A 70,349-nucleotide genomic window follows, 5' to 3' on the forward strand; every position below is an offset into this window, starting at 1 on the left:
CTGCCCAGCGCCTCTTTTGGCTACACACGTGTAGTGGGAGGGTGTGGAATTCTGCTGCGAGATAACTTCTCCGGGCCAGGTAGTGTGAGCGCAGGTAGAGTGGCCCTCCATCTCCTCCCGGTTTCCTGCCTAAGCTGTACAAGGCAAACTCCCTGCTTGAATCCCCGGGTGGGGTACGTACCCTCCAGAGATAGGTGGCTGCTTGGGACCCAGGGCTAGTCTCTATGTCGATGTTCTGTGCATCAGCTTCGCAGCTGTTCTCTCTAAGCGGGTCCCAAAGGCTTTTTGGAAGACTTTCCTTCGCGGGTCAGAAAGAGGAAATGAGCCGACAGGCCCACGGGGATGCCAGTTCTCTCCAGCCACAAGGCTAGCAGCCTCAGACACTTGGGTTCTCTTTGGGACATGAAAGAACACTATGCTTGGAAGCTTCTTCCATCCAGTTTGAGAGCCGCACTTCCACTGCCTCCTAGGATTCCAGGTGTTGCCTTGCCGTCACAATTTCCACTTCGTAGGCCTATGACGGCAGAGCGTCTGGCAGTTCTCAGAGAGACCTTAGGAATGCAGGCTTCTTGGCTCCTTCCACTGACAAACCAGCTCCTCCAGGTCCTCTGTCGTTAGCCATTTCATGTCAGAAGATCTCTGGGCGCCCTCATTCCTCCTCCACGAAGTAAGACACAAACGGAATTGCCCTAAAGGGAGGAAGCCTTCTGAGTCCGGCAGAGAGGCAGTCTCTCCCACTCCGCATTCCCCCATGGCTGAGCCCAGGGCATGGGACCGAGAGAGGGAGGAAGACAGCCGTGACCCCGAGCTTTTCCACAACGTAGTATAGGCCTCACCCTCAGGCTCACGTCAATCGCCTAGAGAAAACAGCAGGCCTCGGTCTGCTTTCCTGTGGCTAGGAAACTTGGCTTTCATTCCTTAGGTGGCACACTGGCTCAGGACTGCCTTGCCCTGCCCGAAGCACTCACGGGGTGCAGCCCTATTTGTTGAGATCAGCCCTTCTGGCTCTCTCTCGGATGAAGCAACTGGAAAAGAGCCGTTCGTAATCTTCGGACCGTGGGAGCACGCCCCAGTCTACACCAGAACAGCACTCTGAGGAGCTGCTGACGTTTGGTAGCAAAATCTCCTCTTCTGAAGAGAAACATTTCGCTGTCAGTGGGTTCCATCAGCCTTGCCATATTTTCTCAGCTGGCTATGATGGAGGGCAGTCAGTGGGCAGACTCACCTGAGGCCCTCCTTCCCAGACTGTGATACAGACAGACCCGCCGCCTGCTTCAGCCCAAAGGGACGGCTTACGGTGAGGCAAAAACCCTGTGTTGGAAAGTTCCTGCCTAACCCTCGCCCAAGCACAAGCAAATTGGTCATCGGTCAAAGACTTTCCCCACAAGTTGAACATGTTTGCTGCCCTCTAGCCTCCGAAGGCCGAGTTTACCTAGCTAGGACTCACACTGCAGGAAGGGTACTCAGGGTGCTGGTGACTGCAAGTTGTTTCACCAGGCAGCCCACATCGGGTACAGCCACTTGGATTTTCCAGGGGCACAGCGCAAAGGGTGTCAGCTAACGCGCCTCCAGCCTGGGAGGGGCCACATACACTCTCTGAATGGGAAACAAGCCCATGCCTTCAGTGTGAAAGGCCGCTATGCCTCTTTGCTTCGGCAGCCCAGGGATAGCGTCAGCTCTGAAATGCCTCCAAAGGAGCAGACTCAGAGACCCTTTGAACCACAGAGCAGGTGCGGCCCAGAACAAGGACTGCTCTTGGGCTGAGAACACCCACTGCCCAGCGCCTCTTTTGGCTACACACGTGTAGTGGGAGGGTGTTGAATTCTGCTGCGTGATAACTTCTCCGGGTCACGTGGTGTGAGCGCAGGTAGAGTGGCCCTCCATCTCCTCCCAGTTTCCTGCCTAAGTTGTACAAGGCAAACTCCCTGCTTGAATCCCCGGGTGGGGTACGTACCCTCCAGAGAAAGATGGATGCTTGGGACCCAGGGCTAGTCTCTATGTCGATGTTCTGTGCATCAGCTTCGCAGCTGTTCTCTCTAAGCGGGTCCCAAAGGCTTTTTGGAAGACTTTCCTTCGAGGGTCAGAAAGAGGAAATGAGCCGACAGGCCCACGGGGATGCCAGTTCTCTCCAGCCACAAGGCTAGCAGCCTCAGACACGCGGGTTCTCTTTGGGACATGAAAGAACCCTATGCTTGGAAGCTTCTTCCATCCAGTTTGAGAGCCGCACTTCCACTGCCTCCTAGGATTCCAGGTGTTGCCTTGCCGTCACAATTTCCAATTCTTAGGCCTATGACGGCAGAGTGTCTGGCAGTTCTCAGAGAGACCTTAGGAATGCAGGCTTTTTGGCTCCTTCCACTGACAAACCAGCTCCTCCAGATCCTCTGTCGATAGGCATTTCATGTCAGAATATCTCTGGGCGCCCTCATTCCTCCTCCACGAAGTAAGACACAAACGGAATTGCCCGAAAGGGAGGAAGCCCTCTGAGTCCGGCAGAGAGGCAGTCTCTCCCCCTCAGCATTCCCCCATGGCTGAGCCCAGGGCATGGGACCGAGAGAGGGAGAAAGACAGCCGTGACCCCGAGCTTTTCCACAATGTAGTATAGGCCTCACCCTCAAGCTCACGTCAATCGCCTAGAGAAAACAGCAGGCCTCGGTCTGCTTTCCTGTGGCTAGGAAACTTGGCTTTCATTCCTTAGGTGGCACACTGGCTCAGGACTGCCCTGCCCGAAGCACTCACGGGGTGCAGCCCTATTTGTTGAGATCAGCCCTTCTGGCTCTCTCTCGGATGAAGCAACTGGAAAAGAGCCGTTCGTAATCTTCGGACCGTGGGAGCTCGCCCCAGTCTACACCAGAACAGCACTCTGAGGAGCTGCTGACGTTTGGTAGCAAAATCTCCTCTTCTGAAGAGAAACATTTCGCTGTCAGTGGGTTCCATCAGCCTTGCCATATTTTCTCAGCTGGCTATGATGGAGGGCAGTCAGTGGGCAGACTCACCTGAGGCCCTCCTTCCCAGACTGTGATACAGACAGACCCGCCGCCTGCTTCAGCCCAAAGGGACGGCTTACGGTGAGGCAAAAACCCTGTGTTGGAAAGTTCCTGCCTAACCCTCGCCCAAGCACAAGCATATTGGTCATCGGTCAAAGACTTTCCCCACAAGTTGAACATGTTTGCTCCCCTCTAGCCTCCGAAGGCCGAGTTTACCTAGCTAGGACTCACACTGCAGGAAGGGTACTCAGGGTGCTGGTGACTGCAAGTTGTTTCACCAGGCAGCCCACATCGGGTACAGCCACTTGCATTTTCCAGGGGCACAGCGCAAAGGGTGTCAGCTAAGGCGCCTCCAGCCTGGGAGGGCCCACATACACTCTCTGAATGGGAAACAAGCCCATGCCTTCAGTGTGAAAGGCCGCTATGCCTCTTTGCTTCGGCAGCCCAGGGATAGCGTCAGCTCTGAAATGCCTCCAAAGGAGCAGACTCAGAGACCCTTTGAACCACACAGCAGGTGGGGCCCAGAACAAGGACTGCTCTTGGGCTGAGAACACCCACTGCCCAGCGCCTCTTTTGGCTACACACGTGTAGTGGGAGGGTGTTGAATTCTGCTGCGTGATAACTTCTCCGGGCCACGTGGTGTGAGCGCAGGTAGAGTGGCCCTCCATCTCCTCCCAGTTTCCTGCCTAAGTTGTACAAGGCAAACTCCCTGCTTGAATCCCCGGGTGGGGTACGTACCCTCCAGAGAAAGGTGGATGCTTGGGACCCAGGGCTAGTCTCTATGTCGATGTTCTGTGCATCAGCTTCGCAGCTGTTCTCTCTAAGCGGGTCCCAAAGGCTTTTTGGAAGACTTTCCTTCGAGGGTCAGAAAGAGGAAATGAGCCGACAGGCCCACGGGGATGCCAGTTCTCTCCAGCCACAAGGCTAGCAGCCTCAGACACGCGGGTTCTCTTTGGGACATGAAAGAACCCTATGCTTGGAAGCTTCTTCCATCCAGTTTGAGAGCCGCACTTCCACTGCCTCCTAGGATTCCAGGTGTTGCCTTGCCGTCACAATTTCCAATTCTTAGGCCTATGACGGCAGAGTGTCTGGCAGTTCTCAGAGAGACCTTAGGAATGCAGGCTTTTTGACTCCTTCCAATGACAAACCAGCTCCTCCAGATCCTCTGTCGATAGGCATTTCATGTCAGAATATCTCTGGGCGCCCTCATTCCTCCTCCACGAAGTAAGACACAAACGGAATTGCCCGAAAGGGAGGAAGCCCTCTGAGTCCGGCAGAGAGGCAGTCTCTCCCCCTCAGCATTCCCCCATGGCTGAGCCCAGGGCATGGGACCGAGAGAGGGAGAAAGACAGCCGTGACCCCGAGCTTTTCCACAATGTAGTATAGGCCTCACCCTCAAGCTCACGTCAATCGCCTAGAGAAAACAGCAGGCCTCGGTCTGCTTTCCTGTGGCTAGGAAACTTGGCTTTCATTCCTTAGGTGGCACACTGGCTCAGGACTGCCCTGCCCGAAGCACTCACGGGGTGCAGCCCTATTTGTTGAGATCAGCCCTTCTGGCTCTCTCTCGGATGAAGCAACTGGAAAAGAGCCGTTCGTAATCTTCGGACCGTGGGAGCTCGCCCCAGTCTACACCAGAACAGCACTCTGAGGAGCTGCTGACGTTTGGTAGCAAACTCTCCTCTTCTGAAGAGAAACATTTCGCTGTCAGTGGGTTCCATCAGCCTTGCCATATTTTCTCAGCTGGCTATGATGGAGGGCAGTCAGTGGGCAGACTCACCTGAGGCCCTCCTTCCCAGACTGTGATACAGACAGACCCGCCGCCTGCTTCAGCCCAAAGGGACGGCTTACGGTGAGGCAAAAACCCTGTGTTGGAAAGTTCCTGCCTAACCCTCGCCCAAGCACAAGCATATTGGTCATCGGTCAAAGACTTTCCCCACAAGTTGAACATGTTTGCTCCCCTCTAGCCTCCGAAGGCCGAGTTTACCTAGCTAGGACTCACACTGCAGGAAGGGTACTCAGGGTGCTGGTGACTGCAAGTTGTTTCACCAGGCAGCCCACATCGGGTACAGCCACTTGCATTTTCCAGGTGCACAGCGCAAAGGGTGTCAGCTAAGGCGCCTCCAGCCTGGGAGGGCCCACATACACTCTCTGAATGGGAAACAAGCCCATGCCTTCAGTGTGAAAGGCCGCTATGCCTCTTTGCTTCGGCAGCCCAGGGATAGCGTCAGCTCTGAAATGCCTCCAAAGGAGCAGACTCAGAGACCCTTTGAACCACACAGCAGGTGGGGCCCAGAACAAGGACTGCTCTTGGGCTGAGAACACCCACTGCCCAGCGCCTCTTTTGGCTACACACGTGTAGTGGGAGGGTGTTGAATTCTGCTGCGTGATAACTTCTCCGGGCCACGTGGTGTGAGCGCAGGTAGAGTGGCCCTCCATCTCCTCCCAGTTTCCTGCCTAAGTTGTACAAGGCAAACTCCCTGCTTGAATCCCCGGGTGGGGTACGTACCCTCCAGAGAAAGGTGGATGCTTGGGACCCAGGGCTAGTCTCTATGTCGATGTTCTGTGCATCAGCTTCGCAGCTGTTCTCTCTAAGCGGGTCCCAAAGGCTTTTTGGAAGACTTTCCTTCGAGGGTCAGAAAGAGGAAATGAGCCGACAGGCCCACGGGGATGCCAGTTCTCTCCAGCCACAAGGCTAGCAGCCTCAGACACGCGGGTTCTCTTTGGGACATGAAAGAACCCTATGCTTGGAAGCTTCTTCCATCCAGTTTGAGAGCCGCACTTCCACTGCCTCCTAGGATTCCAGGTGTTGCCTTGCCGTCACAATTTCCAATTCTTAGGCCTATGACGGCAGAGTGTCTGGCAGTTCTCAGAGAGACCTTAGGAATGCAGGCTTTTTGACTCCTTCCAATGACAAACCAGCTCCTCCAGATCCTCTGTCGATAGGCATTTCATGTCAGAATATCTCTGGGCGCCCTCATTCCTCCTCCACGAAGTAAGACACAAACGGAATTGCCCGAAAGGGAGGAAGCCCTCTGAGTCCGGCAGAGAGGCAGTCTCTCCCCCTCAGCATTCCCCCATGGCTGAGCCCAGGGCATGGGACCGAGAGAGGGAGAAAGACAGCCGTGACCCCGAGCTTTTCCACAATGTAGTATAGGCCTCACCCTCAAGCTCACGTCAATCGCCTAGAGAAAACAGCAGGCCTCGGTCTGCTTTCCTGTGGCTAGGAAACTTGGCTTTCATTCCTTAGGTGGCACACTGGCTCAGGACTGCCCTGCCCGAAGCACTCACGGGGTGCAGCCCTATTTGTTGAGATCAGCCCTTCTGGCTCTCTCTCGGATGAAGCAACTGGAAAAGAGCCGTTCGTAATCTTCGGACCGTGGGAGCTCGCCCCAGTCTACACCAGAACAGCACTCTGAGGAGCTGCTGACGTTTGGTAGCAAACTCTCCTCTTCTGAAGAGAAACATTTCGCTGTCAGTGGGTTCCATCAGCCTTGCCATATTTTCTCAGCTGGCTATGATGGAGGGCAGTCAGTGGGCAGACTCACCTGAGGCCCTCCTTCCCAGACTGTGATACAGACAGACCCGCCGCCTGCTTCAGCCCAAAGGGACGGCTTACGGTGAGGCAAAAACCCTGTGTTGGAAAGTTCCTGCCTAACCCTCGCCCAAGCACAAGCATATTGGTCATCGGTCAAAGACTTTCCCCACAAGTTGAACATGTTTGCTCCCCTCTAGCCTCCGAAGGCCGAGTTTACCTAGCTAGGACTCACACTGCAGGAAGGGTACTCAGGGTGCTGGTGACTGCAAGTTGTTTCACCAGGCAGCCCACATCGGGTACAGCCACTTGCATTTTCCAGGGGCACAGCGCAAAGGGTGTCAGCTAACGCGCCTCCAGCCTGGGAGGGCCCACATACACTCTCTGAATGGGAAACAAGCCCATGCCTTCAGTGTGAAAGGCCGCTATGCCTCTTTGCTTCGGCAGCCCAGGGATAGCGTCAGCTCTGAAATGCCTCCAAAGGAGCAGACTCAGAGACCCTTTGAACCACACAGCAGGTGGGGCCCAGAACAAGGACTGCTCTTGGGCTGAGAACACCCACTGCCCAGCGCCTCTTTTGGCTACACACGTGTAGTGGGAGGGTGTTGAATTCTGCTGCGTGATAACTTCTCCGGGCCACGTGGTGTGAGCGCAGGTAGAGTGGCCCTCCATCTCCTCCCAGTTTCCTGCCTAAGTTGTACAAGGCAAACTCCCTGCTTGAATCCCCGGGTGGGGTACGTACCCTCCAGAGAAAGGTGGATGCTTGGGACCCAGGGCTAGTCTCTATGTCGATGTTCTGTGCATCAGCTTCGCAGCTGTTCTCTCTAAGCGGGTCCCAAAGGCTTTTTGGAAGACTTTCCTTCGAGGGTCAGAAAGAGGAAATGAGCCGACAGGCCCACGGGGATGCCAGTTCTCTCCAGCCACAAGGCTAGCAGCCTCAGACACGCGGGTTCTCTTTGGGACATGAAAGAACCCTATGCTTGGAAGCTTCTTCCATCCAGTTTGAGAGCCGCACTTCCACTGCCTCCTAGGATTCCAGGTGTTGCCTTGCCGTCACAATTTCCAATTCTTAGGCCTATGACGGCAGAGTGTCTGGCAGTTCTCAGAGAGACCTTAGGAATGCAGGCTTTTTGACTCCTTCCAATGACAAACCAGCTCCTCCAGATCCTCTGTCGATAGGCATTTCATGTCAGAATATCTCTGGGCGCCCTCATTCCTCCTCCACGAAGTAAGACACAAACGGAATTGCCCGAAAGGGAGGAAGCCCTCTGAGTCCGGCAGAGAGGCAGTCTCTCCCCCTCAGCATTCCCCCATGGCTGAGCCCAGGGCATGGGACCGAGAGAGGGAGAAAGACAGCCGTGACCCCGAGCTTTTCCACAATGTAGTATAGGCCTCACCCTCAAGCTCACGTCAATCGCCTAGAGAAAACAGCAGGCCTCGGTCTGCTTTCCTGTGGCTAGGAAACTTGGCTTTCATTCCTTAGGTGGCACACTGGCTCAGGACTGCCCTGCCCGAAGCACTCACGGGGTGCAGCCCTATTTGTTGAGATCAGCCCTTCTGGCTCTCTCTCGGATGAAGCAACTGGAAAAGAGCCGTTCGTAATCTTCGGACCGTGGGAGCTCGCCCCAGTCTACACCAGAACAGCACTCTGAGGAGCTGCTGACGTTTGGTAGCAAAATCTCCTCTTCTGAAGAGAAACATTTCGCTGTCAGTGGGTTCCATCAGCCTTGCCATATTTTCTCAGCTGGCTATGATGGAGGGCAGTCAGTGGGCAGACTCACCTGAGGCCCTCCTTCCCAGACTGTGATACAGACAGACCCGCCGCCTGCTTCAGCCCAAAGGGACGGCTTACGGTGAGGCAAAAACCCTGTGTTGGAAAGTTCCTGCCTAACCCTCGCCCAAGCACAAGCATATTGGTCATCGGCCAAAGACTTTCCCCACAAGTTGAACATGTTTGCTCCCCTCTAGCCTCCGAAGGCCGAGTTTACCTAGCTAAGACTCACACTGCAGGAAGGGTACTCAGGGTGCTGGTGACTGCAAGTTGTTTCACCAGGCAGCCCACATCGGGTACAGCCACTTGCATTTTCCAGGTGCACAGCGCAAAGGGTGTCAGCTAACGCGCCTCCAGCCTGGGAGGGCCCACATACACTCTCTGAATGGGAAACAAGCCCATGCCTTCAGTGTGAAAGGCCGCTATGCCTCCTTGCTTCGGCAGCCCAGGGATAGCGTCAGCTCTGAAATGCCTCCAAAGGAGCAGACTCAGAGACCCTTTGAACCGCAGAGCAGGTGCGGCCCAGAACAAGGACTGCTCTTGGGCTGAGAACACCCACTGCCCAGCGCCTCTTTTGGCTACACACGTGTAGTGGGAGGGTGTTGAATTCTGCTGCGTGATAACTTCTCCGGGCCACGTGGTGTGAGCGCAGGTAGAGTGGCCCTCCATCTCCTCCCAGTTTCCTGCCTAAGTTGTACAAGGCAAACTCCCTGCTTGAATCCCCGGGTGGGGTACGTACCCTCCAGAGAAAGGTGGATGCTTGGGACCCAGGGCTAGTCTCTATGTCGATGTTCTGTGCATCAGCTTCGCAGCTGTTCTCTCTAAGCGGGTCCCAAAGGCTTTTTGGAAGACTTTCCTTCGAGGGTCAGAAAGAGGAAATGAGCCGACAGGCCCACGGGGATGCCAGTTCTCTCCAGCCACAACGCTAGCAGCCTCAGACACGCGGGTTCTCTTTGGGACATGAAAGAACACTATGCTTGGAAGCTTCTTCCATCCAGTTTGAGAGCCGCACTTCCACTGCCTCCTAGGATTCCAGGTGTTGCCTTGCCGTCACAATTTCCAATTCTTAGGCCTATGACGGCAGAGTGTCTGGCAGTTCTCAGAGAGACCTTAGGAATGCAGGCTTTTTGGCTCCTTCCACTGACAAACCAGCTCCTCCAGATCCTCTGTCGATAGGCATTTCATGTCAGAATATCTCTGGGCGCCCTCATTCCTCCTCCACGAAGTAAGACACAAACGGAATTGCCCGAAAGGGAGGAAGCCCTCTGAGTCCGGCAGAGAGGCAGTCTCTCCCCCTCAGCATTCCCCCATGGCTGAGCCCAGGGCATGGGACCGAGAGAGGGAGAAAGACAGCCGTGACCCCGAGCTTTTCCACAACGTAGTATAGGCCTCACCCTCAGGCTCACGTCAATCGCCTAGAGAAAACAGCAGGCCTCGGTCTGCTTTCCTGTGGCTAGGAAACTTGGCTTTCATTCCTTAGGTGGCACACTGGCTCAGGACTGCCCTGCCCTGCCCGAAGCACTCACGGTGTGCCGCCCTATTTGTTGAGATCAGCCCTTCTGGCTCTCTCTCGGATGAAGCAACTGGAAAAGAGCCGTTCATAATCTTCGGACCGTGGGAGCTTGCCCTCGTCTACACCAGAACAGCACTCTGAGGAGCTGCTGACGTTTGGCTGCAAAATCTCCTCTTCTGAAGAGAAACATTCCGCTGTAAGTGGGTTCCATCAGCCTTGCCATATTTCCTCAGCTGGCTATGATGGAGGGCAGTCAGTGGGCAGACTCACCTGAGGCCCTCCTTCCCAGACTGTGATACAGACAGACCCGCCGCCTGCTTCAGCCCAAAGGGACGGCTTACGGTGAGGTAAAAACCCTGTGTTGGAAAGTTCCTGCCTAACCCTCGCCCAAGCACAAGCATATTGGTCATCGGTCAAAGACTTTCCCCACCAGTTGAACATGTTTGCTCCCCTCTAGCCTCCGAAGGCCGAGTTTACCTAGCTAGGACTCACACTTCAGGAAAGGTACTCAGGGTGCTGGTGACTGCAAGTTGTTTCACCAGGCAGCCCACATCGGGTACAGCCACTTGCATTTTCCAGGGGCAGCGCAAATGGTGTCACCTGACGCGCCTCCAGCCTGGGAGGGACCACATACACTCGCTGAATGGGAAACAAGCCCATGGCTTCAGTGTGAAAGGCCGCTATGCCTCTTTGCTTCGGCAGCCCAGGGATAGCGTCAGCTCTGAAATGCCTCCAAAGGAGCAGACTCAGAGACCCTTTGAACCACGGAGCAGGTGCGGCCCAGAACAAGGACTGCTCTTGGGCTGAGAACACCCACTGCCCAGCGCCTCTTTTGGCTACACACGTGTAGTGGGAGGGTGTGGAATTCTGCTGCGAGATAACTTCTCCGGGCCAGGTAGTGTGAGCGCAGGTAGAGTGGCCCTCCATCTCCTCCCGGTTTCCTGCCTAAGCTGTACAAGGCAAACTCCCTGCTTGAATCCCCGGGTGGGGTACGTACCCTCCAGAGATAGGTGGCTGCTTGGGACCCAGGGCTAGTCTCTATGTCGATGTTCTGTGCATCAGCTTCGCAGCTGTTCTCTCTAAGCGGGTCCCAAAGGCTTTTTGGAAGACTTTCCTTCGCGGGTCAGAAAGAGGAAATGAGCCGACAGGCCCACGGGGATGCCAGTTCTCTCCAGCCACAAGGCTAGCAGCCTCAGACACTTGGGTTCTCTTTGGGACATGAAAGAACACTATGCTTGGAAGCTTCTTCCATCCAGTTTGAGAGCCGCACTTCCACTGCCTCCTAGGATTCCAGGTGTTGCCTTGCCGTCACAATTTCCAATTCTTAGGCCTATGACGGCAGAGTGTCTGGCAGTCCTCAGAGAGACCTTAGGAATGCAGGCGTCTTGGCTCCTTCCACTGACAAACCAGCTCCTCCAGGTCCTCTGTCGTTAGCCATTTCATGTCAGAAGATCTCTGGGCGCCCTCATTCCTCCTCCACGAAGTAAGACACAAACGGAATTGCCCTAAAGGGAGGAGGCCTTCTGAGTCCGGCAGAGAGGCAGTCTCTCCCACTCCGCATTCCCCCATGGCTGAGCCCAGGGCATGGGACCGAGAGAGGGAGGAAGACAGCCGTGACCCCGAGCTTTTCCACAACGTAGTATAGGCCTCACCCTCAGGCTCACGTCAATCGCCTAGAGAAAACAGCAGGCCTCGGTCTGCTTTCCTGTGGCTAGGAAACTTGGCTTTCATTCCTTAGGTGGCACACTGGCTCAGGACTGCCCTGCCCTGCCCGAAGCACTCACGGTGTGCCGCCCTATTTGTTGAGATCAGCCCTTCTGGCTCTCTCTCGGATGAAGCAACTGGAAAAGAGCCGTTCATAATCTTCGGACCGTGGGAGCTTGCCCTCGTCTACACCAGAACAGCACTCTGAGGAGCTGCTGACGTTTGGCTGCAAAATCTCCTCTTCTGAAGAGAAACATTCCGCTGTAAGTGGGTTCCATCAGCCTTGCCATATTTCCTCAGCTGGCTATGATGGAGGGCAGTCAGTGGGCAGACTCACCTGAGGCCCTCCTTCCCAGACTGTGATACAGACAGACCCGCCGCCTGCTTCAGCCCAAAGGGACGGCTTACGGTGAGGTAAAAACCCTGTGTTGGAAAGTTCCTGCCTAACCCTCGCCCAAGCACAAGCATATTGGTCATCGGTCAAAGACTTTCCCCACCAGTTGAACATGTTTGCTCCCCTCTAGCCTCCGAAGGCCGAGTTTACCTAGCTAGGACTCACACTTCAGGAAAGGTACTCAGGGTGCTGGTGACTGCAAGTTGTTTCACCAGGCAGCCCACATCGGGTACAGCCACTTGCATTTTCCAGGGGCAGCGCAAATGGTGTCACCTGACGCGCCTCCAGCCTGGGAGGGACCACATACACTCGCTGAATGGGAAACAAGCCCATGGCTTCAGTGTGAAAGGCCGCTATGCCTCTTTGCTTCGGCAGCCCAGGGATAGCGTCAGCTCTGAAATGCCTCCAAAGGAGCAGACTCAGAGACCCTTTGAACCACGGAGCAGGTGCGGCCCAGAACAAGGACTGCTCTTGGGCTGAGAACACCCACTGCCCAGCGCCTCTTTTGGCTACACACGTGTAGTGGGAGGGTGTGGAATTCTGCTGCGAGATAACTTCTCCGGGCCAGGTAGTGTGAGCGCAGGTAGAGTGGCCCTCCATCTCCTCCCGGTTTCCTGCCTAAGCTGTACAAGGCAAACTCCCTGCTTGAATCCCCGGGTGGGGTACGTACCCTCCAGAGATAGGTGGCTGCTTGGGACCCAGGGCTAGTCTCTATGTCGATGATCTGTGCATCAGCTTCGCAGCTGTTCTCTCTAAGCGGGTCCCAAAGGCTTTTTGGAAGACTTTCCTTCGCGGGTCAGAAAGAGGAAATGAGCCGACAGGCCCACGGGGATGCCAGTTCTCTCCAGCCACAAGGCTAGCAGCCTCAGACACTTGGGTTCTCTTTGGGACATGAAAGAACACTATGCTTGGAAGCTTCTTCCATCCAGTTTGAGAGCCGCACTTCCACTGCCTCCTAGGATTCCAGGTGTTGCCTTGCCGTCACAATTTCCACTTCGTAGGCCTATGACGGCAGAGCGTCTGGCAGTTCTCAGAGAGACCTTAGGAATGCAGGCTTCTTGGCTCCTTCCACTGACAAACCAGCTCCTCCAGGTCCTCTGTCGTTAGCCATTTCATGTCAGAAGATCTCTGGGCGCCCTCATTCCTCCTCCACGAAGTAAGACACAAACGGAATTGCCCTAAAGGGAGGAAGCCTTCTGAGTCCGGCAGAGAGGCAGTCTCTCCCACTCCGCATTCCCCCATGGCTGAGCCCAGGGCATGGGACCGAGAGAGGGAGGAAGACAGCCATGACCCCGAGCTTTTCCACAACGTAGTATAGGCCTCACCCTCAAGCTCACGTCAATCGCCTAGAGAAAACAGCAGGCCTCGGTCTGCTTTCCTGTGGCTAGGAAACTTGGCTTTCATTCCTTAGGTGGCACACTGGCTCAGGACTGCCCTGCCCGAAGCACTCATGGTGTGCCGCCCTATTTGTTGAGATCAGCCCTTCTGGCTCTCTCTCGGATGAAGCAACTGGAAAAGAGCCGTTCATAATCTTCGGACCGTGGGAGCTTGCCCTCGTCTACACCAGAACAGCACTCTGAGGAGCTGCTGACGTTTGGTTGCAAAACCTCCTCTTCTGAAGAGAAACATTTCGCTGTCAGTGGGTTCCATCAGCCTTGCCATATTTCCTCAGCTGGCTATGATGGAGGGCAGTCAGTGGGCAGACTCAGACTCACCTGAGGCCCTCCTTCCCAGACTGTGATACAGACAGACCCGCCGCCTGCTTCAGCCCAAAGGGACGGCTTACGGTGAGGTAAAAACCCTGTGTTGGAAAGTTCCTGCCTAACCCTCGCCCAAGCACAAGCATATTGGTCATCGGTCAAAGACTTTCCCCACCAGTTGAACATGTTTGCTCCCCTCTAGCCTCCGAAGGCCGAGTTTACCTAGCTAGGACTCACACTTCAGGAAGGGTACTCAGGGTGCTGGTGACTGCAAGTTGTTTCACCAGGCAGCCCAAATCGGGTACAGCCACTTGCATTTTCCAGGGGCACAGCGCAAATGGTGTCACCTGACGCGCCTCCAGCCTGGGAGGGGCCACATACACTCGCTGAATGGGAAACAAGCCCATGGCTTCAGTGTGAAAGGCCGCTATGCCTCTTTGCTTCGGCAGCCCAGGGATAGCGTCAGCTCTGAAATGCCTCCAAAGGAGCAGACTCAGAGACCCTTTGAACCACGGAGCAGGTGCGGCCCAGAACAAGGACTGCTCTTGGGCTGAGAACACCCACTGCCCAGCGCCTCTTTTGGCTACACACGTGTAGTGGGAGGGTGTTGAATTCTGCTGCGTGATAACTTCTCCGGGCCACGTGGTGTGAGCGCAGCTAGATGGCCCTCCATCTCCTCCCAGTTTCCTGCCTAAGTTGTACAAGGCAAACTCCCTGCTTGAATCCCCGGGTGGGGTACGTACCCTCCAGAGAAAGGTGGATGCTTGGGACCCAGGGCTAGTCTCTATGTCGATGTTCTGTGCATCAGCTTCGCAGCTGTTCTCTCTAAGCGGGTCCCAAAGGCTTTTTGGAAGACTTTCCTTCGAGGGTCAGAAAGAGGAAATGAGCCGACAGGCCCACGGGGATGCCAGTTCTCTCCAGCCACAACGCTAGCAGCCTCAGACACGCGGGTTCTCTTTGGGACATGAAAGAACACTATGCTTGGAAGCTTCTTCCATCCAGTTTGAGAGCCGCACTTCCACTGCCTCCTAGGATTCCAGGTGTTGCCTTGCCGTCACAATTTCCAATTCTTAGGCCTATGACGGCAGAGTGTCTGGCAGTTCTCAGAGAGACCTTAGGAATGCAGGCTTTTTGGCTCCTTCCACTGACAAACCAGCTCCTCCAGATCCTCTGTCGATAGGCATTTCATGTCAGAATATCTCTGGGCGCCCTCATTCCTCCTCCACGAAGTAAGACACAAACGGAATTGCCCGAAAGGGAGGAAGCCCTCTGAGTCCGGCAGAGAGGCAGTCTCTCCCCCTCAGCATTCCCCCATGGCTGAGCCCAGGGCATGGGACCGAGAGAGGGAGAAAGACAGCCGTGACCCCGAGCTTTTCCACAATGTAGTATAGGCCTCACCCTCAAGCTCACGTCAATCGCCTAGAGAAAACAGCAGGCCTCGGTCTGCTTTCCTGTGGCTAGGAAACTTGGCTTTCATTCCTTAGGTGGCACACTGGCTCAGGACTGCCCTGCCCGAAGCACTCACGGGGTGCAGCCCTATTTGTTGAGATCAGCCCTTCTGGCTCTCTCTCGGATGAAGCAACTGGAAAAGAGCCGTTCGTAATCTTCGGACCGTGGGAGCTCGCCCCAGTCTACACCAGAACAGCACTCTGAGGAGCTGCTGACGTTTGGTAGCAAAATCTCCTCTTCTGAAGAGAAACATTTCGCTGTCAGTGGGTTCCATCAGCCTTGCCATATTTTCTCAGCTGGCTATGATGGAGGGCAGTCAGTGGGCAGACTCACCTGAGGCCCTCCTTCCCAGACTGTGATACAGACAGACCCGCCGCCTGCTTCAGCCCAAAGGGACGGCTTACGGTGAGGCAAAAACCCTGTGTTGGAAAGTTCCTGCCTAACCCTCGCCCAAGCACAAGCATATTGGTCATCGGCCAAAGACTTTCCCCACAAGTTGAACATGTTTGCTCCCCTCTAGCCTCCGAAGGCCGAGTTTACCTAGCTAGGACTCACACTGCAGGAAGGGTACTCAGGGTGCTGGTGACTGCAAGTTGTTTCACCAGGCAGCCCACATCGGGTACAGCCACTTGCATTTTCCAGGTGCACAGCGCAAAGGGTGTCAGCTAACGCGCCTCCAGCCTGGGAGGGCCCACATACACTCTCTGAATGGGAAACAAGCCCATGCCTTCAGTGTGAAAGGCCGCTATGCCTCCTTGCTTCGGCAGCCCAGGGATAGCGTCAGCTCTGAAATGCCTCCAAAGGAGCAGACTCAGAGACCCTTTGAACCACAGAGCAGGTGCGGCCCAGAACAAGGACTGCTCTTGGGCTGAGAACACCCACTGCCCAGCGCCTCTTTTGGCTACACACGTGTAGTGGGAGGGTGTTGAATTCTGCTGCGTGATAACTTCTCCGGGCCACGTGGTGTGAGCGCAGGTAGAGTGGCCCTCCATCTCCTCCCAGTTTCCTGCCTAAGTTGTACAAGGCAAACTCCCTGCTTGAATCCCCGGGTGGGGTACGTACCCTCCAGAGAAAGGTGGATGCTTGGGACCCAGGGCTAGTCTCTATGTCGATGTTCTGTGCATCAGCTTCGCAGCTGTTCTCTCTAAGCGGGTCCCAAAGGCTTTTTGGAAGACTTTCCTTCGAGGGTCAGAAAGAGGAAATGAGCCGACAGGCCCACGGGGATGCCAGTTCTCTCCAGCCACAACGCTAGCAGCCTCAGACACGCGGGTTCTCTTTGGGACATGAAAGAACACTATGCTTGGAAGCTTCTTCCATCCAGTTTGAGAGCCGCACTTCCACTGCCTCCTAGGATTCCAGGTGTTGCCTTGCCGTCACAATTTCCAATTCTTAGGCCTATGACGGCAGAGTGTCTGGCAGTTCTCAGAGAGACCTTAGGAATGCAGGCTTTTTGGCTCCTTCCACTGACAAACCAGCTCCTCCAGATCCTCTGTCGATAGGCATTTCATGTCAGAATATCTCTGGGCGCCCTCATTCCTCCTCCACGAAGTAAGACACAAACGGAATTGCCCGAAAGGGAGGAAGCCCTCTGAGTCCGGCAGAGAGGCAGTCTCTCCCCCTCAGCATTCCCCCATGGCTGAGCCCAGGGCATGGGACCGAGAGAGGGAGAAAGACAGCCGTGACCCCGAGCTTTTCCACAATGTAGTATAGGCCTCACCCTCAAGCTCACGTCAATCGCCTAGAGAAAACAGCAGGCCTCGGTCTGCTTTCCTGTGGCTAGGAAACTTGGCTTTCATTCCTTAGGTGGCACACTGGCTCAGGACTGCCCTGCCCGAAGCACTCACGGGGTGCAGCCCTATTTGTTGAGATCAGCCCTTCTGGCTCTCTCTCGGATGAAGCAACTGGAAAAGAGCCGTTCGTAATCTTCGGACCGTGGGAGCTCGCCCCAGTCTACACCAGAACTGCACTCTGAGGAGCTGCTGACGTTTGGTAGCAAAATCTCCTCTTCTGAAGAGAAACATTTCGCTGTCAGTGGGTTCCATCAGCCTTGCCATATTTTCTCAGCTGGCTATGATGGAGGGCAGTCAGTGGGCAGACTCACCTGAGGCCCTCCTTCCCAGACTGTGATACAGACAGACCCGCCGCCTGCTTCAGCCCAAAGGGACGGCTTACGGTGAGGTAAAAACCCTGTGTTGGAAAGTTCCTGCCTAACCCTCGCCCAAGCACAAGCATATTGGTCATCGGTCAAAGACTTTCCCCACCAGTTGAACATGTTTGCTCCCCTCTAGCCTCCGAAGGCCGAGTTTACATAGCTAGGACTCACACTTCAGGAAAGGTACTCAGGGTGCTGGTGACTGCAAGTTGTTTCACCAGGCAGCCCACATCGGGTACAGCCACTTGCATTTTCCAGGGGCAGCGCAAATGGTGTCACCTGACGCGCCTCCAGCCTGGGAGGGGCCACATACACTCGCTGAATGGGAAACAAGCCCATGCCTTCAGTGTGAAAGGCCGCTATGCCTCTTTGCTTCGGCAGCCCAGGGATAGCGTCAGCTCTGAAATGCCTCCAAAGGAGCAGACTCAGAGACCCTTTGAACCACGGAGCAGGTGCGGCCCAGAACAAGGACTGCTCTTGGGCTGAGAACACCCACTGCCCAGCGCCTCTTTTGGCTACACACGTGTAGTGGGAGGGTGTGGAATTCTGCTGCGAGATAACTTCTCCGGGCCAGGTAGTGTGAGCGCAGGTAGAGTGGCCCTCCATCTCCTCCCGGTTTCCTGCCTAAGCTGTACAAGGCAAACTCCCTGCTTGAATCCCCGGGTGGGGTACGTACCCTCCAGAGATAGGTGGCTGCTTGGGACCCAGGGCTAGTCTCTATGTCGATGTTCTGTGCATCAGCTTCGCAGCTGTTCTCTCTAAGCGGGTCCCAAAGGCTTTTTGGAAGACTTTCCTTCGCGGGTCAGAAAGAGGAAATGAGCCGACAGGCCCACGGGGATGCCAGTTCTCTCCAGCCACAAGGCTAGCAGCCTCAGACACTTGGGTTCTCTTTGGGACATGAAAGAACCCTATGCTTGGAAGATTCTTCCATCCAGTTTGAGAGCCGCACTTCCACTGCCTCCTAGGATTCCAGGTGTTGCCTTGCCGTCACAATTTCCAATTCTTAGGCCTATGACGGCAGAGTGTCTGGCAGTCCTCAGAGAGACCTTAGGAATGCAGGCTTCTTGGCTCCTTCCACTGACAAACCAGCTCCTCCAGGTCCTCTGTCGTTAGCCATTTCATGTCAGAAGATCTCTGGGCGCCCTCATTCCTCCTCCACGAAGTAAGACACAAACGGAATTGCCCTAAAGGGAGGAGGCCTTCTGAGTCCGGCAGAGAGGCAGTCTCTCCCACTCCGCATTCCCCCATGGCTGAGCCCAGGGCATGGGACCGAGAGAGGGAGGAAGACAGCCGTGACCCCGAGCTTTTCCACAACGTAGTATAGGCCTCACCCTCAGGCTCACGTCAATCGCCTAGAGAAAACAGCAGGCCTCGGTCTGCTTTCCTGTGGCTAGGAAACTTGGCTTTCATTCCTTAGGTGGCACACTGGCTCAGGACTGCCCTGCCCTGCCCGAAGAACTCACGGTGTGCCGCCCTATTTGTTGAGATCAGCCCTTCTGGCTCTCTCTCGGATGAAGCAACTGGAAAAGAGCCGTTCATAATCTTCGGACCGTGGGAGCTTGCCCTCGTCTACACCAGAACAGCACTCTGAGGAGCTGCTGACGTTTGGCTGCAAAATCTCCTCTTCTGAAGAGAAACATTCCGCTGTAAGTGGGTTCCATCAGCCTTGCCATATTTCCTCAGCTGGCTATGATGGAGGGCAGTCAGTGGGCAGACTCACCTGAGGGCCTCCTTCCCAGACTGTGATACAGACAGACCCGCCGCCTGCTTCAGCCCAAAGGGACGGCTTACGGTGAGGTAAAAACCCTGTGTTGGAAAGTTCCTGCCTAACCCTCGCCCAAGCACAAGCATATTGGTCATCGGTCAAAGACTTTCCCCACCAGTTGAACATGTTTGCTCCCCTCTAGCCTCCGAAGGCCGAGTTTACCTAGCTAGGACTCACACTTCAGGAAAGGTACTCAGGGTGCTGGTGACTGCAAGTTGTTTCACCAGGCAGCCCACATCGGGTACAGCCACTTGCATTTTCCAGGGGCAGCGCAAATGGTGTCACCTGACGCGCCTCCAGCCTGGGAGGGACCACATACACTCGCTGAATGGGAAACAAGCCCATGGCTTCAGTGTGAAAGGCCGCTATGCCTCTTTGCTTCGGCAGCCCAGGGATAGCGTCAGCTCTGAAATGCCTCCAAAGGAGCAGACTCAGAGAGCCTTTGAACCACGGAGCAGGTGCGGCCCAGAACAAGGACTGCTCTTGGGCTGAGAACACCCACTGCCCAGCGCCTCTTTTGGCTACACACGTGTAGTGGGAGGGTGTGGAATTCTGCTGCGAGATAACTTCTCCGGGCCAGGTAGTGTGAGCGCAGGTAGAGTGGCCCTCCATCTCCTCCCGGTTTCCTGCCTAAGCTGTACAAGGCAAACTCCCTGCTTGAATCCCCGGGTGGGGTACGTACCCTCCAGAGATAGGTGGCTGCTTGGGACCCAGGGCTAGTCTCTATGTCGATGATCTGTGCATCAGCTTCGCAGCTGTTCTCTCTAAGCGGGTCCCAAAGGCTTTTTGGAAGACTTTCCTTCGCGGGTCAGAAAGAGGAAATGAGCCGACAGGCCCACGGGGATGCCAGTTCTCTCCAGCCACAAGGCTAGCAGCCTCAGACACTTGGGTTCTCTTTGGGACATGAAAGAACACTATGCTTGGAAGCTTCTTCCATCCAGTTTGAGAGCCGCACTTCCACTGCCTCCTAGGATTCCAGGTGTTGCCTTGCCGTCACAATTTCCACTTCGTAGGCCTATGACGGCAGAGCGTCTGGCAGTTCTCAGAGAGACCTTAGGAATGCAGGCTTCTTGGCTCCTTCCACTGACAAACCAGCTCCTCCAGGTCCTCTGTCGTTAGCCATTTCATGTCAGAAGATCTCTGGGCGCCCTCATTCCTCCTCCACGAAGTAAGACACAAACGGAATTGCCCTAAAGGGAGGAAGCCTTCTGAGTCCGGCAGAGAGGCAGTCTCTCCCACTCCGCATTCCCCCATGGCTGAGCCCAGGGCATGGGACCGAGAGAGGGAGGAAGACAGCCATGACCCCGAGCTTTTCCACAACGTAGTATAGGCCTCACCCTCAAGCTCACGTCAATCGCCTAGAGAAAACAGCAGGCCTCGGTCTGCTTTCCTGTGGCTAGGAAACTTGGCTTTCATTCCTTAGGTGGCACACTGGCTCAGGACTGCCCTGCCCGAAGCACTCATGGTGTGCCGCCCTATTTGTTGAGATCAGCCCTTCTGGCTCTCTCTCGGATGAAGCAACTGGAAAAGAGCCGTTCATAATCTTCGGACCGTGGGAGCTTGCCCTCGTCTACACCAGAACAGCACACTGAGGAGCTGCTGACGTTTGGTTGCAAAACCTCCTCTTCTGAAGAGAAACATTTCGCTGTCAGTGGGTTCCATCAGCCTTGCCATATTTCCTCAGCTGGCTATGATGGAGGGCAGTCAGTGGGCAGACTCAGACTCACCTGAGGCCCTCCTTCCCAGACTGTGATACAAACAGACCCGCCGCCTGCTTCAGCCCAAAGGGACGGCTTACGGTGAGGTAAAAACCCTGTGTTGGAAAGTTCCTGCCTAACCCTCGCCCAAGCACAAGCATATTGGTCATCGGTCAAAGACTTTCCCCACCAGTTGAACATGTTTGCTCCCCTCTAGCCTCCGAAGGCCGAGTTTACCTAGCTAGGACTCACACTTCAGGAAGGGTACTCAGGGTGCTGGTGACTGCAAGTTGTTTCACCAGGCAGCCCAAATCGGGTACAGCCACTTGCATTTTCCAGGGGCACAGCGCAAATGGTGTCACCTGACGCGCCTCCAGCCTGGGAGGGGCCACATACACTCGCTGAATGGGAAACAAGCCCATGGCTTCAGTGTGAAAGGCCGCTATGCCTCTTTGCTTCGGCAGCCCAGGGATAGCGTCAGCTCTGAAATGCCTCCAAAGGAGCAGACTCAGAGACCCTTTGAACCACGGAGCAGGTGCGGCCCAGAACAAGGACTGCTCTTGGGCTGAGAACACCCACTGCCCGGCGCCTCTTTTGGCTACACACGTGTAGTGGGAGGGTGTGGAATTCTGCTGCGAGATAACTTCTCCGGGCCAGGTAGTGTGAGCGCAGGTAGAGTGGCCCTCCATCTCCTCCCGGTTTCCTGCCTAAGCTGTACAAGGCAAACTCCCTGCTTGAATCCCCGGGTGGAGTACGTACCCTCCAGAGATAGGTGGCTGCTTGGGACCCAGGGCTAGTCTCTATGTCGATGTTCTGTGCATCAGCTTCGCAGCTGTTCTCTCTAAGCGGGTCCCAAAGGCTTTTTGGAAGACTTTCCTTCGCGGGTCAGAAAGAGGAAATGAGCCGACATGCCCACGGGGATGCCAGTTCTCTCCAGCCACAAGGCTAGCAGCCTCAGACACTTGGGTTCTCTTTGGGACATGAAAGAACCCTATGCTTGGAAGCTTCTTCCATCCAGTTTGAGAGCCGCACTTCCACTGCCTCCTAGGATTCCAGGTGTTGCCTTGCCGTCACAATTTCCAATTCTTAGGCCTATGACGGCAGAGTGTCTGGCAGTCCTCAGAGAGACCTTAGGAATGCAGGCTTCTTGGCTCCTTCCACTGACAAACCAGCTCCTCCAGGTCCTCTGTCGTTAGCCATTTCATGTCAGAAGATCTCTGGGCGCCCTCATTCCTCCTCCACGAAGTAAGACACAAACGGAATTGCCCTAAAGGGAGGAAGCCTTCTGAGTCCGGCAGAGAGGCAGTCTCTCCCACTCCGCATTCCCCCATGGCTGAGCCCAGGGCATGGGACCGAGAGAGGGAGGAAGACAGCCGTGACCCCGAGCTTTTCCACAACGTAGTATAGGCCTCACCTCAGGCTCACGTCAATCGCCTAGAGAAAACAGCAGGCCTCGGTCTGCTTTCCTGTGGCTAGGAAACTTGGCTTTCATTCCTTAGGTGGCACACTGGCTCAGGACTGCCCTGCCCTGCCCGAAGCACTCACGGTGTGCCGCCCTATTTGTTGAGATCAGCCCTTCTGGCTCTCTCTCGGATGAAGCAACTGGAAAAGAGCCGTTCATAATCTTCGGACCGTGGGAGCTTGCCCTCGTCTACACCAGAACAGCACTCTGAGGAGCTGCTGACGTTTGGCTGCAAAATCTCCTCTTCTGAAGAGAAACATTTCGCTGTCAGTGGGTTCCATCAGCCTTGCCATATTTCCTCAGCTGGCTATGATGGAGGGCAGTCAGTGGGCAGACTCACCTGAGGCCCTCCTTCCCAGACTGTGATACAGACAGACCCGCCGCCTGCTTCAGCCCAAAGGGACGGCTTACGGTGAGGTAAAAACCCTGTGTTGGAAAGTTCCTGCCTAACCCTCGCCCAAGCACAAGCATATTGGTCATCGGTCAAAGACTTTCCCCACCAGTTGAACATGTTTGCTCCCCTCTAGCCTCCGAAGGCCGAGTTTACCTAGCTAGGACTCACACTTCAGGAAGGGTACTCAGGGTGCTGGTGACTGCAAGTTGTTTCACCAGGCAGCCCAAATCGGGTACAGCCACTTGCATTTTCCAGGGGCACAGCGCAAATGGTGTCACCTGACGCGCCTCCAGCCTGGGAGGGGCCACATACACTCGCTGAATGGGAAACAAGCCCATGGCTTCAGTGTGAAAGGCCGCTATGCCTCTTTGTTTCGGCAGCCCAGGGATAGCGTCAGCTCTGAAATGCCTCCAAAGGAGCAGACTCAGAGACCCTTTGAACCACGGAGCAGGTGCGGCCCAGAACAAGGACTGCTCTTGGGCTGAGAACACCCACTGCCCAGCGCCTCTTTTGGCTACACACGTGTAGTGGGAGGGTGTGGAATTCTGCTGCGAGATAACTTCTCCGGGCCAGGTAGTGTGAGCGCAGGTAGAGTGGCCCTCCATCTCCTCCCGGTTTCCTGCCTAAGCTGTACAAGGCAAACTCCCTGCTTGAATCCCCGGGTGGGGTACGTACCCTCCAGAGATAGGTGGCTGCTTGGGACCCAGGGCTAGTCTCTATGTCGATGTTCTGTGCATCAGCTTCGCAGCTGTTCTCTCCAAGCGGGTCTCAAAGGCTTTTTGGAAGACTTTCCTTCGCGGGTCAGAAAGAGGAAATGAGCCGACAGGCCCACGGGGATGCCAGTTCTCTCCAGCCACAAGGCTAGCAGCCTCAGACACTTGGGTTCTCTTTGGGACATGAAAGAACACTATGCTTGGAAGCTTCTTCCATCCAGTTTGAGAGCCGCACTTCCACTGCCTCCTAGGATTCCAGGTGTTGCCTTGCTGTCACAATTTCCAATTCTTAGGCCTATGACGGCAGAGTGTCTGGCAGTCCTCAGAGAGACCTTAGGAATGCAGGCTTCTTGGCTCCTTCCACTGACAAACCAGCTCCTCCAGGTCCTCTGTCGTTAGCCATTTCATGTCAGAAGATCTCTGGGCGCCCTCATTCCTCCTCCACGAAGTAAGACACAAACGGAATTGCCCTAAAGGGAGGAGGCCTTCTGAGTCCGGCAGAGAGGCAGTCTCTCCCACTCCGCATTCCCCCATGGCTGAGCCCAGGGCATGGGACCGAGAGAGGGAGGAAGACAGCCGTGACCCCGAGCTTTTCCACAACGTAGTATAGGCCTCACCCTCAGGCTCACGTCAATCGCCTAGAGAAAACAGCAGGCCTCGGTCTGCTTTCCTGTGGCTAGGAAACTTGGCTTTCATTCCTTAGGTGGCACACTGGCTCAGGACTGCCCTGCCCGAAGCACTCACGGTGTGCCGCCCTATTTGTTGAGATCAGCCCTTCTGGCTCTCTCTCGGATGAAGCAACTGGAAAAGAGCCGTTCATAATCTTCGGACCGTGGGAGCTTGCCCTCGTCTACACCAGAACAGCACTCTGAGGAGCTGCTGACGTTTGGTTGCAAAACCTCCTCTTCTGAAGAGAAACATTTCGCTGTCAGTGGGTTCCATCAGCCTTGCCATATTTCCTCAGCTGGCTATGATGGAGGGCAGTCAGTGGGCAGACTCAGACTCACCTGAGGCCCTCCTTCCCAGACTGTGATACAGACAGACCCGCCGCCTGCTTCAGCCCAAAGGGACGGCTTACGGTGAGGTAAAAACCCTGTGTTGGAAAGTTCCTGCCTAACCCTCGCCCAAGCACAAGCATATTGGTCATCGGTCAAAGACTTTCCCCACCAGTTGAACATGTTTGCTCCCCTCTAGCCTCCGAAGGCCGAGTTTACCTAGCTAGGACTCACACTTCAGGAAGGGTACTCAGGGTGCTGGTGACTGCAAGTTGTTTCACCAGGCAGCCCAAATCGGGTACAGCCACTTGCATTTTCCAGGGGCACAGCGCAAATGGTGTCACCTGACGCGCCTCCAGCCTGGGAGGGGCCACATACACTCGCTGAATGGGAAACAAGCCCATGGCTTCAGTGTGAAAGGCCGCTATGCCTCTTTGCTTCGGTAGCCCAGGGATAGCGTCAGCTCTGAAATGCCTCCAAAGGAGCAGACTCAGAGACCCTTTGAACCACGGAGCAGGTGCGGCCCAGAACAAGGACTGCTCTTGGGCTGAGAACACCCACTGCCCGGCGCCTCTTTTGGCTACACACGTGTAGTGGGAGGGTGTGGAATTCTGCTGCGAGATAACTTCTCCGGGCCAGGTAGTGTGAGCGCAGGTAGAGTGGCCCTCCATCTCCTCCCGGTTTCCTGCCTAAGCTGTACAAGGCAAACTCCCTGCTTGAATCCCCGGGTGGGGTACGTACCCTCCAGAGATAGGTGGCTGCTTGGGACCCAGGGCTAGTCTCTATGTCGATGTTCTGTGCATCAGCTTCGCAGCTGTTCTCTCTAAGCGGGTCCCAAAGGCTTTTTGGAAGACTTTCCTTCGCGGGTCAGAAAGAGGAAATGAGCCGACAGGCCCACGGGGATGCCAGTTCTCTCCAGCCACAAGGCTAGCAGCCTCAGACACGCGGGTTCTCTTTGGGACATGAAAGAACACTATGCTTGGAAGCTTCTTCCATCCAGTTTGAGAGCCGCACTTCCACTGCCTCCTAGGATTCCAGGTGTTGCCTTGCCGTCACAATTTCCAATTCTTAGGCCTATGACGGCAGAGTGTCTGGCAGTCCTCAGAGAGACCTTAGGAATGCAGGCTTCTTGGCTCCTTCCACTGACAAACCAGCTCCTCCAGGTCCTCTGTCGTTAGCCATTTCATGTCAGAAGATCTCTGGGCGCCCTCATTCCTCCTCCACGAAGTAAGACACAAACGGAATTGCCCTAAAGGGAGGAGGCCTTCTGAGTCCGGCAGAGAGGCAGTCTCTCCCACTCCGCATTCCCCCATGGCTGAGCCCAGGGCATGGGACCGAGAGAGGGAGGAAGACAGCCGTGACCCCGAGCTTTTCCACAACGTAGTATAGGCCTCACCCTCAGGCTCACGTCAATCGCCTAGAGAAAACAGCAGGCCTCGGTCTGCTTTCCTGTGGCTAGGAAACTTGGCTTTCATTCCTTAGGTGGCACACTGGCTCAGGACTGCCCTGCCCGAAGCACTCACGGTGTGCCGCCCTATTTGTTGAGATCAGCCCTTCTGGCTCTCTCTCGGATGAAGCAACTGGAAAAGAGCCGTTCATAATCTTCGGACCGTGGGAGCTTGCCCTCGTCTACACCAGAACAGCACTCTAAGGAGCTGCTGACGTTTGGTTGCAAAACCTCCTCTTCTGAAGAGAAACATTTCGCTGTCAGTGGGTTCCATCAGCCTTGCCATATTTCCTCAGCTGGCTATGATGGAGGGCAGTCAGTGGGCAGACTCAGACTCACCTGAGGCCCTCCTTCCCAGACTGTGATACAGACAGACCCGCCGCCTGCTTCAGCCCAAAGGGACGGCTTACGGTGAGGTAAAAACCCTGTGTTGGAAAGTTCCTGCCTAACCCTCGCCCAAGCACAAGCATATTGGTCATCGGTCAAAGACTTTCCCCACCAGTTGAACATGTTTGCTCCCCTCTAGCCTCCGAAGGCCGAGTTTACCTAGCTAGGACTCACACTTCAGGAAAGGTACTCAGGGTGCTGGTGACTGCAAGTTGTTTCACCAGGCAGCCCACATCGGGTACAGCCACTTGCATTTTCCAGGGGCACAGCGCAAATGGTGTCACCTGACGCGCCTCCAGCCTGGGAGGGACCACATACACTCGCTGAATGGGAAACAAGCCCATGGCTTCAGTGTGAAAGGCCGCTATGCCTCTTTGCTTCGGCAGCCCAGGGATAGCGTCAGCTCTGAAATGCCTCCAAAGGAGCAGACTCAGAGACCCTTTGAACCACGGAGCAGGTGCGGCCCAGAACAAGGACTGCTCTTGGGCTGAGAACACCCACTGCCCAGCGCCTCTTTTGGCTACACACGTGTAGTGGGAGGGTGTGGAATTCTGCTGCGAGATAACTTCTCCGGGCCAGGTAGTGTGAGCGCAGGTAGAGTGGCCCTCCATCTCCTCCCGGTTTCCTGCCTAAGCTGTACAAGGCAAACTCCCTGCTTGAATCCCCGGGTGGGGTACGTACCCTCCAGAGATAGGTGGCTGCTTGGGACCCAGGGCTAGTCTCTATGTCGATGTTCTGTGCATCAGCTTCGCAGCTGTTCTCTCTAAGCGGGTCCCAAAGGCTTTTTGGAAGACTTTCCTTCGCGGGTCAGAAAGAGGAAATGAGCCGACAGGCCCACGGGGATGCCAGTTCTCTCCAGCCACAAGGCTAGCAGCCTCAGACACTTGGGTTCTCTTTGGGACATGAAAGAACACTATGCTTGGAAGCTTCTTCCATCCAGTTTGAGAGCCGCACTTCCACTGCCTCCTAGGATTCCAGGTGTTGCCTTGCCGTCACAATTTCCACTTCGTAGGCCTATGACGGCAGAGCGTCTGGCAGTTCTCAGAGAGACCTTAGGAATGCAGGCTTCTTGGCTCCTTCCACTGACAAACCAGCTCCTCCAGGTCCTCTGTCGTTAGCCATTTCATGTCAGAAGATCTCTGGGCGCCCTCATTCCTCCTCCACGAAGTAAGACACAAACGGAATTGCCCTAAAGGGAGGAAGCCTTCTGAGTCCGGCAGAGAGGCAGTCTCTCCCACTCCGCATTCCCCCATGGCTGAGCCCAGGGCATGGGACCGAGAGAGGGAGGAAGACAGCCGTGACCCCGAGCTTTTCCACAACGTAGTATAGGCCTCACCCTCAGGCTCACGTCAATCGCCTAGAGAAAACAGCAGGCCTCGGTCTGCTTTCCTGTGGCTAGGAAACTTGGCTTTCATTCCTTAGGTGGCACACTGGCTCAGGACTGCCTTGCCCTGCCCGAAGCACTCACGGGGTGCAGCCCTATTTGTTGAGATCAGCCCTTCTGGCTCTCTCTCGGATGAAGCAACTGGAAAAGAGCCGTTCGTAATCTTCGGACCGTGCGAGCTCGCCCCAGTCTACACCAGAACAGCACTCTGAGGAGCTGCTGACGTTTGGTAGCAAAATCTCCTCTTCTGAAGAGAAACATTTCGCTGTCAGTGGGTTCCATCAGCCTTGCCATATTTTCTCAGCTGGCTATGATGGAGGGCAGTCAGTGGGCAGACTCACCTGAGGCCCTCCTTCCCAGACTGTGATACAGACAGACCCGCCGCCTGCTTCAGCCCAAAGGGATGGCTTACGGTGAGGCAAAAACCCTGTGTTGGAAAGTTCCTGCCTAACCCTCGCCCAAGCACAAGCAAATTGGTCATCGGTCAAAGACTTTCCCCACAAGTTGAACATGTTTGCTGCCCTCTAGCCTCCGAAGGCCGAGTTTACCTAGCTAGGACTCACACTGCAGGAAGGGTACTCAGGGTGCTGGTGACTGCAAGTTGTTTCACCAGGCAGCCCACATCGGGTACAGCCACTTGGATTTTCCAGGGGCACAGCGCAAAGGGTGTCAGCTAACGCGCCTCCAGCCTGGGAGGGGCCACATACACTCTCTGAATGGGAAACAAGCCCATGCCTTCAGTGTGAAAGGCCGCTATGCCTCTTTGCTTCGGCAGCCCAGGGATAGCGTCAGCTCTGAAATGCCTCCAAAGGAGCAGACTCAGAGACCCTTTGAACCACAGAGCAGGTGCGGCCCAGAACAAGGACTGCTCTTGGGCTGAGAACACCCACTGCCCAGCGCCTCTTTTGGCTACACACGTGTAGTGGGAGGGTGTTGAATTCTGCTGCGTGATAACTTCTCCGGGCCACGTGGTGTGAGCGCAGGTAGAGTGGCCCTCCATCTCCTCCCAGTTTCCTGCCTAAGTTGTACAAGGCAAACTCCCTGCTTGAATCCCCGGGTGGGGTACGTACCCTCCAGAGAAAGATGGATGCTTGGGACCCAGGGCTAGTCTCTATGTCGATGTTCTGTGCATCAGCTTCGCAGCTGTTCTCTCTAAGCGGGTCCCAAAGGCTTTTTGGAAGACTTTCCTTCGAGGGTCAGAAAGAGGAAATGAGCCGACAGGCCCACGGGGATGCCAGTTCTCTCCAGCCACAAGGCTAGCAGCCTCAGACACGCGGGTTCTCTTTGGGACATGAAAGAACACTATGCTTGGAAGCTTCTTCCATCCAGTTTGAGAGCCGCACTTCCACTGCCTCCTAGGATTCCAGGTGTTGCCTTGCCGTCACAATTTCCAATTCTTAGGCCTATGACGGCAGAGTGTCTGGCAGTTCTCAGAGAGACCTTAGGAATGCAGGCTTTTTGGCTCCTTCCACTGACAAACCAGCTCCTCCAGATCCTCTGTCGATAGGCATTTCATGTCAGAATATCTCTGGGCGCCCTCATTCCTCCTCCACGAAGTAAGACACAAACGGAATTGCCCGAAAGGGAGGAAGCCCTCTGAGTCCGGCAGAGAGGCAGTCTCTCCCCCTCAGCATTCCCCCATGGCTGAGCCCAGGGCATGGGACCGAGAGAGGGAGAAAGACAGCCGTGACCCCGAGCTTTTCCACAATGTAGTATAGGCCTCACCCTCAAGCTCACGTCAATCGCCTAGAGAAAACAGCAGGCCTCGGTCTGCTTTCCTGTGGCTAGGAAACTTGGCTTTCATTCCTTAGGTGGCACACTGGCTCAGGACTGCCCTGCCCGAAGCACTCACGGGGTGCAGCCCTATTTGTTGAGATCAGCCCTTCTGGCTCTCTCTCGGATGAAGCAACTGGAAAAGAGCCGTTCGTAATCTTCGGACCGTGGGAGCTCGCCCCAGTCTACACCAGAACAGCACTCTGAGGAGCTGCTGACGTTTGGTAGCAAAATCTCCTCTTCTGAAGAGAAACATTTCGCTGTCAGTGGGTTCCATCAGCCTTGCCATATTTTCTCAGCTGGCTATGATGGAGGGCAGTCAGTGGGCAGACTCACCTGAGGCCCTCTTTCCCAGACTGTGATACAGACAGACCCGCCGCCTGCTTCAGCCCAAAGGGACGGCTTACGGTGAGGCAAAAACCCTGTGTTGGAAAGTTCCTGCCTAACCCTCGCCCAAGCACAAGCATATTGGTCATCGGTCAAAGACTTTCCCCACAAGTTGAACATGTTTGCTCCCCTCTAGCCTCCGAAGGCCGAGTTTACCTAGCTAGGACTCACACTGCAGGAAGGGTACTCAGGGTGCTGGTGACTGCAAGTTGTTTCACCAGGCAGCCCACATCGGGTACAGCCACTTGCATTTTCCAGGGGCACAGCGCAAAGGGTGTCAGCTAACGCGCCTCCAGCCTGGGAGGGCCCACATACACTCTCTGAATGGGAAACAAGCCCATGCCTTCAGTGTGAAAGGCCGCTATGCCTCTTTGCTTCGGCAGCCCAGGGATAGCGTCAGCTCTGAAATGCCTCCAAAGGAGCAGACTCAGAGACCCTTTGAACCACACAGCAGGTGGGGCCCAGAACAAGGACTGCTCTTGGGCTGAGAACACCCACTGCCCAGCGCCTCTTTTGGCTACACACGTGTAGTGGGAGGGTGTTGAATTCTGCTGCGTGATAACTTCTCCGGGCCACGTGGTGTGAGCGCAGGTAGAGTGGCCCTCCATCTCCTCCCAGTTTCCTGCCTAAGTTGTACAAGGCAAACTCCCTGCTTGAATCCCCGGGTGGGGTACGTACCCTCCAGAGAAAGGTGGATGCTTGGGACCCAGGGCTAGTCTCTATGTCGATGTTCTGTGCATCAGCTTCGCAGCTGTTCTCTCTAAGCGGGTCCCAAAGGCTTTTTGGAAGACTTTCCTTCGAGGGTCAGAAAGAGGAAATGAGCCGACAGGCCCACGGGGATGCCAGTTCTCTCCAGCCACAAGGCTAGCAGCCTCAGACACGCGGGTTCTCTTTGGGACATGAAAGAACCCTATGCTTGGAAGCTTCTTCCATCCAGTTTGAGAGCCGCACTTCCACTGCCTCCTAGGATTCCAGGTGTTGCCTTGCCGTCACAATTTCCAATTCTTAGGCCTATGACGGCAGAGTGTCTGGCAGTTCTCAGAGAGACCTTAGGAATGCAGGCTTTTTGACTCCTTCCACTGACAAACCAGCTCCTCCAGATCCTCTGTCGATAGGCATTTCATGTCAGAATATCTCTGGGCGCCCTCATTCCTCCTCCACGAAGTAAGACACAAACGGAATTGCCCGAAAGGGAGGAAGCCCTCTGAGTCCGGCAGAGAGGCAGTCTCTCCCCCTCAGCATTCCCCCATGGCTGAGCCCAGGGCATGGGACCGAGAGAGGGAGAAAGACAGCCGTGACCCCGAGCTTTTCCACAATGTAGTATAGGCCTCACCCTCAAGCTCACGTCAATCGCCTAGAGAAAACAGCAGGCCTCGGTCTGCTTTCCTGTGGCTAGGAAACTTGGCTTTCATTCCTTAGGTGGCACACTGGCTCAGGACTGCCCTGCCCGAAGCACTCACGGGGTGCAGCCCTATTTGTTGAGATCAGCCCTTCTGGCTCTCTCTCGGATGAAGCAACTGGAAAAGAGCCGTTCGTAATCTTCGGACCGTGGGAGCTCGCCCCAGTCTACACCAGAACAGCACTCTGAGGAGCTGCTGACGTTTGGTAGCAAACTCTCCTCTTCTGAAGAGAAACATTTCGCTGTCAGTGGGTTCCATCAGCCTTGCCATATTTTCTCAGCTGGCTATGATGGAGGGCAGTCAGTGGGCAGACTCACCTGAGGCCCTCCTTCCCAGACTGTGATACAGACAGACCCGCCGCCTGCTTCAGCCCAAAGGGACGGCTTACGGTGAGGCAAAAACCCTGTGTTGGAAAGTTCCTGCCTAACCCTCGCCCAAGCACAAGCATATTGGTCATCGGTCAAAGACTTTCCCCACAAGTTGAACATGTTTGCTCCCCTCTAGCCTCCGAAGGCCGAGTTTACCTAGCTAGGACTCACACTGCAGGAAGGGTACTCAGGGTGCTGGTGACTGCAAGTTGTTTCACCAGGCAGCCCACATCGGGTACAGCCACTTGCATTTTCCAGGGGCACAGCGCAAAGGGTGTCAGCTAACGCGCCTCCAGCCTGGGAGGGCCCACATACACTCTCTGAATGGGAAACAAGCCCATGCCTTCAGTGTGAAAGGCCGCTATGCCTCTTTGCTTCGGCAGCCCAGGGATAGCGTCAGCTCTGAAATGCCTCCAAAGGAGCAGACTCAGAGACCCTTTGAACCACACAGCAGGTGCGGCCCAGAACAAGGACTGCTCTTGGGCTGAGAACACCCACTGCCCAGCGCCTCTTTTGGCTACACACGTGTAGTGGGAGGGTGTTGAATTCTGCTGCGTGATAACTTCTCCGGGCCACGTGGTGTGAGCGCAGGTAGAGTGGCCCTCCATCTCCTCCCAGTTTCCTGCCTAAGTTGTACAAGGCAAACTCCCTGCTTGAATCCCCGGGTGGGGTACGTACCCTCCAGAGAAAGATGGATGCTTGGGACCCAGGGCTAGTCTCTATGTCGATGTTCTGTGCATCAGCTTCGCAGCTGTTCTCTCTAAGCGGGTCCCAAAGGCTTTTTGGAAGACTTTCCTTCGAGGGTCAGAAAGAGGAAATGAGCCGACAGGCCCACGGGGATGCCAGTTCTCTCCAGCCACAAGGCTAGCAGCCTCAGACACGCGGGTTCTCTTTGGGACATGAAAGAACCCTATGCTTGGAAGCTTCTTCCATCCAGTTTGAGAGCCGCACTTCCACTGCCTCCTAGGATTCCAGGTGTTGCCTTGCCGTCACAATTTCCAATTCTTAGGCCTATGACGGCAGAGTGTCTGGCAGTTCTCAGAGAGACCTTAGGAATGCAGGCTTTTTGACTCCTTCCACTGACAAACCAGCTCCTCCAGATCCTCTGTCGATAGGCATTTCATGTCAGAATATCTCTGGGCGCCCTCATTCCTCCTCCACGAAGTAAGACACAAACGGAATTGCCCGAAAGGGAGGAAGCCCTCTGAGTCCGGCAGAGAGGCAGTCTCTCCCCCTCAGCATTCCCCCATGGCTGAGCCCAGGGCATGGGACCGAGAGAGGGAGAAAGACAGCCGTGACCCCGAGCTTTTCCACAATGTAGTATAGGCCTCACCCTCAAGCTCACGTCAATCGCCTAGAGAAAACAGCAGGCCTCGGTCTGCTTTCCTGTGGCTAGGAAACTTGGCTTTCATTCCTTAGGTGGCACACTGGCTCAGGACTGCCCTGCCCGAAGCACTCACGGGGTGCAGCCCTATTTGTTGAGATCAGCCCTTCTGGCTCTCTCTCGGATGAAGCAACTGGAAAAGAGCCGTTCGTAATCTTCGGACCGTGGGAGCTCGCCCCAGTCTACACCAGAACAGCACTCTGAGGAGCTGCTGACGTTTGGTAGCAAACTCTCCTCTTCTGAAGAGAAACATTTCGCTGTCAGTGGGTTCCATCAGCCTTGCCATATTTTCTCAGCTGGCTATGATGGAGGGCAGTCAGTGGGCAGACTCACCTGAGGCCCTCCTTCCCAGACTGTGATACAGACAGACCCGCCGCCTGCTTCAGCCCAAAGGGACGGCTTACGGTGAGGCAAAAACCCTGTGTTGGAAAGTTCCTGCCTAACCCTCGCCCAAGCACAAGCATATTGGTCATCGGTCAAAGACTTTCCCCACAAGTTGAACATGTTTGCTCCCCTCTAGCCTCCGAAGGCCGAGTTTACCTAGCTAGGACTCACACTGCAGGAAGGGTACTCAGGGTGCTGGTGACTGCAAGTTGTTTCACCAGGCAGCCCACATCGGGTACAGCCACTTGCATTTTCCAGGGGCACAGCGCAAAGGGTGTCAGCTAACGCGCCTCCAGCCTGGGAGGGCCCACATACACTCTCTGAATGGGAAACAAGCCCATGCCTTCAGTGTGAAAGGCCGCTATGCCTCTTTGCTTCGGCAGCCCAGGGATAGCGTCAGCTCTGAAATGCCTCCAAAGGAGCAGACTCAGAGACCCTTTGAACCACACAGCAGGTGGGGCCCAGAACAAGGACTGCTCTTGGGCTGAGAACACCCACTGCCCAGCGCCTCTTTTGGCTACACACGTGTAGTGGGAGGGTGTTGAATTCTGCTGCGTGATAACTTCTCCGGGCCACGTGGTGTGAGCGCAGGTAGAGTGGCCCTCCATCTCCTCCCAGTTTCCTGCCTAAGTTGTACAAGGCAAACTCCCTGCTTGAATCCCCGGGTGGGGTACGTACCCTCCAGAGAAAGGTGGATGCTTGGGACCCAGGGCTAGTCTCTATGTCGATGTTCTGTGCATCAGCTTCGCAGCTGTTCTCTCTAAGCGGGTCCCAAAGGCTTTTTGGAAGACTTTCCTTCGAGGGTCAGAAAGAGGAAATGAGCCGACAGGCCCACGGGGATGCCAGTTCTCTCCAGCCACAAGGCTAGCAGCCTCAGACACGCGGGTTCTCTTTGGGACATGAAAGAACCCTATGCTTGGAAGCTTCTTCCATCCAGTTTGAGAGCCGCACTTCCACTGCCTCCTAGGATTCCAGGTGTTGCCTTGCCGTCACAATTTCCAATTCTTAGGCCTATGACGGCAGAGTGTCTGGCAGTTCTCAGAGAGACCTTAGGAATGCAGGCTTTTTGACTCCTTCCACTGACAAACCAGCTCCTCCAGATCCTCTGTCGATAGGCATTTCATGTCAGAATATCTCTGGGCGCCCTCATTCCTCCTCCACGAAGTAAGACACAAACGGAATTGCCCGAAAGGGAGGAAGCCCTCTGAGTCCGGCAGAGAGGCAGTCTCTCCCCCTCAGCATTCCCCCATGGCTGAGCCCAGGGCATGGGACCGAGAGAGGGAGAAAGACAGCCGTGACCCCGAGCTTTTCCACAATGTAGTATAGGCCTCACCCTCAAGCTCACGTCAATCGCCTAGAGAAAACAGCAGGCCTCGGTCTGCTTTCCTGTGGCTAGGAAACTTGGCTTTCATTCCTTAGGTGGCACACTGGCTCAGGACTGCCCTGCCCGAAGCACTCACGGGGTGCAGCCCTATTTGTTGAGATCAGCCCTTCTGGCTCTCTCTCGGATGAAGCAACTGGAAAAGAGCCGTTCGTAATCTTCGGACCGTGGGAGCTCGCCCCAGTCTACACCAGAACAGCACTCTGAGGAGCTGCTGACGTTTGGTAGCAAACTCTCCTCTTCTGAAGAGAAACATTTCGCTGTCAGTGGGTTCCATCAGCCTTGCCATATTTTCTCAGCTGGCTATGATGGAGGGCAGTCAGTGGGCAGACTCACCTGAGGCCCTCCTTCCCAGACTGTGATACAGACAGACCCGCCGCCTGCTTCAGCCCAAAGGGACGGCTTACGGTGAGGCAAAAACCCTGTGTTGGAAAGTTCCTGCCTAACCCTCGCCCAAGCACAAGCATATTGGTCATCGGCCAAAGACTTTCCCCACAAGTTGAACATGTTTGCTCCCCTCTAGCCTCCGAAGGCCGAGTTTACCTAGCTAGGACTCACACTGCAGGAAGGGTACTCAGGGTGCTGGTGACTGCAAGTTGTTTCACCAGGCAGCCCACATCGGGTACAGCCACTTGCATTTTCCAGGTGCACAGCGCAAAGGGTGTCAGCTAACGCGCCTCCAGCCTGGGAGGGCCCACATACACTCTCTGAATGGGAAACAAGCCCATGCCTTCAGTGTGAAAGGCCGCTATGCCTCCTTGCTTCGGCAGCCCAGGGATAGCGTCAGCTCTGAAATGCCTCCAAAGGAGCAGACTCAGAGACCCTTTGAACCACAGAGCAGGTGCGGCCCAGAACAAGGACTGCTCTTGGGCTGAGAACACCCACTGCCCAGCGCCTCTTTTGGCTACACACGTGTAGTGGGAGGGTGTTGAATTCTGCTGCGTGATAACTTCTCCGGGCCACGTGGTGTGAGCGCAGGTAGAGTGGCCCTCCATCTCCTCCCAGTTTCCTGCCTAAGTTGTACAAGGCAAACTCCCTGCTTGAATCCCCGGGTGGGGTACGTACCCTCCAGAGAAAGGTGGATGCTTGGGACCCAGGGCTAGTCTCTATGTCGATGTTCTGTGCATCAGCTTCGCAGCTGTTCTCTCTAAGCGGGTCCCAAAGGCTTTTTGGAAGACTTTCCTTCGAGGGTCAGAAAGAGGAAATGAGCCGACAGGCCCACGGGGATGCCAGTTCTCTCCAGCCACAACGCTAGCAGCCTCAGGCACGCGGGTTCTCTTTGGGACATGAAAGAACACTATGCTTGGAAGCTTCTTCCATCCAGTTTGAGAGCCGCACTTCCACTGCCTCCTAGGATTCCAGGTGTTGCCTTGCCGTCACAATTTCCAATTCTTAGGCCTATGACGGCAGAGTGTCTGGCAGTTCTCAGAGAGACCTTAGGAATGCAGGCTTTTTGGCTCCTTCCACTGACAAACCAGCTCCTCCAGATCCTCTGTCGATAGGCATTTCATGTCAGAATATCTCTGGGCGCCCTCATTCCTCCTCCACGAAGTAAGACACAAACGGAATTGCCCGAAAGGGAGGAAGCCCTCTGAGTCCGGCAGAGAGGCAGTCTCTCCCCCTCAGCATTCCCCCATGGCTGAGCCCAGGGCATGGGACCGAGAGAGGGAGAAAGACAGCCGTGACCCCGAGCTTTTCCACAATGTAGTATAGGCCTCACCCTCAAGCTCACGTCAATCGCCTAGAGAAAACAGCAGGCCTCGGTCTGCTTTCCTGTGGCTAGGAAACTTGGCTTTCATTCCTTAGGTGGCACACTGGCTCAGGACTGCCCTGCCCGAAGCACTCACGGGGTGCAGCCCTATTTGTTGAGATCAGCCCTTCTGGCTCTCTCTCGGATGAAGCAACTGGAAAAGAGCCGTTCGTAATCTTCGGACCGTGGGAGCTCGCCCCAGTCTACACCAGAACAGCACTCTGAGGAGCTGCTGACGTTTGGTAGCAAAATCTCCTCTTCTGAAGAGAAACATTTCGCTGTCAGTGGGTTCCATCAGCCTTGCCATATTTTCTCAGCTGGCTATGATGGAGGGCAGTCAGTGGGCAGACTCACCTGAGGCCCTCCTTCCCAGACTGTGATACAGACAGACCCGCCGCCTGCTTCAGCCCAAAGGGACGGCTTACGGTGAGGCAAAAACCCTGTGTTGGAAAGTTCCTGCCTAACCCTCGCCCAAGCACAAGCAAATCGGTCATCGGTCAAAGACTTTCCCCACAAGTTGAACATGTTTGCTCCCCTCTAGCCTCCGAAGGCCGAGTTTACCTAGCTAGGACTCACACTGCAGGAAGGGTACTCAGGGTGCTGGTGACTGCAAGTTGTTTCACCAGGCAGCCCACATCGGGTACAGCCACTTGGATTTTCCAGGGGCACAGCGCAAAGGGTGTCAGCTAACGCGCCTCCAGCCTGGGAGGGGCCACATACACTCTCTGAATGGGAAACAAGCCCATGCCTTCAGTGTGAAAGGCCGCTATGCCTCTTTGCTTCGGCAGCCCAGGGATAGCGTCAGCTCTGAAATGCCTCCAAAGGAGCAGACTCAGAGACCCTTTGAACCGCAGAGCAGGTGCGGCCCAGAACAAGGACTGCTCTTGGGCTGAGAACACCCACTGCCCAGCGCCTCTTTTGGCTACACACGTGTAGTGGGAGGGTGTTGAATTCTGCTGCGTGATAACTTCTCCGGGCCACGTGGTGTGAGCGCAGGTAGAGTGGCCCTCCATCTCCTCCCAGTTTCCTGCCTAAGTTGTACAAGGCAAACTCCCTGCTTGAATCCCCGGGTGGGGTACGTACCCTCCAGAGAAAGGTGGATGCTTGGGACCCAGGGCTAGTCTCTATGTCGATGTTCTGTGCATCAGCTTCGCAGCTGTTCTCTCTAAGCGGGTCCCAAAGGCTTTTTGGAAGACTTTCCTTCGAGGGTCAGAAAGAGGAAATGAGCCGACAGGCCCACGGGGATGCCAGTTCTCTCCAGCCACAACGCTAGCAGCCTCAGACACGCGGGTTCTCTTTGGGACATGAAAGAACACTATGCTTGGAAGCTTCTTCCATCCAGTTTGAGAGCCGCACTTCCACTGCCTCCTAGGATTCCAGGTGTTGCCTTGCCGTCACAATTTCCAATTCTTAGGCCTATGACGGCAGAGTGTCTGGCAGTTCTCAGAGAGACCTTAGGAATGCAGGCTTTTTGGCTCCTTCCACTGACAAACCAGCTCCTCCAGATCCTCTGTCGATAGGCATTTCATGTCAGAATATCTCTGGGCGCCCTCATTCCTCCTCCACGAAGTAAGACACAAACGGAATTGCCCGAAAGGGAGGAAGCCCTCTGAGTCCGGCAGAGAGGCAGTCTCTCCCCCTCAGCATTCCCCCATGGCTGAGCCCAGGGCATGGGACCGAGAGAGGGAGAAAGACAGCCGTGACCCCGAGCTTTTCCACAATGTAGTATAGGCCTCACCCTCAAGCTCACGTCAATCGCCTAGAGAAAACAGCAGGCCTCGGTCTGCTTTCCTGTGGCTAGGAAACTTGGCTTTCATTCCTTAGGTGGCACACTGGCTCAGGACTGCCCTGCCCGAAGCACTCACGGGGTGCAGCCCTATTTGTTGAGATCAGCCCTTCTGGCTCTCTCTCGGATGAAGCAACTGGAAAAGAGCCGTTCGTAATCTTCGGACCGTGGGAGCTCGCCCCAGTCTACACCAGAACAGCACTCTGAGGAGCTGCTGACGTTTGGTAGCAAAATCTCCTCTTCTGAAGAGAAACATTTCGCTGTCAGTGGGTTCCATCAGCCTTGCCATATTTTCTCAGCTGGCTATGATGGAGGGCAGTCAGTGGGCAGACTCACCTGAGGCCCTCCTTCCCAGACTGTGATACAGACAGACCCGCCGCCTGCTTCAGCCCAAAGGGACGGCTTACGGTGAGGTAAAAACCCTGTGTTGGAAAGTTCCTGCCTAACCCTCGCCCAAGCACAAGCCTATTGGTCATCGGTCAAAGACTTTCCCCACCAGTTGAACATGTTTGCTCCCCTCTAGCCTCCGAAGGCCGAGTTTACCTAGCTAGGACTCACACTTCAGGAAAGGTACTCAGGGTGCTGGTGACTGCAAGTTGTTTCACCAGGCAGCCCACATCGGGTACAGCCACTTGCATTTTCCAGGGGCAGCGCAAATGGTGTCACCTGACGCGCCTCCAGCCTGGGAGGGGCCACATACACTCGCTGAATGGGAAACAAGCCCATGCCTTCAGTGTGAAAGGCCGCTATGCCTCTTTGCTTCGGCAGCCCAGGGATAGCGTCAGCTCTGAAATGCCTCCAAAGGAGCAGACTCAGAGACCCTTTGAACCACGGAGCAGGTGCGGCCCAGAACAAGGACTGCTCTTGGGCTGAGAACACCCACTGCCCAGCGCCTCTTTTGGCTACACACGTGTAGTGGGAGGGTGTGGAATTCTGCTGCGAGATAACTTCTCCGGGCCAGGTAGTGTGAGCGCAGGTAGAGTGGCCCTCCATCTCCTCCCGGTTTCCTGCCTAAGCTGTACAAGGCAAACTCCCTGCTTGAATCCCCGGGTGGGGTACGTACCCTCCAGAGATAGGTGGCTGCTTGGGACCCAGGGCTAGTCTCTATGTCGATGTTCTGTGCATCAGCTTCGCAGCTGTTCTCTCTAAGCGGGTCCCAAAGGCTTTTTGGAAGACTTTCCTTCGCGGGTCAGAAAGAGGAAATGAGCCGACAGGCCCACGGGGATGCCAGTTCTCTCCAGCCACAAGGCTAGCAGCCTCAGACACGCGGGTTCTCTTTGGGACATGAAAGAACCCTATGCTTGGAAGATTCTTCCATCCAGTTTGAGAGCCGCACTTCCACTGCCTCCTAGGATTCCAGGTGTTGCCTTGCCGTCACAATTTCCAATTCTTAGGCCTATGACGGCAGAGTGTCTGGCAGTTCTCAGAGAGACCTTAGGAATGCAGGCTTCTTGGCTCCTTCCACTGACAAACCAGCTCCTCCAGGTCCTCTGTTGTTAGCCATTTCATGTCAGAAGATCTCTGGGCGCCCTCATTCCTCCTCCACGAAGTAAGACACAAACGGAATTGCCCTAAAGGGAGGAGGCCTTCTGAGTCCGGCAGAGAGGCAGTCTCTCCCACTCCGCATTCCCCCATGGCTGAGCCCAGGGCATGGGACCGAGAGAGGGAGGAAGACAGCCGTGACCCCGAGCTTTTCCACAACGTAGTATAGGCCTCACCCTCAGGCTCACGTCAATCGCCTAGAGAAAACAGCAGGCCTCGGTCTGCTTTCCTGTGGCTAGGAAACTTGGCTTTCATTCCTTAGGTGGCACACTGGCTCAGGACTGCCCTGCCCTGCCCGAAGCACTCACGGTGTGCCGCCCTATTTGTTGAGATCAGCCCTTCTGGCTCTCTCTCGGATGAAGCAACTGGAAAAGAGCCGTTCATAATCTTCGGACCGTGGGAGCTTGCCCTCGTCTACACCAGAACAGCACTCTGAGGAGCTGCTGACGTTTGGCTGCAAAATCTCCTCTTCTGAAGAGAAACATTCCGCTGTAAGTGGGTTCCATCAGCCTTGCCATATTTTCTCAGCTGGCTATGATGGAGGGCAGTCAGTGGGCAGACTCACCTGAGGCCCTCCTTCCCAGACTGTGATACAGACAGACCCGCCGCCTGCTTCAGCCCAAAGGGACGGCTTACGGTGAGGTAAAAACCCTGTGTTGGAAAGTTCCTGCCTAACCCTCGCCCAAGCACAAGCATATTGGTCATCGGTCAAAGACTTTCCCCACCAGTTGAACATGTTTGCTCCCCTCTAGCCTCCGAAGGCCGAGTTTACCTAGCTAGGACTCACACTTCAGGAAAGGTACTCAGGGTGCTGGTGACTGCAAGTTGTTTCACCAGGCAGCCCACATCGGGTACAGCCACTTGCATTTTCCAGGGGCAGCGCAAATGGTGTCACCTGACGCGCCTCCAGCCTGGGAGGGACCACATACACTCGCTGAATGGGAAACAAGCCCATGGCTTCAGTGTGAAAGGCCGCTATGCCTCTTTGCTTCGGCAGCCCAGGGATAGCGTCAGCTCTGAAATGCCTCCAAAGGAGCAGACTCAGAGACCCTTTGAACCACGGAGCAGGTGCGGCCCAGAACAAGGACTGCTCTTGGGCTGAGAACACCCACTGCCCAGCGCCTCTTTTGGCTACACACGTGTAGTGGGAGGGTGTGGAATTCTGCTGCGAGATAACTTCTCTGGGCCAGGTAGTGTGAGCGCAGGTAGAGTGGCCCTCCATCTCCTCCCGGTTTCCTGCCTAAGCTGTACAAGGCAAACTCCCTGCTTGAATCCCCGGGTGGGGTACGTACCCTCCAGAGATAGGTGGCTGCTTGGGACCCAGGGCTAGTCTCTATGTCGATGATCTGTGCATCAGCTTCGCAGCTGTTCTCTCTAAGCGGGTCCCAAAGGCTTTTTGGAAGACTTTCCTTCGCGGGTCAGAAAGAGGAAATGAGCCGACAGGCCCACGGGGATGCCAGTTCTCTCCAGCCACAAGGCTAGCAGCCTCAGACACTTGGGTTCCCTTTGGGACATGAAAGAACACTATGCTTGGAAGCTTCTTCCATCCAGTTTGAGAGCCGCACTTCCACTGCCTCCTAGGATTCCAGGTGTTGCCTTGCCGTCACAATTTCCACTTCGTAGGCCTATGACGGCATAGCGTCTGGCAGTTCTCAGAGAGACCTTAGGAATGCAGGCTTCTTGGCTCCTTCCACTGACAAACCAGCTCCTCCAGGTCCTCTGTCGTTAGCCATTTCATGTCAGAAGATCTCTGGGCGCCCTCATTCCTCCTCCACGAAGTAAGACACAAACGGAATTGCCCTAAAGGGAGGAAGCCTTCTGAGTCCGGCAGAGAGGCAGTCTCTCCCACTCCGCATTCCCCCATGGCTGAGCCCAGGGCATGGGACCGAGAGAGGGAGGAAGACAGCCATGACCCCGAGCTTTTCCACAACGTAGTATAGGCCTCACCCTCAAGCTCACGTCAATCGCCTAGAGAAAACAGCAGGCCTCGGTCTGCTTTCCTGTGGCTAGGAAACTTGGCTTTCATTCCTTAGGTGGCACACTGGCTCAGGACTGCCCTGCCCGAAGCACTCATGGTGTGCCGCCCTATTTGTTGAGATCAGCCCTTCTGGCTCTCTCTCGGATGAAGCAACTGGAAAAGAGCCGTTCATAATCTTCGGACCGTGGGAGCTTGCCCTCGTCTACACCAGAACAGCACTCTGAGGAGCTGCTGACGTTTGGTTGCAAAACCTCCTCTTCTGAAGAGAAACATTTCGCTGTCAGTGCGTTCCATCAGCCTTGCCATATTTCCTCAGCTGGCTATGATGGAGGGCAGTCAGTGGGCAGACTCAGACTCACCTGAGGCCCTCCTTCCCAGACTGTGATACAGACAGACCCGCCGCCTGCTTCAGCCCAAAGGGACGGCTTACGGTGAGGTAAAAACCCTGTGTTGGAAAGTTCCTGCCTAACCCTCGCCCAAGCACAAGCATATTGGTCATCGGTCAAAGACTTTCCCCACCAGTTGAACATGTTTGCTCCCCTCTAGCCTCCGAAGGCCGAGTTTACCTAGCTAGGACTCACACTTCAGGAAGGGTACTCAGGGTGCTGGTGACTGCAAGTTGTTTCACCAGGCAGCCCAAATCGGGTACAGCCACTTGCATTTTCCAGGGGCACAGCGCAAATGGTGTCACCTGACGCGCCTCCAGCCTGGGAGGGGCCACATACACTCGCTGAATGGGAAACAAGCCCATGGCTTCAGTGTGAAAGGCCGCTATGCCTCTTTGCTTCGGCAGCCCAGGGATAGCGTCAGCTCTGAAATGCCTCCAAAGGAGCAGACTCAGAGACCCTTTGAACCACGGAGCAGGTGCGGCCCAGAACAAGGACTGCTCTTGGGCTGAGAACACCCACTGCCCGGCGCCTCTTTTGGCTACACACGTGTAGTGGGAGGGTGTGGAATTCTGCTGCGAGATAACTTCTCCGGGCCAGGTAGTGTGAGCGCAGGTAGAGTGGCCCTCCATCTCCTCCCGGTTTCCTGCCTAAGCTGTACAAGGCAAACTCCCTGCTTGAATCCCCGGGTGGAGTACGTACCCTCCAGAGATAGGTGGCTGCTTGGGACCCAGGGCTAGTCTCTATGTCGATGTTCTGTGCATCAGCTTCGCAGCTGTTCTCTCTAAGCGGGTCCCAAAGGCTTTTTGGAAGACTTTCCTTCGCGGGTCAGAAAGAGGAAATGAGCCGACATGCCCACGGGGATGCCAGTTCTCTCCAGCCACAAGGCTAGCAGCCTCAGACACTTGGGTTCTCTTTGGGACATGAAAGAACCCTATGCTTGGAAGCTTCTTCCATCCAGTTTGAGAGCCGCACTTCCACTGCCTCCTAGGATTCCAGGTGTTGCCTGGCCGTCACAATTTCCAATTCTTAGGCCTATGACGGCAGAGTGTCTGGCAGTCCTCAGAGAGACCTTAGGAATGCAGGCTTCTTGGCTCCTTCCACTGACAAACCAGCTCCTCCAGGTCCTCTGTCGTTAGCCATTTCATGTCAGAAGATCTCTGGGCGCCCTCATTCCTCCTCCACGAAGTAAGACACAAACGGAATTGCCCTAAAGGGAGGAAGCCTTCTGAGTCCGGCAGAGAGGCAGTCTCTCCCACTCCGCATTCCCCCATGGCTGAGCCCAGGGCATGGGACCGAGAGAGGGAGGAAGACAGCCGTGACCCCGAGCTTTTCCACAACGTAGTATAGGCCTCACCTCAGGCTCACGTCAATCGCCTAGAGAAAACAGCAGGCCTCGGTCTGCTTTCCTGTGGCTAGGAAACTTGGCTTTCATTCCTTAGGTGGCACACTGGCTCAGGACTGCCCTGCCCGAAGCACTCACGGGGTGCAGCCCTATTTGTTGAGATCAGCCCTTCTGGCTCTCTCTCGGATGAAGCAACTGGAAAAGAGCCGTTCGTAATCTTCGGACCGTGGGAGCTCGCCCCAGTCTACACCAGAACAGCACTCTGAGGAGCTGCTGACGTTTGGTAGCAAACTCTCCTCTTCTGAAGAGAAACATTTCGCTGTCAGTGGGTTCCATCAGCCTTGCCATATTTTCTCAGCTGGCTATGATGGAGGGCAGTCAGTGGGCAGACTCACCTGAGGCCCTCCTTCCCAGACTGTGATACAGACAGACCCGCCGCCTGCTTCAGCCCAAAGGGACGGCTTACGGTGAGGCAAAAACCCTGTGTTGGAAAGTTCCTGCCTAACCCTCGCCCAAGCACAAGCATATTGGTCATCGGCCAAAGACTTTCCCCACAAGTTGAACATGTTTGCTCCCCTCTAGCCTCCGAAGGCCGAGTTTACCTAGCTAGGACTCACACTGCAGGAAGGGTACTCAGGGTGCTGGTGACTGCAAGTTGTTTCACCAGGCAGCCCACATCGGGTACAGCCACTTGCATTTTCCAGGTGCACAGCGCAAAGGGTGTCAGCTAACGCGCCTCCAGCCTGGGAGGGCCCACATACACTCTCTGAATGGGAAACAAGCCCATGCCTTCAGTGTGAAAGGCCGCTATGCCTCCTTGCTTCGGCAGCCCAGGGATAGCGTCAGCTCTGAAATGCCTCCAAAGGAGCAGACTCAGAGACCCTTTGAACCACAGAGCAGGTGCGGCCCAGAACAAGGACTGCTCTTGGGCTGAGAACACCCACTGCCCAGCGCCTCTTTTGGCTACACACGTGTAGTGGGAGGGTGTTGAATTCTGCTGCGTGATAACTTCTCCGGGCCACGTGGTGTGAGCGCAGGTAGAGTGGCCCTCCATCTCCTCCCAGTTTCCTGCCTAAGTTGTACAAGGCAAACTCCCTGCTTGAATCCCCGGGTGGGGTACGTACCCTCCAGAGAAAGGTGGATGCTTGGGACCCAGGGCTAGTCTCTATGTCGATGTTCTGTGCATCAGCTTCGCAGCTGTTCTCTCTAAGCGGGTCCCAAAGGCTTTTTGGAAGACTTTCCTTCGAGGGTCAGAAAGAGGAAATGAGCCGACAGGCCCACGGGGATGCCAGTTCTCTCCAGCCACAACGCTAGCAGCCTCAGGCACGCGGGTTCTCTTTGGGACATGAAAGAACACTATGCTTGGAAGCTTCTTCCATCCAGTTTGAGAGCCGCACTTCCACTGCCTCCTAGGATTCCAGGTGTTGCCTTGCCGTCACAATTTCCAATTCTTAGGCCTATGACGGCAGAGTGTCTGGCAGTTCTCAGAGAGACCTTAGGAATGCAGGCTTTTTGGCTCCTTCCACTGACAAACCAGCTCCTCCAGATCCTCTGTCGATAGGCATTTCATGTCAGAATATCTCTGGGCGCCCTCATTCCTCCTCCACGAAGTAAGACACAAACGGAATTGCCCGAAAGGGAGGAAGCCCTCTGAGTCCGGCAGAGAGGCAGTCTCTCCCCCTCAGCATTCCCCCATGGCTGAGCCCAGGGCATGGGACCGAGAGAGGGAGAAAGACAGCCGTGACCCCGAGCTTTTCCACAATGTAGTATAGGCCTCACCCTCAAGCTCACGTCAATCGCCTAGAGAAAACAGCAGGCCTCGGTCTGCTTTCCTGTGGCTAGGAAACTTGGCTTTCATTCCTTAGGTGGCACACTGGCTCAGGACTGCCCTGCCCGAAGCACTCACGGGGTGCAGCCCTATTTGTTGAGATCAGCCCTTCTGGCTCTCTCTCGGATGAAGCAACTGGAAAAGAGCCGTTCGTAATCTTCGGACCGTGGGAGCTCGCCCCAGTCTACACCAGAACAGCACTCTGAGGAGCTGCTGACGTTTGGTAGCAAAATCTCCTCTTCTGAAGAGAAACATTTCGCTGTCAGTGGGTTCCATCAGCCTTGCCATATTTTCTCAGCTGGCTATGATGGAGGGCAGTCAGTGGGCAGACTCACCTGAGGCCCTCCTTCCCAGACTGTGATACAGACAGACCCGCCGCCTGCTTCAGCCCAAAGGGACGGCTTACGGTGAGGCAAAAACCCTGTGTTGGAAAGTTCCTGCCTAACCCTCGCCCAAGCACAAGCAAATCGGTCATCGGTCAAAGACTTTCCCCACAAGTTGAACATGTTTGCTCCCCTCTAGCCTCCGAAGGCCGAGTTTACCTAGCTAGGACTCACACTGCAGGAAGGGTACTCAGGGTGCTGGTGACTGCAAGTTGTTTCACCAGGCAGCCCACATCGGGTACAGCCACTTGGATTTTCCAGGGGCACAGCGCAAAGGGTGTCAGCTAACGCGCCTCCAGCCTGGGAGGGGCCACATACACTCTCTGAATGGGAAACAAGCCCATGCCTTCAGTGTGAAAGGCCGCTATGCCTCTTTGCTTCGGCAGCCCAGGGATAGCGTCAGCTCTGAAATGCCTCCAAAGGAGCAGACTCAGAGACCCTTTGAACCGCAGAGCAGGTGCGGCCCAGAACAAGGACTGCTCTTGGGCTGAGAACACCCACTGCCCAGCGCCTCTTTTGGCTACACACGTGTAGTGGGAGGGTGTTGAATTCTGCTGCGTGATAACTTCTCCGGGCCACGTGGTGTGAGCGCAGGTAGAGTGGCCCTCCATCTCCTCCCAGTTTCCTGCCTAAGTTGTACAAGGCAAACTCCCTGCTTGAATCCCCGGGTGGGGTACGTACCCTCCAGAGAAAGGTGGATGCTTGGGACCCAGGGCTAGTCTCTATGTCGATGTTCTGTGCATCAGCTTCGCAGCTGTTCTCTCTAAGCGGGTCCCAAAGGCTTTTTGGAAGACTTTCCTTCGAGGGTCAGAAAGAGGAAATGAGCCGACAGGCCCACGGGGATGCCAGTTCTCTCCAGCCACAACGCTAGCAGCCTCAGACAGCGGGTTCTCTTTGGGACATGAAAGAACACTATGCTTGGAAGCTTCTTCCATCCAGTTTGAGAGCCGCACTTCCACTGCCTCCTAGGATTCCAGGTGTTGCCTTGCCGTCACAATTTCCAATTCTTAGGCCTATGACGGCAGAGTGTCTGGCAGTTCTCAGAGAGACCTTAGGAATGCAGGCTTTTTGGCTCCTTCCACTGACAAACCAGCTCCTCCAGATCCTCTGTCGATAGGCATTTCATGTCAGAATATCTCTGGGCGCCCTCATTCCTCCTCCACGAAGTAAGACACAAACGGAATTGCCCGAAAGGGAGGAAGCCCTCTGAGTCCGGCAGAGAGGCAGTCTCTCCCCCTCAGCATTCCCCCATGGCTGAGCCCAGGGCATGGGACCGAGAGAGGGAGAAAGACAGCCGTGACCCCGAGCTTTTCCACAATGTAGTATAGGCCTCACCCTCAAGCTCACGTCAATCGCCTAGAGAAAACAGCAGGCCTCGGTCTGCTTTCCTGTGGCTAGGAAACTTGGCTTTCATTCCTTAGGTGGCACACTGGCTCAGGACTGCCCTGCCCGAAGCACTCACGGGGTGCAGCCCTATTTGTTGAGATCAGCCCTTCTGGCTCTCTCTCGGATGAAGCAACTGGAAAAGAGCCGTTCGTAATCTTCGGACCGTGGGAGCTCGCCCCAGTCTACACCAGAACAGCACTCTGAGGAGCTGCTGACGTTTGGTAGCAAAATCTCCTCTTCTGAAGAGAAACATTTCGCTGTCAGTGGGTTCCATCAGCCTTGCCATATTTTCTCAGCTGGCTATGATGGAGGGCAGTCAGTGGGCAGACTCACCTGAGGCCCTCCTTCCCAGACTGTGATACAGACAGACCCGCCGCCTGCTTCAGCCCAAAGGGACGGCTTACGGTGAGGTAAAAACCCTGTGTTGGAAAGTTCCTGCCTAACCCTCGCCCAAGCACAAGCCTATTGGTCATCGGTCAAAGACTTTCCCCACCAGTTGAACATGTTTGCTCCCCTCTAGCCTCCGAAGGCCGAGTTTACCTAGCTAGGACTCACACTTCAGGAAAGGTACTCAGGGTGCTGGTGACTGCAAGTTGTTTCACCAGGCAGCCCACATCGGGTACAGCCACTTGCATTTTCCAGGGGCAGCGCAAATGGTGTCACCTGACGCGCCTCCAGCCTGGGAGGGGCCACATACACTCGCTGAATGGGAAACAAGCCCATGCCTTCAGTGTGAAAGGCCGCTATGCCTCTTTGCTTCGGCAGCCCAGGGATAGCGTCAGCTCTGAAATGCCTCCAAAGGAGCAGACTCAGAGACCCTTTGAACCACGGAGCAGGTGCGGCCCAGAACAAGGACTGCTCTTGGGCTGAGAACACCCACTGCCCAGCGCCTCTTTTGGCTACACACGTGTAGTGGGAGGGTGTGGAATTCTGCTGCGAGATAACTTCTCCGGGCCAGGTAGTGTGAGCGCAGGTAGAGTGGCCCTCCATCTCCTCCCGGTTTCCTGCCTAAGCTGTACAAGGCAAACTCCCTGCTTGAATCCCCGGGTGGGGTACGTACCCTCCAGAGATAGGTGGCTGCTTGGGACCCAGGGCTAGTCTCTATGTCGATGTTCTGTGCATCAGCTTCGCAGCTGTTCTCTCTAAGCGGGTCCCAAAGGCTTTTTGGAAGACTTTCCTTCGCGGGTCAGAAAGAGGAAATGAGCCGACAGGCCCACGGGGATGCCAGTTCTCTCCAGCCACAAGGCTAGCAGCCTCAGACACGCGGGTTCTCTTTGGGACATGAAAGAACCCTATGCTTGGAAGATTCTTCCATCCAGTTTGAGAGCCGCACTTCCACTGCCTCCTAGGATTCCAGGTGTTGCCTTGCCGTCACAATTTCCAATTCTTAGGCCTATGACGGCAGAGTGTCTGGCAGTTCTCAGAGAGACCTTAGGAATGCAGGCTTCTTGGCTCCTTCCACTGACAAACCAGCTCCTCCAGGTCCTCTGTTGTTAGCCATTTCATGTCAGAAGATCTCTGGGCGCCCTCATTCCTCCTCCACGAAGTAAGACACAAACGGAATTGCCCTAAAGGGAGGAGGCCTTCTGAGTCCGGCAGAGAGGCAGTCTCTCCCACTCCGCATTCCCCCATGGCTGAGCCCAGGGCATGGGACCGAGAGAGGGAGGAAGACAGCCGTGACCCCGAGCTTTTCCACAACGTAGTATAGGCCTCACCCTCAGGCTCACGTCAATCGCCTAGAGAAAACAGCAGGCCTCGGTCTGCTTTCCTGTGGCTAGGAAACTTGGCTTTCATTCCTTAGGTGGCACACTGGCTCAGGACTGCCCTGCCCTGCCCGAAGCACTCACGGTGTGCCGCCCTATTTGTTGAGATCAGCCCTTCTGGCTCTCTCTCGGATGAAGCAACTGGAAAAGAGCCGTTCATAATCTTCGGACCGTGGGAGCTTGCCCTCGTCTACACCAGAACAGCACTCTGAGGAGCTGCTGACGTTTGGCTGCAAAATCTCCTCTTCTGAAGAGAAACATTCCGCTGTAAGTGGGTTCCATCAGCCTTGCCATATTTTCTCAGCTGGCTATGATGGAGGGCAGTCAGTGGGCAGACTCACCTGAGGCCCTCCTTCCCAGACTGTGATACAGACAGACCCGCCGCCTGCTTCAGCCCAAAGGGACGGCTTACGGTGAGGTAAAAACCCTGTGTTGGAAAGTTCCTGCCTAACCCTCGCCCAAGCACAAGCATATTGGTCATCGGTCAAAGACTTTCCCCACCAGTTGAACATGTTTGCTCCCCTCTAGCCTCCGAAGGCCGAGTTTACCTAGCTAGGACTCACACTTCAGGAAAGGTACTCAGGGTGCTGGTGACTGCAAGTTGTTTCACCAGGCAGCCCACATCGGGTACAGCCACTTGCATTTTCCAGGGGCAGCGCAAATGGTGTCACCTGACGCGCCTCCAGCCTGGGAGGGACCACATACACTCGCTGAATGGGAAACAAGCCCATGGCTTCAGTGTGAAAGGCCGCTATGCCTCTTTGCTTCGGCAGCCCAGGGATAGCGTCAGCTCTGAAATGCCTCCAAAGGAGCAGACTCAGAGACCCTTTGAACCACGGAGCAGGTGCGGCCCAGAACAAGGACTGCTCTTGGGCTGAGAACACCCACTGCCCAGCGCCTCTTTTGGCTACACACGTGTAGTGGGAGGGTGTGGAATTCTGCTGCGAGATAACTTCTCCGGGCCAGGTAGTGTGAGCGCAGGTAGAGTGGCCCTCCATCTCCTCCCGGTTTCCTGCCTAAGCTGTACAAGGCAAACTCCCTGCTTGAATCCCCGGGTGGGGTACGTACCCTCCAGAGATAGGTGGCTGCTTGGGACCCAGGGCTAGTCTCTATGTCGATGATCTGTGCATCAGCTTCGCAGCTGTTCTCTCTAAGCGGGTCCCAAAGGCTTTTTGGAAGACTTTCCTTCGCGGGTCAGAAAGAGGAAATGAGCCGACAGGCCCACGGGGATGCCAGTTCTCTCCAGCCACAAGGCTAGCAGCCTCAGACACTTGGGTTCCCTTTGGGACATGAAAGAACACTATGCTTGGAAGCTTCTTCCATCCAGTTTGAGAGCCGCACTTCCACTGCCTCCTAGGATTCCAGGTGTTGCCTTGCCGTCACAATTTCCACTTCGTAGGCCTATGACGGCAGAGCGTCTGGCAGTTCTCAGAGAGACCTTAGGAATGCAGGCTTCTTGGCTCCTTCCACTGACAAACCAGCTCCTCCAGGTCCTCTGTCGTTAGCCATTTCATGTCAGAAGATCTCTGGGCGCCCTCATTCCTCCTCCACGAAGTAAGACACAAACGGAATTGCCCTAAAGGGAGGAAGCCTTCTGAGTCCGGCAGAGAGGCAGTCTCTCCCACTCCGCATTCCCCCATGGCTGAGCCCAGGGCATGGGACCGAGAGAGGGAGGAAGACAGCCATGACCCCGAGCTTTTCCACAACGTAGTATAGGCCTCACCCTCAAGCTCACGTCAATCGCCTAGAGAAAACAGCAGGCCTCGGTCTGCTTTCCTGTGGCTAGGAAACTTGGCTTTCATTCCTTAGGTGGCACACTGGCTCAGGACTGCCCTGCCCGAAGCACTCATGGTGTGCCGCCCTATTTGTTGAGATCAGCCCTTCTGGCTCTCTCTCGGATGAAGCAACTGGAAAAGAGCCGTTCATAATCTTCGGACCGTGGGAGCTTGCCCTCGTCTACACCAGAACAGCACTCTGAGGAGCTGCTGACGTTTGGTTGCAAAACCTCCTCTTCTGAAGAGAAACATTTCGCTGTCAGTGCGTTCCATCAGCCTTGCCATATTTCCTCAGCTGGCTATGATGGAGGGCAGTCAGTGGGCAGACTCAGACTCACCTGAGGCCCTCCTTCCCAGACTGTGATACAGACAGACCCGCCGCCTGCTTCAGCCCAAAGGGACGGCTTACGGTGAGGTAAAAACCCTGTGTTGGAAAGTTCCTGCCTAACCCTCGCCCAAGCACAAGCATATTGGTCATCGGTCAAAGACTTTCCCCACCAGTTGAACATGTTTGCTCCCCTCTAGCCTCCGAAGGCCGAGTTTACCTAGCTAGGACTCACACTTCAGGAAGGGTACTCAGGGTGCTGGTGACTGCAAGTTGTTTCACCAGGCAGCCCAAATCGGGTACAGCCACTTGCATTTTCCAGGGGCACAGCGCAAATGGTGTCACCTGACGCGCCTCCAGCCTGGGAGGGGCCACATACACTCGCTGAATGGGAAACAAGCCCATGGCTTCAGTGTGAAAGGCCGCTATGCCTCTTTGCTTCGGCAGCCCAGGGATAGCGTCAGCTCTGAAATGCCTCCAAAGGAGCAGACTCAGAGACCCTTTGAACCACGGAGCAGGTGCGGCCCAGAACAAGGACTGCTCTTGGGCTGAGAACACCCACTGCCCGGCGCCTCTTTTGGCTACACACGTGTAGTGGGAGGGTGTGGAATTCTGCTGCGAGATAACTTCTCCGGGCCAGGTAGTGTGAGCGCAGGTAGAGTGGCCCTCCATCTCCTCCCGGTTTCCTGCCTAAGCTGTACAAGGCAAACTCCCTGCTTGAATCCCCGGGTGGAGTACGTACCCTCCAGAGATAGGTGGCTGCTTGGGACCCAGGGCTAGTCTCTATGTCGATGTTCTGTGCATCAGCTTCGCAGCTGTTCTCTCTAAGCGGGTCCCAAAGGCTTTTTGGAAGACTTTCCTTCGCGGGTCAGAAAGAGGAAATGAGCCGACATGCCCACGGGGATGCCAGTTCTCTCCAGCCACAAGGCTAGCAGCCTCAGACACTTGGGTTCTCTTTGGGACATGAAAGAACCCTATGCTTGGAAGCTTCTTCCATCCAGTTTGAGAGCCGCACTTCCACTGCCTCCTAGGATTCCAGGTGTTGCCTGGCCGTCACAATTTCCAATTCTTAGGCCTATGACGGCAGAGTGTCTGGCAGTCCTCAGAGAGACCTTAGGAATGCAGGCTTCTTGGCTCCTTCCACTGACAAACCAGCTCCTCCAGGTCCTCTGTCGTTAGCCATTTCATGTCAGAAGATCTCTGGGCGCCCTCATTCCTCCTCCACGAAGTAAGACACAAACGGAATTGCCCTAAAGGGAGGAAGCCTTCTGAGTCCGGCAGAGAGGCAGTCTCTCCCACTCCGCATTCCCCCATGGCTGAGCCCAGGGCATGGGACCGAGAGAGGGAGGAAGACAGCCGTGACCCCGAGCTTTTCCACAACGTAGTATAGGCCTCACCTCAGGCTCACGTCAATCGCCTAGAGAAAACAGCAGGCCTCGGTCTGCTTTCCTGTGGCTAGGAAACTTGGCTTTCATTCCTTAGGTGGCACACTGGCTCAGGACTGCCCTGCCCTGCCCGAAGCACTCACGGTGTGCCGCCCTATTTGTTGAGATCAGCCCTTCTGGCTCTCTCTCGGATGAAGCAACTGGAAAAGAGCCGTTCATAATCTTCGGACCGTGGGAGCTTGCCCTCGTCTACACCAGAACAGCACTCTGAGGAGCTGCTGACGTTTGGCTGCAAAATCTCCTCTTCTGAAGAGAAACATTTCGCTGTCAGTGGGTTCCATCAGCCTTGCCATATTTCCTCAGCTGGCTATGATGGAGGGCAGTCAGTGGGCAGACTCACCTGAGGCCCTCCTTCCCAGACTGTGATACAGACAGACCCGCCGCCTGCTTCAGCCCAAAGGGACGGCTTACGGTGAGGTAAAAACCCTGTGTTGGAAAGTTCCTGCCTAACCCTCGCCCAAGCACAAGCATATTGGTCATCGGTCAAAGACTTTCCCCACCAGTTGAACATGTTTGCTCCCCTCTAGCCTCCGAAGGCCGAGTTTACCTAGCTAGGACTCACACTTCAGGAAGGGTACTCAGGGTGCTGGTGACTGCAAGTTGTTTCACCAGGCAGCCCAAATCAGGTACAGCCACTTGCATTTTCCAGGGGCACAGCGCAAATGGTGTCACCTGACGCGCCTCCAGCCTGGGAGGGGCCACATACACTCGCTGAATGGGAAACAAGCCCATGGCTTCAGTGTGAAAGGCCGCTATGCCTCTTTGTTTCGGCAGCCCAGGGATAGCGTCAGCTCTGAAATGCCTCCAAAGGAGCAGACTCAGAGACCCTTTGAACCACGGAGCAGGTGCGGCCCAGAACAAGGACTGCTCTTGGGCTGAGAACACCCACTGCCCAGCGCCTCTTTTGGCTACACACGTGTAGTGGGAGGGTGTGGAATTCTGCTGCGAGATAACTTCTCCGGGCCAGGTAGTGTGAGCGCAGGTAGAGTGGCCCTCCATCTCCTCCCGGTTTCCTGCCTAAGCTGTACAAGGCAAACTCCCTGCTTGAATCCCCGGGTGGGGTACGTACCCTCCAGAGATAGGTGGCTGCTTGGGACCCAGGGCTAGTCTCTATGTCGATGTTCTGTGCATCAGCTTCGCAGCTGTTCTCTCCAAGCGGGACTCAAAGGCTTTTTGGAAGACTTTCCTTCGCGGGTCAGAAAGAGGAAATGAGCCGACAGGCCCACGGGGATGCCAGTTCTCTCCAGCCACAAGGCTAGCAGCCTCAGACACTTGGGTTCTCTTTGGGACATGAAAGAACACTATGCTTGGAAGCTTCTTCCATCCAGTTTGAGAGCCGCACTTCCACTGCCTCCTAGGATTCCAGGTGTTGCCTTGCTGTCACAATTTCCAATTCTTAGGCCTATGACGGCAGAGTGTCTGGCAGTCCTCAGAGAGACCTTAGGAATGCAGGCTTCTTGGCTCCTTCCACTGACAAACCAGCTCCTCCAGGTCCTCTGTCGTTAGCCATTTCATGTCAGAAGATCTCTGGGCGCCCTCATTCCTCCTCCACGAAGTAAGACACAAACGGAATTGCCCTAAAGGGAGGAGGCCTTCTGAGTCCGGCAGAGAGGCAGTCTCTCCCACTCCGCATTCCCCCATGGCTGAGCCCAGGGCATGGGACCGAGAGAGGGAGGAAGACAGCCGTGACCCCGAGCTTTTCCACAACGTAGTATAGGCCTCACCCTCAGGCTCACGTCAATCGCCTAGAGAAAACAGCAGGCCTCGGTCTGCTTTCCTGTGGCTAGGAAACTTGGCTTTCATTCCTTAGGTGGCACACTGGCTCAGGACTGCCCTGCCCGAAGCACTCACGGTGTGCCGCCCTATTTGTTGAGATCAGCCCTTCTGGCTCTCTCTCGGATGAAGCAACTGGAAAAGAGCCGTTCATAATCTTCGGACCGTGGGAGCTTGCCCTCGTCTACACCAGAACAGCACTCTGAGGAGCTGCTGACGTTTGGTTGCAAAACCTCCTCTTCTGAAGAGAAACATTTCGCTGTCAGTGGGTTCCATCAGCCTTGCCATATTTCCTCAGCTGGCTATGATGGAGGGCAGTCAGTGGGCAGACTCAGACTCACCTGAGGCCCTATTTCCCAGACTGTGATACAGACAGACCCGCCGCCTGCTTCAGCCCAAAGGGACGGCTTACGGTGAGGTAAAAACCCTGTGTTGGAAAGTTCCTGCCTAACCCTCGCCCAAGCACAAGCATATTGGTCATCGGTCAAAGACTTTCCCCACCAGTTGAACATGTTTGCTCCCCTCTAGCCTCCGAAGGCCGAGTTTACCTAGCTAGGACTCACACTTCAGGAAGGGTACTCAGGGTGCTGGTGACTGCAAGTTGTTTCACCAGGCAGCCCAAATCGGGTACAGCCACTTGCATTTTCCAGGGGCACAGCGCAAATGGTGTCACCTGACGCGCCTCCAGCCTGGGAGGGACCACATACACTCGCTGAATGGGAAACAAGCCCATGGCTTCAGTGTGAAAGGCCGCTATGCCTCTTTGCTTCGGTAGCCCAGGGATAGCGTCAGCTCTGAAATGCCTCCAAAGGAGCAGACTCAGAGACCCTTTGAACCACGGAGCAGGTGCGGCCCAGAACAAGGACTGCTCTTGGGCTGAGAACACCCACTGCCCGGCGCCTCTTTTGGCTACACACGTGTAGTGGGAGGGTGTGGAATTCTGCTGCGAGATAACTTCTCCGGGCCAGGTAGTGTGAGCGCAGGTAGAGTGGCCCTCCATCTCCTCCCGGTTTCCTGCCTAAGCTGTACAAGGCAAACTCCCTGCTTGAATCCCCGGGTGGGGTACGTACCCTCCAGAGATAGGTGGCTGCTTGGGACCCAGGGCTAGTCTCTATGTCGATGTTCTGTGCATCAGCTTCGCAGCTGTTCTCTCTAAGCGGGTCCCAAAGGCTTTTTGGAAGACTTTCCTTCGCGGGTCAGAAAGAGGAAATGAGCCGACAGGCCCACGGGGATGCCAGTTCTCTCCAGCCACAAGGCTAGCAGCCTCAGACATGCGGGTTCTCTTTGGGACATGAAAGAACACTATGCTTGGAAGCTTCTTCCATCCAGTTTGAGAGCCGCACTTCCACTGCCTCCTAGGATTCCAGGTGTTGCCTTGCCGTCACAATTTCCAATTCTTAGGCCTATGACGGCAGAGTGTCTGGCAGTCCTCAGAGAGACCTTAGGAATGCAGGCTTCTTGGCTCCTTCCACTGACAAACCAGCTCCTCCAGGTCCTCTGTCGTTAGCCATTTCATGTCAGAAGATCTCTGGGCGCCCTCATTCCTCCTCCACGAAGTAAGACACAAACGGAATTGCCCTAAAGGGAGGAGGCCTTCTGAGTCCGGCAGAGAGGCAGTCTCTCCCACTCCGCATTCCCCCATGGCTGAGCCCAGGGCATGGGACCGAGAGAGGGAGGAAGACAGCCGTGACCCCGAGCTTTTCCACAACGTAGTATAGGCCTCACCCTCAGGCTCACGTCAATCGCCTAGAGAAAACAGCAGGCCTCGGTCTGCTTTCCTGTGGCTAGGAAACTTGGCTTTCATTCCTTAGGTGGCACACTGGCTCAGGACTGCCCTGCCCGAAGCACTCACGGTGTGCCGCCCTATTTGTTGAGATCAGCCCTTCTGGCTCTCTCTCGGATGAAGCAACTGGAAAAGAGCCGTTCATAATCTTCGGACCGTGGGAGCTTGCCCTCGTCTACACCAGAACAGCACTCTGAGGAGCTGCTGACGTTTGGTTGCAAAACCTCCTCTTCTGAAGAGAAACATTTCGCTGTCAGTGGGTTCCATCAGCCTTGCCATATTTCCTCAGCTGGCTATGATGGAGGGCAGTCAGTGGGCAGACTCAGACTCACCTGAGGCCCTCCTTCCCAGACTGTGATACAGACAGACCCGCCGCCTGCTTCAGCCCAAAGGGACGGCTTACGGTGAGGTAAAAACCCTGTGTTGGAAAGTTCCTGCCTAACCCTCGCCCAAGCACAAGCATATTGGTCATCGGTCAAAGACTTTCCCCACCAGTTGAACATGTTTGCTCCCCTCTAGCCTCCGAAGGCCGAGTTTACCTAGCTAGGACTCACACTTCAGGAAAGGTACTCAGGGTGCTGGTGACTGCAAGTTGTTTCACCAGGCAGCCCACATCGGGTACAGCCACTTGCATTTTCCAGGGGCACAGCGCAAATGGTGTCACCTGACGCGCCTCCAGCCTGGGAGGGACCACATACACTCGCTGAATGGGAAACAAGCCCATGGCTTCAGTGTGAAAGGCCGCTATGCCTCTTTGCTTCGGCAGCCCAGGGATAGCGTCAGCTCTGAAATGCCTCCAAAGGAGCAGACTCAGAGACCCTTTGAACCACGGAGCAGGTGCGGCCCAGAACAAAGACTGCTCTTGGGCTGAGAACACCCACTGCCCAGAGCCTCTTTTGGCTACACACGTGTAGTGGGAGGGTGTGGAATTCTGCTGCGAGATAACTTCTCCGGGCCAGGTAGTGTGAGCGCAGGTAGAGTGGCCCTCCATCTCCTCCCGGTTTCCTGCCTAAGCTGTACAAGGCAAACTCCCTGCTTGAATCCCCGGGTGGGGTACGTAACCTCCAGAGATAGGTGGCTGCTTGGGACCCAGGGCTAGTCTCTATGTCGATGTTCTGTGCATCAGCTTCGCAGCTGTTCTCTCTAAGCGGGTCCCAAAGGCTTTTTGGAAGACTTTCCTTCGCGGGTCAGAAAGAGGAAATGAGCCGACAGGCCCACGGGGATGCCAGTTCTCTCCAGCCACAAGGCTAGCAGCCTCAGACACTTGGGTTCTCTTTGGGACATGAAAGAACACTATGCTTGGAAGCTTCTTCCATCCAGTTTGAGAGCCGCACTTCCACTGCCTCCTAGGATTCCAGGTGTTGCCTTGCCGTCACAATTTCCACTTCGTAGGCCTATGACGGCAGAGCGTCTGGCAGTTCTCAGAGAGACCTTAGGAATGCAGGCTTCTTGGCTCCTTCCACTGACAAACCAGCTCCTCCAGGTCCTCTGTCGTTAGCCATTTCATGTCAGAAGATCTCCGGGCGCCCTCATTCCTCCTCCACGAAGTAAGACACAAACGGAATTGCCCTAAAGGGAGGAAGCCTTCTGAGTCCGGCAGAGAGGCAGTCTCTCCCACTCCGCATTCCCCCATGGCTGAGCCCAGGGCATGGGACCGAGAGAGGGAGGAAGACAGCCGTGACCCCGAGCTTTTCCACAACGTAGTATAGGCCTCACCCTCAAGCTCACGTCAATCGCCTAGAGAAAACAGCAGGCCTCGGTCTGCTTTCCTGTGGCTAGGAAACTTGGCTTTCATTCCTTAGGTGGCACACTGGCTCAGGACTGCCCTGCCCGAAGCACTCATGGTGTGCCGCCCTATTTGTTGAGATCAGCCCTTCTGGCTCTCTCTCGGATGAAGCAACTGGAAAAGAGCCGTTCATAATCTTCGGACCGTGGGAGCTTGCCCTCGTCTACACCAGAACAGCACTCTGAGGAGCTGCTGACATTTGGTTGCAAAACCTCCTCTTCTGAAGAGAAACATTTCGCTGTCAGTGGGTTCCATCAGCCTTGCCATATTTCCTCAGCTGGCTATGATGGAGGGCAGTCAGTGGGCAGACTCAGACTCACCTGAGGCCCTCCTTCCCAGACTGTGATACAGACAGACCCGCCGCCTGCTTCAGCCCAAAGGGACGGCTTACGGTGAGGTAAAAACCCTGTGTTGGAAAGTTCCTGCCTAACCCTCGCCCAAGCACAAGCATATTGGTCATCGGTCAAAGACTTTCCCCACCAGTTGAACATGTTTGCTCCCCTCTAGCCTCCGAAGGCCGAGTTTACCTAGCTAGGACTCACACTTCAGGAAGGGTACTCAGGGTGCTGGTGACTGCAAGTTGTTTCACCAGGCAGCCCAAATCGGGTACAGCCACTTGCATTTTCCAGGGGCACAGCGCAAATGGTGTCACCTGACGCGCCTCCAGCCTGGGAGGGGCCACATACACTCGCTGAATGGGAAACAAGCCCATGGCTTCAGTGTGAAAGGCCGCTATGCCTCTTTGCTTCGGTAGCCCAGGGATAGCGTCAGCTCTGAAATGCCTCCAAAGGAGCAGACTCAGAGACCCTTTGAACCACGGAGCAGGTGCGGCCCAGAACAAGGACTGCTCTTGGGCTGAGAACACCCACTGCCCGGCGCCTCTTTTGGCTACACACGTGTAGTGGGAGGGTGTGGAATTCTGCTGCGAGATAACTTCTCCGGGCCAGGTAGTGTGAGCGCAGGTAGAGTGGCCCTCCATCTCCTCCCGGTTTCCTGCCTAAGCTGTACAAGGCAAACTCCCTGCTTGAATCCCCGGGTGGGGTACGTACCCTCCAGAGATAGGTGGCTGCTTGGGACCCAGGGCTAGTCTCTATGTCGATGTTCTGTGCATCAGCTTCGCAGCTGTTCTCTCTAAGCGGGTCCCAAAGGCTTTTTGGAAGACTTTCCTTCGCGGGTCAGAAAGAGGAAATGAGCCGACAGGCCCACGGGGATGCCAGTTCTCTCCAGCCACAAGGCTAGCAGCCTCAGACATGCGGGTTCTCTTTGGGACATGAAAGAACACTATGCTTGGAAGCTTCTTCCATCCAGTTTGAGAGCCGCACTTCCACTGCCTCCTAGGATTCCAGGTGTTGCCTTGCCGTCACAATTTCCAATTCTTAGGCCTATGACGGCAGAGTGTCTGGCAGTCCTCAGAGAGACCTTAGGAATGCAGGCTTCTTGGCTCCTTCCACTGACAAACCAGCTCCTCCAGGTCCTCTGTCGTTAGCCATTTCATGTCAGAAGATCTCTGGGCGCCCTCATTCCTCCTCCACGAAGTAAGACACAAACGGAATTGCCCTAAAGGGAGGAGGCCTTCTGAGTCCGGCAGAGAGGCAGTCTCTCCCACTCCGCATTCCCCCATGGCTGAGCCCAGGGCATGGGACCGAGAGAGGGAGGAAGACAGCCGTGACCCCGAGCTTTTCCACAACGTAGTATAGGCCTCACCCTCAGGCTCACGTCAATCGCCTAGAGAAAACAGCAGGCCTCGGTCTGCTTTCCTGTGGCTAGGAAACTTGGCTTTCATTCCTTAGGTGGCACACTGGCTCAGGACTGCCCTGCCCGAAGCACTCACGGTGTGCCGCCCTATTTGTTGAGATCAGCCCTTCTGGCTCTCTCTCGGATGAAGCAACTGGAAAAGAGCCGTTCATAATCTTCGGACCGTGGGAGCTTGCCCTCGTCTACACCAGAACAGCACTCTGAGGAGCTGCTGACGTTTGGTTGCAAAACCTCCTCTTCTGAAGAGAAACATTTCGCTGTCAGTGGGTTCCATCAGCCTTGCCATATTTCCTCAGCTGGCTATGATGGAGGGCAGTCAGTGGGCAGACTCAGACTCACCTGAGGCCCTCCTTCCCAGACTGTGATACAGACAGACCCGCCGCCTGCTTCAGCCCAAAGGGACGGCTTACGGTGAGGTAAAAACCCTGTGTTGGAAAGTTCCTGCCTAACCCTCGCCCAAGCACAAGCATATTGGTCATCGGTCAAAGACTTTCCCCACCAGTTGAACATGTTTGCTCCCCTCTAGCCTCCGAAGGCCGAGTTTACCTAGCTAGGACTCACACTTCAGGAAAGGTACTCAGGGTGCTGGTGACTGCAAGTTGTTTCACCAGGCAGCCCACATCGGGTACAGCCACTTGCATTTTCCAGGGGCACAGCGCAAATGGTGTCACCTGACGCGCCTCCAGCCTGGGAGGGACCACATACACTCGCTGAATGGGAAACAAGCCCATGGCTTCAGTGTGAAAGGCCGCTATGCCTCTTTGCTTCGGCAGCCCAGGGATAGCGTCAGCTCTGAAATGCCTCCAAAGGAGCAGACTCAGAGACCCTTTGAACCACGGAGCAGGTGCGGCCCAGAACAAGGACTGCTCTTGGGCTGAGAACACCCACTGCCCAGCGCCTCTTTTGGCTACACACGTGTAGTGGGAGGGTGTGGAATTCTGCTGCGAGATAACTTCTCCGGGCCAGGTAGTGTGAGCGCAGGTAGAGTGGCCCTCCATCTCCTCCCGGTTTCCTGCCTAAGCTGTACAAGGCAAACTCCCTGCTTGAATCCCCGGGTGGGGTACGTACCCTCCAGAGATAGGTGGCTGCTTGGGACCCAGGGCTAGTCTCTATGTCGATGTTCTGTGCATCAGCTTCGCAGCTGTTCTCTCTAAGCGGGTCCCAAAGGCTTTTTGGAAGACTTTCCTTCGCGGGTCAGAAAGAGGAAATGAGCCGACAGGCCCACGGGGATGCCAGTTCTCTCCAGCCACAAGGCTAGCAGCCTCAGACACGCGGGTTCTCTTTGGGACATGAAAGAACACTATGCTTGGAAGCTTCTTCCATCCAGTTTGAGAGCCGCACTTCCACTGCCTCCTAGGATTCCAGGTGTTGCCTTGCCGTCACAATTTCCAATTCTTAGGCCTATGACGGCAGAGTGTCTGGCAGTTCTCAGAGAGACCTTAGGAATGCAGGCTTTTTGACTCCTTCCACTGACAAACCAGCTCCTCCAGATCCTCTGTCGATAGGCATTTCATGTCAGAATATCTCTGGGCGCCCTCATTCCTCCTCCACGAAGTAAGACACAAACGGAATTGCCCGAAAGGGAGGAAGCCCTCTGAGTCCGGCAGAGAGGCAGTCTCTCCCCCTCAGCATTCCCCCATGGCTGAGCCCAGGGCATGGGACCGAGAGAGGGAGAAAGACAGCCGTGACCCCGAGCTTTTCCACAATGTAGTATAGGCCTCACCCTCAAGCTCACGTCAATCGCCTAGAGAAAACAGCAGGCCTCGGTCTGCTTTCCTGTGGCTAGGAAACTTGGCTTTCATTCCTTAGGTGGCACACTGGCTCAGGACTGCCCTGCCCGAAGCACTCACGGGGTGCAGCCCTATTTGTTGAGATCAGCCCTTCTGGCTCTCTCTCGGATGAAGCAACTGGAAAAGAGCCGTTCGTAATCTTCGGACCGTGGGAGCTCGCCCCAGTCTACACCAGAACAGCACTCTGAGGAGCTGCTGACGTTTGGTAGCAAACTCTCCTCTTCTGAAGAGAAACATTTCGCTGTCAGTGGGTTCCATCAGCCTTGCCATATTTTCTCAGCTGGCTATGATGGAGGGCAGTCAGTGGGCAGACTCACCTGAGGCCCTCCTTCCCAGACTGTGATACAGACAGACCCGCCGCCTGCTTCAGCCCAAAGGGACGGCTTACGGTGAGGCAAAAACCCTGTGTTGGAAAGTTCCTGCCTAACCCTCGCCCAAGCACAAGCATATTGGTCATCGGTCAAAGACTTTCCCCACAAGTTGAACATGTTTGCTCCCCTCTAGCCTCCGAAGGCCGAGTTTACCTAGCTAGGACTCACACTGCAGGAAGGGTACTCAGGGTGCTGGTGACTGCAAGTTGTTTCACCAGGCAGCCCACATCGGGTACAGCCACTTGCATTTTCCAGGGGCACAGCGCAAAGGGTGTCAGCTAACGCGCCTCCAGCCTGGGAGGGCCCACATACACTCTCTGAATGGGAAACAAGCCCATGCCTTCAGTGTGAAAGGCCGCTATGCCTCTTTGCTTCGGCAGCCCAGGGATAGCGTCAGCTCTGAAATGCCTCCAAAGGAGCAGACTCAGAGACCCTTTGAACCACACAGCAGGTGCGGCCCAGAACAAGGACTGCTCTTGGGCTGAGAACACCCACTGCCCAGCGCCTCTTTTGGCTACACACGTGTAGTGGGAGGGTGTTGAATTCTGCTGCGTGATAACTTCTCCGGGCCACGTGGTGTGAGCGCAGGTAGAGTGGCCCTCCATCTCCTCCCAGTTTCCTGCCTAAGTTGTACAAGGCAAACTCCCTGCTTGAATCCCCGGGTGGGGTACGTACCCTCCAGAGAAAGATGGATGCTTGGGACCCAGGGCTAGTCTCTATGTCGATGTTCTGTGCATCAGCTTCGCAGCTGTTCTCTCTAAGCGGGTCCCAAAGGCTTTTTGGAAGACTTTCCTTCGAGGGTCAGAAAGAGGAAATGAGCCGACAGGCCCACGGGGATGCCAGTTCTCTCCAGCCACAAGGCTAGCAGCCTCAGACACGCGGGTTCTCTTTGGGACATGAAAGAACCCTATGCTTGGAAGCTTCTTCCATCCAGTTTGAGAGCCGCACTTCCACTGCCTCCTAGGATTCCAGGTGTTGCCTTGCCGTCACAATTTCCAATTCTTAGGCCTATGACGGCAGAGTGTCTGGCAGTTCTCAGAGAGACCTTAGGAATGCAGGCTTTTTGACTCCTTCCACTGACAAACCAGCTCCTCCAGATCCTCTGTCGATAGGCATTTCATGTCAGAATATCTCTGGGCGCCCTCATTCCTCCTCCACGAAGTAAGACACAAACGGAATTGCCCGAAAGGGAGGAAGCCCTCTGAGTCCGGCAGAGAGGCAGTCTCTCCCCCTCAGCATTCCCCCATGGCTGAGCCCAGGGCATGGGACCGAGAGAGGGAGAAAGACAGCCGTGACCCCGAGCTTTTCCACAATGTAGTATAGGCCTCACCCTCAAGCTCACGTCAATCGCCTAGAGAAAACAGCAGGCCTCGGTCTGCTTTCCTGTGGCTAGGAAACTTGGCTTTCATTCCTTAGGTGGCACACTGGCTCAGGACTGCCCTGCCCGAAGCACTCACGGGGTGCAGCCCTATTTGTTGAGATCAGCCCTTCTGGCTCTCTCTCGGATGAAGCAACTGGAAAAGAGCCGTTCGTAATCTTCGGACCGTGGGAGCTCGCCCCAGTCTACACCAGAACAGCACTCTGAGGAGCTGCTGACGTTTGGTAGCAAACTCTCCTCTTCTGAAGAGAAACATTTCGCTGTCAGTGGGTTCCATCAGCCTTGCCATATTTTCTCAGCTGGCTATGATGGAGGGCAGTCAGTGGGCAGACTCACCTGAGGCCCTCCTTCCCAGACTGTGATACAGACAGACCCGCCGCCTGCTTCAGCCCAAAGGGACGGCTTACGGTGAGGCAAAAACCCTGTGTTGGAAAGTTCCTGCCTAACCCTCGCCCAAGCACAAGCATATTGGTCATCGGTCAAAGACTTTCCCCACAAGTTGAACATGTTTGCTCCCCTCTAGCCTCCGAAGGCCGAGTTTACCTAGCTAGGACTCACACTGCAGGAAGGGTACTCAGGGTGCTGGTGACTGCAAGTTGTTTCACCAGGCAGCCCACATCGGGTACAGCCACTTGCATTTTCCAGGGGCACAGCGCAAAGGGTGTCAGCTAACGCGCCTCCAGCCTGGGAGGGCCCACATACACTCTCTGAATGGGAAACAAGCCCATGCCTTCAGTGTGAAAGGCCGCTATGCCTCTTTGCTTCGGCAGCCCAGGGATAGCGTCAGCTCTGAAATGCCTCCAAAGGAGCAGACTCAGAGACCCTTTGAACCACACAGCAGGTGGGGCCCAGAACAAGGACTGCTCTTGGGCTGAGAACACCCACTGCCCAGCGCCTCTTTTGGCTACACACGTGTAGTGGGAGGGTGTTGAATTCTGCTGCGTGATAACTTCTCCGGGCCACGTGGTGTGAGCGCAGGTAGAGTGGCCCTCCATCTCCTCCCAGTTTCCTGCCTAAGTTGTACAAGGCAAACTCCCTGCTTGAATCCCCGGGTGGGGTACGTACCCTCCAGAGAAAGGTGGATGCTTGGGACCCAGGGCTAGTCTCTATGTCGATGTTCTGTGCATCAGCTTCGCAGCTGTTCTCTCTAAGCGGGTCCCAAAGGCTTTTTGGAAGACTTTCCTTCGAGGGTCAGAAAGAGGAAATGAGCCGACAGGCCCACGGGGATGCCAGTTCTCTCCAGCCACAAGGCTAGCAGCCTCAGACACGCGGGTTCTCTTTGGGACATGAAAGAACCCTATGCTTGGAAGCTTCTTCCATCCAGTTTGAGAGCCGCACTTCCACTGCCTCCTAGGATTCCAGGTGTTGCCTTGCCGTCACAATTTCCAATTCTTAGGCCTATGACGGCAGAGTGTCTGGCAGTTCTCAGAGAGACCTTAGGAATGCAGGCTTTTTGACTCCTTCCACTGACAAACCAGCTCCTCCAGATCCTCTGTCGATAGGCATTTCATGTCAGAATATCTCTGGGCGCCCTCATTCCTCCTCCACGAAGTAAGACACAAACGGAATTGCCCGAAAGGGAGGAAGCCCTCTGAGTCCGGCAGAGAGGCAGTCTCTCCCCCTCAGCATTCCCCCATGGCTGAGCCCAGGGCATGGGACCGAGAGAGGGAGAAAGACAGCCGTGACCCCGAGCTTTTCCACAATGTAGTATAGGCCTCACCCTCAAGCTCACGTCAATCGCCTAGAGAAAACAGCAGGCCTCGGTCTGCTTTCCTGTGGCTAGGAAACTTGGCTTTCATTCCTTAGGTGGCACACTGGCTCAGGACTGCCCTGCCCGAAGCACTCACGGGGTGCAGCCCTATTTGTTGAGATCAGCCCTTCTGGCTCTCTCTCGGATGAAGCAACTGGAAAAGAGCCGTTCGTAATCTTCGGACCGTGGGAGCTCGCCCCAGTCTACACCAGAACAGCACTCTGAGGAGCTGCTGACGTTTGGTAGCAAACTCTCCTCTTCTGAAGAGAAACATTTCGCTGTCAGTGGGTTCCATCAGCCTTGCCATATTTTCTCAGCTGGCTATGATGGAGGGCAGTCAGTGGGCAGACTCACCTGAGGCCCTCCTTCCCAGACTGTGATACAGACAGACCCGCCGCCTGCTTCAGCCCAAAGGGACGGCTTACGGTGAGGCAAAAACCCTGTGTTGGAAAGTTCCTGCCTAACCCTCGCCCAAGCACAAGCATATTGGTCATCGGCCAAAGACTTTCCCCACAAGTTGAACATGTTTGCTCCCCTCTAGCCTCCGAAGGCCGAGTTTACCTAGCTAGGACTCACACTGCAGGAAGGGTACTCAGGGTGCTGGTGACTGCAAGTTGTTTCACCAGGCAGCCCACATCGGGTACAGCCACTTGCATTTTCCAGGTGCACAGCGCAAAGGGTGTCAGCTAACGCGCCTCCAGCCTGGGAGGGCCCACATACACTCTCTGAATGGGAAACAAGCCCATGCCTTCAGTGTGAAAGGCCGCTATGCCTCCTTGCTTCGGCAGCCCAGGGATAGCGTCAGCTCTGAAATGCCTCCAAAGGAGCAGACTCAGAGACCCTTTGAACCACAGAGCAGGTGCGGCCCAGAACAAGGACTGCTCTTGGGCTGAGAACACCCACTGCCCAGCGCCTCTTTTGGCTACACACGTGTAGTGGGAGGGTGTTGAATTCTGCTGCGTGATAACTTCTCCGGGCCACGTGGTGTGAGCGCAGGTAGAGTGGCCCTCCATCTCCTCCCAGTTTCCTGCCTAAGTTGTACAAGGCAAACTCCCTGCTTGAATCCCCGGGTGGGGTACGTACCCTCCAGAGAAAGGTGGATGCTTGGGACCCAGGGCTAGTCTCTATGTCGATGTTCTGTGCATCAGCTTCGCAGCTGTTCTCTCTAAGCGGGTCCCAAAGGCTTTTTGGAAGACTTTCCTTCGAGGGTCAGAAAGAGGAAATGAGCCGACAGGCCCACGGGGATGCCAGTTCTCTCCAGCCACAACGCTAGCAGCCTCAGGCACGCGGGTTCTCTTTGGGACATGAAAGAACACTATGCTTGGAAGCTTCTTCCATCCAGTTTGAGAGCCGCACTTCCACTGCCTCCTAGGATTCCAGGTGTTGCCTTGCCGTCACAATTTCCAATTCTTAGGCCTATGACGGCAGAGTGTCTGGCAGTTCTCAGAGAGACCTTAGGAATGCAGGCTTTTTGGCTCCTTCCACTGACAAACCAGCTCCTCCAGATCCTCTGTCGATAGGCATTTCATGTCAGAATATCTCTGGGCGCCCTCATTCCTCCTCCACGAAGTAAGACACAAACGGAATTGCCCGAAAGGGAGGAAGCCCTCTGAGTCCGGCAGAGAGGCAGTCTCTCCCCCTCAGCATTCCCCCATGGCTGAGCCCAGGGCATGGGACCGAGAGAGGGAGAAAGACAGCCGTGACCCCGAGCTTTTCCACAATGTAGTATAGGCCTCACCCTCAAGCTCACGTCAATCGCCTAGAGAAAACAGCAGGCCTCGGTCTGCTTTCCTGTGGCTAGGAAACTTGGCTTTCATTCCTTAGGTGGCACACTGGCTCAGGACTGCCCTGCCCGAAGCACTCACGGGGTGCAGCCCTATTTGTTGAGATCAGCCCTTCTGGCTCTCTCTCGGATGAAGCAACTGGAAAAGAGCCGTTCGTAATCTTCGGACCGTGGGAGCTCGCCCCAGTCTACACCAGAACAGCACTCTGAGGAGCTGCTGACGTTTGGTAGCAAAATCTCCTCTTCTGAAGAGAAACATTTCGCTGTCAGTGGGTTCCATCAGCCTTGCCATATTTTCTCAGCTGGCTATGATGGAGGGCAGTCAGTGGGCAGACTCACCTGAGGCCCTCCTTCCCAGACTGTGATACAGACAGACCCGCCGCCTGCTTCAGCCCAAAGGGACGGCTTACGGTGAGGCAAAAACCCTGTGTTGGAAAGTTCCTGCCTAACCCTCGCCCAAGCACAAGCAAATCGGTCATCGGTCAAAGACTTTCCCCACAAGTTGAACATGTTTGCTCCCCTCTAGCCTCCGAAGGCCGAGTTTACCTAGCTAGGACTCACACTGCAGGAAGGGTACTCAGGGTGCTGGTGACTGCAAGTTGTTTCACCAGGCAGCCCACATCGGGTACAGCCACTTGGATTTTCCAGGGGCACAGCGCAAAGGGTGTCAGCTAACGCGCCTCCAGCCTGGGAGGGGCCACATACACTCTCTGAATGGGAAACAAGCCCATGCCTTCAGTGTGAAAGGCCGCTATGCCTCTTTGCTTCGGCAGCCCAGGGATAGCGTCAGCTCTGAAATGCCTCCAAAGGAGCAGACTCAGAGACCCTTTGAACCGCAGAGCAGGTGCGGCCCAGAACAAGGACTGCTCTTGGGCTGAGAACACCCACTGCCCAGCGCCTCTTTTGGCTACACACGTGTAGTGGGAGGGTGTTGAATTCTGCTGCGTGATAACTTCTCCGGGCCACGTGGTGTGAGCGCAGGTAGAGTGGCCCTCCATCTCCTCCCAGTTTCCTGCCTAAGTTGTACAAGGCAAACTCCCTGCTTGAATCCCCGGGTGGGGTACGTACCCTCCAGAGAAAGGTGGATGCTTGGGACCCAGGGCTAGTCTCTATGTCGATGTTCTGTGCATCAGCTTCGCAGCTGTTCTCTCTAAGCGGGTCCCAAAGGCTTTTTGGAAGACTTTCCTTCGAGGGTCAGAAAGAGGAAATGAGCCGACAGGCCCACGGGGATGCCAGTTCTCTCCAGCCACAACGCTAGCAGCCTCAGACACGCGGGTTCTCTTTGGGACATGAAAGAACACTATGCTTGGAAGCTTCTTCCATCCAGTTTGAGAGCCGCACTTCCACTGCCTCCTAGGATTCCAGGTGTTGCCTTGCCGTCACAATTTCCAATTCTTAGGCCTATGACGGCAGAGTGTCTGGCAGTTCTCAGAGAGACCTTAGGAATGCAGGCTTTTTGGCTCCTTCCACTGACAAACCAGCTCCTCCAGATCCTCTGTCGATAGGCATTTCATGTCAGAATATCTCTGGGCGCCCTCATTCCTCCTCCACGAAGTAAGACACAAACGGAATTGCCCGAAAGGGAGGAAGCCCTCTGAGTCCGGCAGAGAGGCAGTCTCTCCCCCTCAGCATTCCCCCATGGCTGAGCCCAGGGCATGGGACCGAGAGAGGGAGAAAGACAGCCGTGACCCCGAGCTTTTCCACAATGTAGTATAGGCCTCACCCTCAAGCTCACGTCAATCGCCTAGAGAAAACAGCAGGCCTCGGTCTGCTTTCCTGTGGCTAGGAAACTTGGCTTTCATTCCTTAGGTGGCACACTGGCTCAGGACTGCCCTGCCCGAAGCACTCACGGGGTGCAGCCCTATTTGTTGAGATCAGCCCTTCTGGCTCTCTCTCGGATGAAGCAACTGGAAAAGAGCCGTTCGTAATCTTCGGACCGTGGGAGCTCGCCCCAGTCTACACCAGAACAGCACTCTGAGGAGCTGCTGACGTTTGGTAGCAAAATCTCCTCTTCTGAAGAGAAACATTTCGCTGTCAGTGGGTTCCATCAGCCTTGCCATATTTTCTCAGCTGGCTATGATGGAGGGCAGTCAGTGGGCAGACTCACCTGAGGCCCTCCTTCCCAGACTGTGATACAGACAGACCCGCCGCCTGCTTCAGCCCAAAGGGACGGCTTACGGTGAGGTAAAAACCCTGTGTTGGAAAGTTCCTGCCTAACCCTCGCCCAAGCACAAGCCTATTGGTCATCGGTCAAAGACTTTCCCCACCAGTTGAACATGTTTGCTCCCCTCTAGCCTCCGAAGGCCGAGTTTACCTAGCTAGGACTCACACTTCAGGAAAGGTACTCAGGGTGCTGGTGACTGCAAGTTGTTTCACCAGGCAGCCCACATCGGGTACAGCCACTTGCATTTTCCAGGGGCAGCGCAAATGGTGTCACCTGACGCGCCTCCAGCCTGGGAGGGGCCACATACACTCGCTGAATGGGAAACAAGCCCATGCCTTCAGTGTGAAAGGCCGCTATGCCTCTTTGCTTCGGCAGCCCAGGGATAGCGTCAGCTCTGAAATGCCTCCAAAGGAGCAGACTCAGAGACCCTTTGAACCACGGAGCAGGTGCGGCCCAGAACAAGGACTGCTCTTGGGCTGAGAACACCCACTGCCCAGCGCCTCTTTTGGCTACACACGTGTAGTGGGAGGGTGTGGAATTCTGCTGCGAGATAACTTCTCCGGGCCAGGTAGTGTGAGCGCAGGTAGAGTGGCCCTCCATCTCCTCCCGGTTTCCTGCCTAAGCTGTACAAGGCAAACTCCCTGCTTGAATCCCCGGGTGGGGTACGTACCCTCCAGAGATAGGTGGCTGCTTGGGACCCAGGGCTAGTCTCTATGTCGATGTTCTGTGCATCAGCTTCGCAGCTGTTCTCTCTAAGCGGGTCCCAAAGGCTTTTTGGAAGACTTTCCTTCGCGGGTCAGAAAGAGGAAATGAGCCGACAGGCCCACGGGGATGCCAGTTCTCTCCAGCCACAAGGCTAGCAGCCTCAGACACGCGGGTTCTCTTTGGGACATGAAAGAACCCTATGCTTGGAAGATTCTTCCATCCAGTTTGAGAGCCGCACTTCCACTGCCTCCTAGGATTCCAGGTGTTGCCTTGCCGTCACAATTTCCAATTCTTAGGCCTATGACGGCAGAGTGTCTGGCAGTTCTCAGAGAGACCTTAGGAATGCAGGCTTCTTGGCTCCTTCCACTGACAAACCAGCTCCTCCAGGTCCTCTGTTGTTAGCCATTTCATGTCAGAAGATCTCTGGGCGCCCTCATTCCTCCTCCACGAAGTAAGACACAAACGGAATTGCCCTAAAGGGAGGAGGCCTTCTGAGTCCGGCAGAGAGGCAGTCTCTCCCACTCCGCATTCCCCCATGGCTGAGCCCAGGGCATGGGACCGAGAGAGGGAGGAAGACAGCCGTGACCCCGAGCTTTTCCACAACGTAGTATAGGCCTCACCCTCAGGCTCACGTCAATCGCCTAGAGAAAACAGCAGGCCTCGGTCTGCTTTCCTGTGGCTAGGAAACTTGGCTTTCATTCCTTAGGTGGCACACTGGCTCAGGACTGCCCTGCCCTGCCCGAAGCACTCACGGTGTGCCGCCCTATTTGTTGAGATCAGCCCTTCTGGCTCTCTCTCGGATGAAGCAACTGGAAAAGAGCCGTTCATAATCTTCGGACCGTGGGAGCTTGCCCTCGTCTACACCAGAACAGCACTCTGAGGAGCTGCTGACGTTTGGCTGCAAAATCTCCTCTTCTGAAGAGAAACATTCCGCTGTAAGTGGGTTCCATCAGCCTTGCCATATTTTCTCAGCTGGCTATGATGGAGGGCAGTCAGTGGGCAGACTCACCTGAGGCCCTCCTTCCCAGACTGTGATACAGACAGACCCGCCGCCTGCTTCAGCCCAAAGGGACGGCTTACGGTGAGGTAAAAACCCTGT

The sequence above is a fragment of the Balaenoptera ricei genome, chromosome 20 (assembly GCF_028023285.1).
Source record: "Balaenoptera ricei isolate mBalRic1 chromosome 20, mBalRic1.hap2, whole genome shotgun sequence".
Taxonomy (NCBI): domain Eukaryota; kingdom Metazoa; phylum Chordata; class Mammalia; order Artiodactyla; family Balaenopteridae; genus Balaenoptera; species Balaenoptera ricei.